This window comes from Bombina bombina, chromosome 6 (genome assembly GCF_027579735.1).
Source record: "Bombina bombina isolate aBomBom1 chromosome 6, aBomBom1.pri, whole genome shotgun sequence".
Classification (NCBI taxonomy): Eukaryota; Metazoa; Chordata; class Amphibia; order Anura; family Bombinatoridae; genus Bombina; species Bombina bombina.
Genome location: NC_069504.1, coordinates 805,608,457 through 805,675,167, shown reverse-complemented (window position 1 = coordinate 805,675,167; position 66,711 = coordinate 805,608,457). Strand labels below are relative to the sequence as shown.

The window sequence follows — 66,711 nt, the reverse complement described above, 5'->3', positions numbered from 1 at the left end:
TAGCTTGGCATTCTGACGGGATGCCATGAGATCCAATTCCGGCTGACCCCACTTGAGAATCAGATTGGAAAACACTTCCGGATGGAGTTCCCACTCCCCCGGATGAAAAGTCTGCCTGCTCAGAAAATCTGCCTCCTAGTTGTCCACCCCTGGGATATGGATCGCCAATAGACAACAAGAGTGGGCCTCTGCCCACTGGATTACTTTGGTTACCTCTGTCATCGCTAAGGAACTCCTCGTTCCTCCCTGATGATTGATGTAAGCCACTGAAGTTATGTTGTCTGACTGGAATCTGATAAACTGTAGTGAGGCTAGCTGGGGCCAGGCCAGAAGATCATTGAAGATTGCTCTTAGTTCTAGAATGTTTATAGGAAGAACAGACTCTGACTGAGTCCAAACTCCCTGAGCCTTTAGGGAGCCCCATACTGCTCCCCACCCCAGAAGGCTGGCGTCTGTTGTCACAATCACCCAAGATGGTCTGCGAAAGCAGGTTCCCTGGGAGAGATGAACCAGAGACAAACACCACTGAAGAGAGTCCCTTGTCTCCTGCTCCAGAGTTATTTGAGGAAACAAGTCTGCATAATCTCCGTTCCATTGCCTGAGCATGCTTAACTGCAGAGGCTTGAGATGGAAACGAGCAAACGGGATGATGTCCATTGCTGCAACCATCAGCCCGATTAACTCCATACACTAAGCCACTGACGGCCGTGGAGTTGACTGAAGGACTAGACAAGTATCAATAATCTTTGATTTCCTGACTTCTGTCAGAAAAAACTTAATGGACAAGGAGTCTATTATGGTTCCCAAGAAAGTGACTCTTGTGTCTGGAACTAAGGAACTCTTTCCCAAATTTACCTTCCACCCATGAGCTCTCAGGAAAGATAACACTATGTCGGTGTGGAATCTTGTTTGCTGAAAAGATGGTGCCTGGACTAGAATGTCATCCAGATAAGGTGCCACCCCAATGCCCCGTGAACGAAGGACCGCCAACAGAGACCCCAAACCTTTGTGAAGATTCTGGGAGCCGTGGCTAAGCCGAAAGGAAGAGCCACGAACTGGAAGTGTTTGTCTAGAAATGCAAACCTTAGAAACTGGAAGTGCTTGTCCTGAAAGGCAAATCTTAGGAACTTGTGATGATCCCTGTGAATAGGGACATGTAGGTACGCGTCCTTTAAATCCACAGTTGTCATGAATTGACCCTCCTGGATTAAGGGAAGAATGGAACAAATAGTTTCCATCTTGAAGGAAGGAATCCTGAGAAATTTGTTTAGACTTTTTAGGTCTGAAAGTTCCCTCTTTTTTGGGAACCACAAACAGATTGGAATAAAAACCCTGACCCTGTTCCTGGACTAGAACGGGAACAATCACTCCCAAGGCAGAAAGGTCTTTTACACAACGTAAGAACGCCTCTCTTCTTGTCTGGTCTGCAGATAATCTTGAAAGCAGGAACCTGCCTCTGGGAGGAAAACTTTTGAACTCCAATTTGTATCCCTGAGAGACTATTTCTATTGCCCAGGGATCCTGAGCGTCCCGAACCCAAGCCTGAACGAAGAAGGAAAGTCTGCCCCCTACCAGATCCGGTCCTGGATCGGGGCGTGCCCTTCATGCTGTCTTGGACTCACTAATAGGCTTTTTGGACTGTTTTCCTTTATTCCAAGACTGGCTGGGTCTCCACGTTCCTGCTTAGGAGGAGGAAGAGGAAGAATTTCCTTTGAAATTTCGAAAGGAACGAAAATTTCTCTGTCGTCCTTTTTTGTTTATTTCTCTTATCTTGAGGGGATAGCTAGAAGTTTAGACTTAGATGACACATCCGCAGACCAAGGCTTTAACCATAAGGCTCTGCGGACTAGAATAGAGAAACTCGAGATCTTAGCTCCCAATTTGATAACTTGAAGGGGAGGCGTCTGAAATAAAAGCATTAGGTAGCTTCAGAGCTTTAATCCTATCTTGGATTTCATCCAAAGAAGATTCTGTCCTGAGGACCTCAGACAGTGCATCAAACCAATATGCCGCCACACTAGTGACGGTGGCAATGCACACGACCGGTTGCCACTGCAGACCCTGGTGTACATAGATCTTCTTGAGTAACCCCTTTAACTTCTTATCCATAGGATCTTTAAAAGCACAACTATCCTCTATGGGAATAGTAGTTCTCTTAGCTAAGGTGGAAACAGCTCCTTCCACCTTAGGAACAGTTTGCCAAGCCTCCTTAATAGCATCAGCTATTGAAAACATTTTCTTAAAAATAGGAGAAGGTGAGAAAGGAATATCAGGTCTCTCCCGCTCCTTAGCGATGATCTCAGTAGCTCTCCTAGGAACTGGAAACATCTGTGTAGGAAGGAACCTCAAAATATTTCTCCAGTTTACTTGACTTCTGAGGGACAACCACCAATGTGGAGTCACTGTCGTCCAAGGTAACTAAAACCTCCCTGAGTAACAGACGAAGGTGATCAAGTTTAAATCGGAAGGATACCACTTCTGAGTCCATCAGAGGTAACAGACTCTCAGAATCTGAAATTTCTCCTTCAGAAACTACTGCGGTACCCTCCTCTTCAGGTTGTTGGGAGGATACCTCCAAAATTGCAACAATTGCATCAGAAACATCGCTTACTGATTGTCTGGATTCCTCTTACGTTTACCTTGTAACATTGGAAAGGCAGACAGAGCATCAGAAATAGTAGAAGACATGAGAGAGACTATGTCTTGTAACAAAATCCGAGAAAAGACTATAGCTGAATTGCAGGGCACTGCTTGCGAGGGCGGTAAAATTTGGGACGCTTGGGGAGAAAGCTGCGGCATATATTGACCCTCATTATTAGACTCTTGGACAATGGCTGCCTTAGAGGAAACTGGCTCTGAAAAAAATATTTTCCCTATAACTTAAAGTCCTTTGAATACATGAAGGACAAAAAGGGATTGGTGGTTCCACATTGGCGTCAAAACATAAAGTGCAGGTGACATCTTGCAAGTCCCCCTGTTCCATGTTTGTTCACAATTTGTCAAATAGAAACTAAAAACTTTCAAAAGTATTTGCAAATATTTAATATAAAAAAACTGTTACTGTCACTTTAAATACTAAACGGTTTTCTTTTTTATTTTAATGCAAATCTCTTGTAAAAACAACCTCTGCACCTCAGCGCACAGCTGAAGTGCTCCTACCTGACCCAAATATCGCTAGATTTCTCTCAGAAGATCCTCTAGTATTGGCTTTCTCCTTAGAAAACAATAACGATGCACTGACAGGAAAAGGGAACACTGACACTGCACTAGCAGCACATGACTAACTTTACCATGCGACTCTAGTACAGCTCGGTCTTGATGTCGCACTATTACACTGCTCCCTGAACTGAAGCGCTATGAAATTGCATGCAAACACTGGAAGCCCCGCCCATCGTGGGCGTAACCTACGCCGATGTATTGAATGTATGAAGTCTAACTTCAAACAGTGAAAACCACCAGAGCCATCTTAAAAATGTGTAAAGCAGCTTATCTCCAGCCCCAGTGCCTGCTCGATAATACTGCCCAATTACTTTCCCCTCAGGAAAGATTTAAACGTCCCCACATAAAGAGCTACTTTCCCTATAGAGCCCCTTATGTATAATGCATGTTAACTGATTATCTGAGTCTCCTTGTGCCCCAGAAAAATACATAGCACTTACCTTAACTTCTGCCTGGCAGTAAGGCAGCTCTCAGGCTTGAGAGGTCCTCTCCCTCACATCGACCTGAGGAAAACAAAATGCTAAGTTACTGAATACCTCAGACTTAAGGAGATAGGGCAGCAAGAAATATGGGAGGCGCAGTGAGAATTATGTCCCACAAGTTCCCATTGCTCTAAAGCCACCAAGGCTCTACTGAAGAGACTGATATGGACTACCGCTACACCTTAAGAAGAAGAAAAACAGCACATCTTGCACTGTTTCAAAAAATAATAAATTCTTGATTGAAGAATCTATACTAAACACCTCACTTTACCTCTTCCTATCACTAACGTAGGCAAAGAGAATAACTGGAGTGAGAGGGAAGGGAGGAGCTATTTAACAGCTCTGCTGTGGTGCTCTTTGCCTCCTCCTGCTGACCAGGAGGTGAATATCCCATTAGTAATTAAGATGATCCGTGGACTCATCGTGTGCCTTAAAAAAAGAAATATGGTAAGCATATTTCTTGATTTTAAAAAGTCCTTCGCGTTATTGCACTATTATACCTTTTTATTTTTAGGTTTCACACTATCACAGGAGGATCTCCTTTTAAGAAAAAAAACATCCTGCAGTAGGATTTCCTATCACCCTCTTTTGGAATCACTATCTAAGACATTTTTTACATAAAAAAACACTTTTTTATAAATTTGATATTTTTATTTTTTGTATTTCTGCATCCTTGCACTTTTTTGTTTATTTTTATTTTTGCACTTTCATCACCTTTTTAAGGCATCGGATTTATGATATTTTTGTATAGTGAATTCATCTATCTGCGACATGACATCACTTTAGGATTCTACATGGATTTATTATAGATTTTCATCACAGACTTTTCTCTTTTTTGGGACTAACCAATCATACCACTAACGTGGTCCGTTCATCCTTTTTATTATACGTTTTTTATATACATTTAGAGCTCATTGTACACATGGATCCATGTTATATATTTTAACACTGTGAAGTAATACTCTTTTAATAGATGCAGATTAAATATGTTTTAATAGACATAGCATTGTAATAGTCACAGCATTCTACGTAAGATTGTACTTATATAATGTATGTTTTAAGATAGAACCACGAACTTCGCACACCTTGTACTCTAATCTGCCCAAGCCTTTTTTAGTGAACTTCTAAATTATATCTCATTACATGGAGGGATATAGATGCAGCCACCAATCGATAGCTCCTGAGCCAACCTAAGTATCCTTTTCAACAAAAGATAGCAAGAAAACAAAATTATATAAAAGAAGTAAATTGGAAAGTGGTCTAAAATCGCAAGCTCTATTTGAATTATAAAAGAAAAAAAAAAATCAAGTTTTATGTCCACGAGCAGGAAGTGTATGATTAAAACACATACAACTGATACATTAAAAAAACTAATACATTTTGAAACATCTTTTATACAGGACAGAAACGTTTGGTGTATAATGCTCCTTTTAAGACATTTAATATAAAGAGGTTTATAAACTGGTATTGTAACCAACAGGAAAGACAGGTTTGTGCACAAATCCTTAGAGACAACAGCTTATTGGCTCATAACAACACCCAGATCTCTATCAGTAGGAAGGGATCTTCTATAAATGTAATAACTTTTTTTTATGCTGACACAATAGTAAATGTGTTTTTGAAAAGATTTTAGATGTGTTTTGTATACAATACTAAAAAAAAAAAAATCTTTAACCCTTTCACGTCTAGGGTAAAGTGCCTACATTGGAACAACTGTTCTGATGTAGACTTGAAACCACGCGATCATGCATACGATCATGAGATTTCAACTATTGGATCGCGTCTGGGGGGCGTCCCTACAACCCTAGGAACGCCCTCCAGACCACGATCAATTCCTGAAAGCTCAGAAGGCTTCAGGACAGCCGTTAGCTATGACGTTCTATTCCGTCATAAAAGCCCAGTGTAATTATGACGGAATAGAACGGCATAATGGCATTAAAAGGTTAAACAAAACAATTATGTTGGCCTAACATAAATGGTTAAAATCCATTGTGTGGAATTTATGTTTTAGAGATAAACATATTGGACATAGGCATTTGATCCAGCAGAGGCTGCATAGGAAATCTAAGTGCAAAATGTGCCCAGTGTGTCTGCCCCCCTTTTATCAGAGACCTATACTATTACTTAGTACTAGAGCTTCTTTGGAAAGGTTAAGCTGGATACTATTAAAGGGACCAATGCAGTAGAATTGCATAATTAACAAGTGTATCATAAAAAGACAATGCAATAATGCCTACTCTGAATTTCACACAAGCATTAGATTTAAAAAAAATTCTGTCTATTTTTTCCCTATTTTCCGGCCCACTATATCATGTGACAGACATCAGCCAACCACAAACTAGTATACGTATACCCTGTGAGCTTGTGCACATGCTCAGTAGGAACTTGTTTCCCAGAAAGTGTGAATATAAAAAGACTGTGCAAAATGTGATAATGGAAGTAAATTGGAAAGTGCCTTAAAACTGCATGATGTATCTGAATCGTCAAAGTTTATTTTGACTTGTGTCCCTTTAACGTTTCTAAGGCTACAATGTGTTTCTTTTTATTTAGTTGTGCTTTAAAGGGACACTAAACCAAAATATTTTCTTTCATGATTCAGATAGAGCATGCAATTTTAAGCAACTTTCTAATTTACTCCTATTATCAATTTGTCTTTGTTCTCTTGATATCTTTATTTTAAAAGCAGGAATGTAAATCTTAGCAGCCAGCCCATTTTAGGTTCAGCACCATGGATAGCACTTGCTTATTGGAGGCTTATATTTTCCCACCAATAAGCAAGCATAACCCAAGTTCTCAACCAAAAATGGGCCGGCTCCTGCGCATCACATTCCTGCTTTTTAAATAAAGATACCGAGAGAACAAAGACAATTTGATAATAGGAGTAAATTAGAAAGTTGGTTCAAATTGCATGCTCTATCTTATTCATGAAAGAAAAAATTTGGGTTTAGTGTCCCTTTAAGAAACAAAAAAACATCACAACATTTTTGTACACATCTACACACTGCATTTTATCTCCCAGTAGAAATTTTGGTACATAAATGTCAGTCTTTATTAAAATACAGTTTTGTTGGAAAGATTTGCAAAAAACAAACAAACAAAAAAAAAAAAACACTGAAATACAATAATAATTTATCTATACAGATGCTGGATGCAGAATTAACCTTTTCAATGTCATTAGGCCCAATGCTCACCAATGCTTGGTAACCATTTGAACTCGCTGATGAGCTTGCAGGATGCTGAGACAAGGTTGTTAATAGGTTAACTATTCAACAGAGAAGGGAAAGGCAATCTGGAGAGCTCAGGGAAACTGGTTGCTGACAGATGTACAGATTCTTGTATTGCAAAATGGGCAGCCTTACCCAGGATCCTCCAGCAGACCAGCACCTTCCCATAATACTAAGGGTTTAAAATAGAAATGATTACATGAGAAAATGGTGGAATAAGGGTTAATAGCACGCAGTGGAACAAGAGAAGGGTAGACGATTAACCCCATCCCTCCCAGGGAGATCATTTTGGGGTTCAAATTACATTTTTGGTTGGAAACCGGATGTTTGTCATGAAAATTTAGATTTGCTCTATTCTCTCATGATTAAAGGCCGTATAGGGACTTTTAAAGGGATACTGACATAATGCAACAACCCATAGATTCTTAAAGTAATGGTAAACTCTCCCCTTTTTAAAATCAGATCTGGAATGTAAGCGCTATTTTAGATGGGGTTTTATTCATCATGTGCAATGAAGATGCGCTATAACTTAGTTATTAATATAGATATGAAATTTAAATACCCCACGTTACACCACCCACTTCAAAAGTCAATTTTCCTGTCAGCTAAATGATTGAATTACTTTCCAATCAATGCTCTAGCTACAACAAAAGTGCCATATGGGGAGAGCGCTGATTGGACAACAATTCAATCTGTTAGCTCACAGAAAAGTTTACTTTTGAAGTGGGCGGAGGAGTATTTGAATTTCATATCTATATTAATAACTAAGTTATACTGCATCTTCATTACAGCTAATGAATTAAACTTCATCTAAAATAGCGCTTACATTCCAGATCTGATTTTATAAAGGGGAGAGTTTACCATCACTTTAAGACACCAAAACATAAAAGACCAAATTCGAAAACACAAAATGAGATGTTTTAAGCCCACAGGGAGACCTGGCACCTCGATTACCGGACATCAGTAACGATAGTTGAAGAGTTATAGTACCTGGCAGAAATGGCCAGTAACCCTTTGTAATCAGAAGCATGTGCAGTGTTTTTAAGACGTTCCATATAAGAGTATAGATACTCAACATCAGTATACCAATTTGTTTATCATCGTAAGGAAATATCCTCCATTAGAATGCGCTGTGCTCATTCTATAACAATACACTTATACAGAGTAATACACTTATACAAAGCAACAGTATAAAATGAGCGTGTCTATAATCAGACTTAATGTACATCATTAGAATACAAGTACGATGTTTTATCATCAAAGAAAGGAATGATAAAAAAAATAATTCAAATTATTCCTTTGTATCCCAAGGAAAGTGACTTATAACTGGGAATATTCTGGGAAGGATTGAGGAGTGGGGGTATCCTGCAAAAAATGTATACCACACATTAACATACAATGTTAAAAACACCCCTTCGGGAGTGTAAGCTGCCACAACAAAGGAGGACATAAAACGTCCTCTGGTGGGAGTGGTCTAAAGACGGGTAGGACATGGCTGGATTGGTGCCTCAGCCCCCAGAGATAGTTTGTTCATTGTCCTGCATCCTATAACATTGTTCCTCTGACGATGTCTGATCACATGACAGAACAGCACGAGTTCTGCTTTCTAGCCTGCAAAGGAGGGAAAGTGAGAGAAGCTGAAAAAACAACAGTAAAAATGGATATGGAGGTTTATTAGGTTAGACATATGGCATCATATAGCCCTAAACAAATCCTCTGAATTTAACTTACAAAAGAGGTCAGCTACATAGCCACATCAGCTCCCTGTTCCTGCAGTGCTTATGTCAGCAACCTCTTCAACATCACATCATCCCCTCATCTCTGCAGCTCCGTTATTAACACACCCACATTATCCTTTCGTCCCTGCAGCGCCTCAGTCAGCAACACACCCACATCACATTGCCCCTGATCCCTGCAGCTCCTTTGTTAGCAACATACTCGCATCACATAATCCCCTCATCCCTGCAGCACCTCTGTCAGCAACCCACCCACATCATCCCCTCATCCCTGCAGCACCCGTCAGCAACCCACCCACATCATCCCCTCATCCCTGCAGCACCCGTCAGCAACCCACCCACATCACCCCATCATCCCTGCAGCACCTCTGTCAGCAACTCATCCACATCAGCCTCCGGTTCATGCAGCCATTTTGTCAGACCCACCAACATCACATTGCCCCCGATCCCTGCAGCTCCTCTGTCAGTAACAAAACCACATCACATCATCCCCTCATACCTGTGGAGTCTTTGTAAGCAACACACTCACATTACAAAGGACACTATACCTGCAGCTCCTCTCTAAGCAACACGCAGACAATGAGGCTAATTTATCAAGCTCCAAACGGAGCTTGAGGGCGCTTCAGACTCGCCAGAAACAGCAGTTATGAAGCAGCGGTCTAAAGACCGCTGCTTCTTAACCCTGTCCTCCTGCTCTGAGCAGGCGGACAGAGATCGCCACAATTCAACCCGATCGAGTACAATTGGCCGCGAGTCTGCAGGGGGCGGCGTTGCACAAGAAGCTCACAAGAGCTGCTGGTGCAATGCTGAATACGGAGAGCGTATTGCTCTCTGCATTCAGCGATGTCTGTCGGACCTGATCCGCACTGTCGGATCAGGTCGGACTGACATTTGATAAATAGGCCTCAATACATCATCCCCTCACCCTTGCAGTGCCTCTATCATCCCCTTACCCTTGCAGTGCCTGTCAGCAGCACACCCACATCACATCATCCCCTCACCCTTGCAGTGCCCGTCAGCAGCACACCCACATCACATCATCCCCTCACCCTTGCAATGCCTCTGTCAGCAGCACACCCACATCACATCATCCCCTCACCCTTGCAGTGCCCGTCAGCAGCACACCCACATCACATCATTCCCTCACCCTTGCAGTGCCTCCATCATCCCCTCACCCTTGCAGTGCCTGTCAGCAGCACACCCACATCACATCATCCCCTCACCCTTGCAGTGCCTCCATCATCCCCTCACCCTTGCAGTGCCTGTCAGCAGCACACCCACATCACATCATCCCCTCACCCTTGCAGTGCCTCCATCATCCCCTCACCCTTGCAGTGCCTGTCAGCAGCACACCCACATCACATCATCCCCTCACCCTTGCAGTGCACGTCAGCAGCGCACCCACATCACAGCATCCCCTCACCCTTGCAGTGCCTCTGTCAGCAGCACACCCACATCACATCATCCCCTCACCCTTGCAGTGCCCGTCATCAGCACACCCACATCACATCATTCCCTCACCCTTGCAGTGCCTCCATCATCCCCTCACCCTTGCAGTGCCTGTCAGCAGCACACCCACATCACATCATCCCCTCACCCTTGCAGTGCCCGTCAGCAGCGCACCCACATCACAGCATCCCCTCACCCTTGCAGTGCCTCTGTCAGCAGCACACCCACATCACATCATTCCCTCACCCTTGCAGTGCCTGTCAGCAGCACACCCACATCACATCATCCCCTCACCCTTGCAGTGCCCGTCAGCAGCACACCCACATCACATCATCCCCTCACCCTTGCAATGCCTCTGTCAGCAGCACACCCACATCACATCATCCCCTCACCCTTGCAGTGCCCGTCAGCAGCACACCCACATCACATCATCCCCTCACCCTTGCAGTGCCTCCATCATCCCCTCACCCTTGCAGTGCCTGTCAGCAGCACACCCACATCACATCATCCCCTCACCCTTGCAGTGCCTCCATCATCCCCTCACCCTTGCAGTGCCTGTCAGCAGCACACCCACATCACATCATCCCCTCACCCTTGCAGTGCACGTCAGCAGCGCACCCACATCACAGCATCCCCTCACCCTTGCAGTGCCTCTGTCAGCAGCACACCCACATCACATCATCCCCTCACCCTTGCAGTGCCCGTCATCAGCACACCCACATCACATCATTCCCTCACCCTTGCAGTGCCTCCATCATCCCCTCACCCTTGCAGTGCCTGTCAGCAGCACACCCACATCACATCATCCCCTCACCCTTGCAGTGCCCGTCAGCAGCGCACCCACATCACAGCATCCCCTCACCCTTGCAGTGCCTCTGTCAGCAGCACACCCACATCACCCCCTCACCCTTGCAGTGCCTCTATCATCCCCTCACCCTTGCAGTGCCCATCAGCAGCACACCCACATCACATCATCCCCTCACCCTTGCAGTGCCTCTATCATCCCCTCACCCTTGCAGTGCCTCTGTCAGCAGCACACCCACATCACATCATCCCCTCACCCTTGCAGTGCCTCTGTCAGCAGCACACCCACATCACATAATCCCCTCACCCTTGCAGTGCCCGTCAGCAGCACACCCACATCACATCATCCCCTCACCCTTGCAATGCCTCTGTCAGCAGCACACCCACATCACATCATCCCCTCACCCTTGCAGTGCCGTCAGCAGCACATCACATCATTCCCTCACCCTTGCAGTGCCTGTCAGCAGCACACCCACATCACATCATCCCCTCACCCTTGCAGTGCCTCCATCATCCCCTCACCCTTGCAGTGCCTGTCAGCAGCACACCCACATCACATCATCCCCTCACCCTTGCAGTGCACGTCAGCAGCGCACCCACATCACAGCATCCCCTCACCCTTGCAGTGCCTCTGTCAGCAGCACACCCACATCACATCATCCCCTCACCCTTGCAGTGCCCGTCATCAGCACACCCACATCACAGCATCCCCTCTATCATCCCCTCACCCTTGCAGTGCCCATCAGCAGCACACCCACATCACATCATCCCCTCACCCTTGCAGCGCACCCACATCACATCATCCCCTCACCCTTGCAGTGCCCATCAGCAGCGCACCCACATCACATCATCCCCTCACCCTTGCAGTGCCCATCAGCAGCGCACCCACATCACATCATCCCCTCACCCTTGCAGTGCCCATCAGCAGCGCACCCACATCACATCATCCCCTCACCCTTGCAGTGCCTCTATCATCCCCTCACCCTTGCAGTGCCTCTGTCAGCAGCACACCCACATCACATCATTCCCTCCCCCTTGCAGTGCCTCTGTCAGCAGCACACCCACATCACATCATCCCCTCACCCTTGCAGTGCCTGTCAGCAGCACACCCACATCACATCATTCCCTCAAACTTGCAGTGCCTGTCAGCAGCACACCCACATCACATCATCCCCTCAAACTTGCAGTGCCTCTGTCAGCAGCACACCCACATCACATCATCCCCTCAAACTTTCAGTGCCTGTCAGCAGCACACCCACATCACATCATCCCCTCAAACTTTCAGTGCCTGTCAGCAGCACACCCACATCACATCATCCCCTCAAACTTGCAGTGCCTGTCAGCAGCGCACCCACATCACCCCCTCACCCTTGCAGTGCCTGTCAGCAGCGCACCCACATCACCCCCTCACCCTTGCAGTGCCTGTCAGCAGCGCACCCACATCACCCCCTCACCCTTGCAGTGCCCATCAGCAGTGCACCCACATCACCCCCTCACCCTTGCAGTGCCCATCAGCAGTGCACCCACATCACATCATCCCCTCACCCTTGCAGTGCCCATCAGCAGCGCACCCACATCACATCATCCCCTCACCGTTGCAGTGCCCATCAGCAGCGCACCCACATCACATCATCCCCTCACCGTTGCAGTGCCCATCAGCAGCGCACCCACATCACATCATCCCCTCACCGTTGCAGTGCCCATCAGCAGCGCACCCACATCACATCATCCCCTCACCGTTGGAGTGCCCAATCAGCAGCGCACCCACATCACATCATCCCCTCACCCTTGCAGTGCCTCCATCATCCCCTCACCCTTGCAGTGCCTCTGTCAGCAGCACACCCACATCACATCATCCCCTCACCCTTGCAGTGCCTGTCAGCAGCACACCCACATCACATCATTCCCTCACCCTTGCAGTGCCTGTTAGCAGCACACCCACATCACATCATCCCCTCAAACTTGCAGTGCCTGTTAGCAGCACACCCACATCACATCATTCCCTCACCCTTGCAGTGCCTGTCAGCAAAACACCCACATCACATCATCCCCTCACCCTTGCAGTGCCTGTCAGCAGCGCACCCACATCACCCCCTCACCCTTGCAGTGCCCATCAGCAGTGCACCCACATCACATCATCCCCTCACCCTTGCAGTGCCCATCAGCAGCGCACCCACATCACATCATCCCCTCACCGTTGCAGTGCCCATCAGCAGCGCACCCACATCACATCATCCCCTCACCGTTGCAGTGCCCATCAGCAGCGCACCCACATCACATCATCCCCTCAAACTTGCAGTGCCTATCAGCAGCACACCGACATCACATCATCCCCTCAAACTTGCAGTGCCTCTGTCAGCAGCACACCCACATCACATCATCCCCTCACCCTTGCAGTGCCTCTGTCAGCAGCACACCCACATCACATCATCCCCTCACCCTTGCAGTGCCTCTATCATCCCCTCACCCTTGCAGTGCCTCTGTCAGCAGCACACCCACATCACATCATCCCCTCACCCTTGCAGTGCCTGTCAGCAGCACACCCACATCACATCATCCCCTCAAACTTGCAGTGCCTGTCAGCAGCACACCCACATCACATCATCCCCTCAAACTTGCAGTGCCTCTGTCAGCAGCACACCCACATCACATCATCCCCTCACCCTTGCAGTGCCTCTATCATCCCCTCACCCTTGCAGTGCCTCTGTCAGCAGCACACCCACATCACATCATCCCCTCACCCTTGCAGTGCCTGTCAGCAGCACACCCACATCACATCATCCCCTCAAACTTGCAGTGCCTGTCAGCAGCACACCCACATCACATCATCCCCTCAAACTTGCAGTGCCTGTCAGCAGCGCACCCACATCACCCCCTCACCCTTGCAGTGCCCATCAGCAGTGCACCCACATCACCCCCTCACCCTTGCAGTGCCCATCAGCAGTGCACCCACATCACATCATCCCCTCACCCTTGCAGTGCCCATCAGCAGCGCACCCACATCACATCATCCCCTCACCGTTGCAGTGCCCATCAGCAGCGCACCCACATCACATCATCCCCTCACCGTTGCAGTGCCCATCAGCAGCGCACCCACATCACATCATCCCCTCACCGTTGCAGTGCCCATCAGCAGCGCACCCACATCACATCATCCCCTCACCGTTGGAGTGCCCAATCAGCAGCGCACCCACATCACATCATCCCCTCACCCTTGCAGTGCCTCCATCATCCCCTCACCCTTGCAGTGCCTCTGTCAGCAGCACACCCACATCACATCATCCCCTCACCCTTGCAGTGCCTGTCAGCAGCACACCCACATCACATCATCCCCTCACCCTTGCAGTGCCTGTTAGCAGCACACCCACATCACATCATCCCCTCAAACTTGCAGTGCCTGTTAGCAGCACACCCACATCACATCATTCCCTCACCCTTGCAGTGCCTGTCAGCAAAACACCCACATCACATCATCCCCTCACCCTTGCAGTGCCTGTCAGCAGCGCACCCACATCACCCCCTCACCCTTGCAGTGCCCATCAGCAGTGCACCCACATCACATCATCCCCTCACCCTTGCAGTGCCCATCAGCAGCGCACCCACATCACATCATCCCCTCACCGTTGCAGTGCCCATCAGCAGCGCACCCACATCACATCATCCCCTCACCGTTGCAGTGCCCATCAGCAGCGCACCCACATCACATCATCCCCTCAAACTTGCAGTGCCTATCAGCAGCACACCGACATCACATCATCCCCTCAAACTTGCAGTGCCTCTGTCAGCAGCACACCCACATCACATCATCCCCTCACCCTTGCAGTGCCTCTGTCAGCAGCACACCCACATCACATCATCCCCTCACCCTTGCAGTGCCTCTATCATCCCCTCACCCTTGCAGTGCCTCTGTCAGCAGCACACCCACATCACATCATCCCCTCACCCTTGCAGTGCCTGTCAGCAGCACACCCACATCACATCATCCCCTCAAACTTGCAGTGCCTGTCAGCAGCACACCCACATCACATCATCCCCTCAAACTTGCAGTGCCTGTCAGCAGCACACCCACATCACATCATCCCCTCACCCTTGCAGTGCCTCTGTCAGCAGCACACCCACATCACATCATTCCCTCACCCTTGCAGTTCCTGTTAGCAGCACACCCACATCACATCATCCCCTCACCCTTGCAGTGCCTCTGTCAGCAGCACACCCACATCACATCATCCCCTCAAACTTGCAGTGCCTCTGTCAGCAGCACACCCACATCACATCATTCCCTCACCCTTGCAGTTCCTGTTAGCAGCACACCCACATCACATCATCCCCTCACCCTTGCAGTGCCTCTGTCAGCAGCACACCCACATCACATCATTCCCTCACCCTTGCAGTTCCTGTTAGCAGCACACCCACATCACATCATCCCCTCACCCTTGCAGTGCCTCTGTCAGCAGCACACCCACATCACATCATCCCCTCAAACTTGCAGTGCCTCTGTCAGCAGCACACCCACATCACATCATTCCCTCACCCTTGCAGTGCCTGTTAGCAGCACACCCACATCACATCATCCCCTCACCCTTGCAGTGCCTGTCAGCAGCACACCCACATCACATCAGCCTCCTGTCCCTGCAGCCCTTTTATCAGCAACACACCCACGTCACAAAAGACCCCTGGATCTGCAGCAGTTACCCATCAAGGTTCCCATCAGTGCAGCACTTCCACACGGTATTATAAGTAACTTTACACATGCCAAGCATGGCATAGTTTGCGACCCATTTCCTACTGAATCACAGGACCATTCCAATAAGACTTATTCACTACATTATATAGCTCTGGTGGGTTTCACTCACGGTTTTGTAGAAGGCCTTGGACTGAGTTCCCAGCACCTCAGATTTACTAACTAAATCATCCAGTTTCTCCCCTCGCTGTAATAAGGACTCCATGGTGTTGTGCTATGGTAGAAGAAAGAAGATATTAAATTACACATAAGCTTGAGCCAGCTGATTCTAGGCAAAAAGTGACAAAAGGGAGGAGAAAACAGAATTTATGCTTACCTGATAAATTTCTTTCTCCTACTGTGTGTCCGGTCCACGGCTTCATCCTTACTTGTGGGATATTCTCTTCCCCTACAGGAAATGGCAAAGAGAGCACACAGCAAGAGCTGTCCATATAGCCCCCCCTCTGGCTCCGCCCCCCAGTCATTCGACCGACGGTTAGGAGAAAAAGGAGAAACCATAAGGAGCCGTGGTGACTGTAGTGTAAAGAAAAATAAAAATTTTAAACCAGACTAAAAGCCAGGGCGGCCGAGGACCGGACACACCGTAGGAGAAAGAAATTTATCAGGTAAGCATAAATTCTGTTTTCTCCTACATTGGTGTGTCCGGTCCACGGCTTCATCCTTACTTGTGGGAACCAATACCAAAGCTTTAGGACACGGATGAAGGGAGGGAAACAGTCAGGTAACCTAAACGGAAGGCACCACTGCTTGCAAAACCTTTCTCCCAAAAACAGCCTCCAAAGAAGCATAAGTATCGAATTTGTAAAATTTGGCAAAAGTATGCAGAGAAGACCAAGTCGCTGCCTTACAGATCTGTTCAACAGAAGCCTCATTCTTGAAAGCCCATGTGGAAGCCACAGCTCTAGTAGAGTGAGCTGTAATTCGTTCAGGAGGCTGCCGGCCGGCAGTCTCATAGGCCAAACGGATGATGCTTTTCAGCCAAAAGGAAAGAGAGGTAGCTTTCTGACCTCTCCTCTTACCAGAATAGACGACAAACAAAGAAGATGTCTGTCTGAAATCCTTCGTTGCTTCCAAATAGAATTTCAAAGCACGAACTACATCTAAATTATGTAACAAACGTTCCTTCTTCGAAACTGGATTCGGACACAGAGAAGGAACCACTATTTCCTGGTTAATATTCCTGTTGGAAACCACTTTTGGAAGAAAACCAGGCTTTGTACGTAAAACTACCTTATCTGTATGGAATACCAGATAGGGTGAAACACACTGCTAAGCAGACAATTCAGAAACTCTTCTTGCAGAAGAAATAGCAACCAAAATCAGAATTTTCCAAGATAGTAACTTAATATCTATGGAATGTAAGGGTTCAAACGGAACCCCTTGAAGAACTGAAAGAACTAAATTTAGACTCCATGGAGGAGTCAAAGGTCTGTAGACAGGCTTGATTCTGACTAAAGCCTGTACAAACACCTGTACATCTGGCACGGCTGTCAGACGTTTGTGCAACAAAACAGACAGAGCAGATATCTGTCCTTTTAGAGAACTAGCTGACAAACCTTTATCCAAACCCTCTTGGAGAAAGGAAAGTATCCTCAGAATTTTAATTTTACTCCAAGAGTATCCCTTGGAGTCGCACCAACAGATATATTTTTTCCATATCTTATGGTAAATTTTCCTAGTCACAGGCTTCCTGGCCTGAATCAGAGTATCTATAACCGAATCTGAAAACCCACGCTTAGATAGAATCAAGCGTTCAATTTCCAAGCAGTCAGTTGCAGAGAGACTAGATTTGGATGTTCGAATGGACCTTGTACTAGAAGATCCTGTCTCAAAGGTAGCTTCCATGGTGGAGCCGATGACATATTCACCAGGTCTGCATACCAAGTCCTGCGTGGCCACGCAGGAGCTATCAGAATCACAGAGGCCTTCTCCTGTTTCATCCTGGCTACAAGCCTGGGAAGGAGAGGGAACGTGGAAACACATAAGCTAGATTGAACGACCAAGGCGCCACCAATGCATCCACTAGTTTCGCCTTGGGATTTCTGGATCTGGACCCGTATCGAGGAACCTTGGAGTTCTGACGAGACACCATCAGATCCATATCTGGAGTGCCCCATAGTTGAGTTAACTGGGCAAAGACCTCCGGGTGGAGTTCCCACTCCCCCGGATGGAAAGTCTGACGACTCAAATAATCCGCCTCCCAGTTGTCTACTCCTGGGATGTGAATTGCAGATAGATGGCAGGAGTGATCCTCCGCCCATTTGATGATCTTGGATACCTCTCTCATCGCCAAGGAACTCTTTTGTTCCCCCCTGATGATTGATGTACGCTACAGTCGTCATGTTGTCCGACTGAAATCTTATGAATCTGGCCTTCGCTAGTTGAGGCCAAGCCAGGAGCGCATTGAATATCGCTCTCAGTTCCAAAATGTTTATCGGGAGAAGAGACTCTTCCCGAGACCATAGACCCTGAGCTTTAAGGGAGTCCCAGACCGCGCCCCAGCCTAAGAGACTGGCGTCGGTCGTGACGATGACCCACTCTGGTCTGCGGAAACTCATTCCCTGAGACAGGTGATCCTGAGTCAACTACCAGCGGAGTGAGTCTCTGGTTACCTGGTCTACTTGAATCTGGGGAGACAAGTCTGCATAATCCCCATTCCACTGTTTGAGCATGCACAGTTGCAATGGTCTTAGATGAATTCGAGCAAAAGGAACCACGTCCATTGCTGCAACCATTAATCCTATTACCTCCATGCACTGAGCTATGGAAGGCTGAGGAATAGAATGAAGAACTTGACAAGCGTTTAGAAGCTTTAACTTTCTGACCTCTGTCAGAAATATCTTCATTTCTACAGAATCTATTATTGTTCCCAGAAAAGGAACCCTTGTGGACGGGGACAGGGAACTCTTTTCTATGTTCACCTTCCACCCGTGAGACCTGAGAAAGGCTAAGACAATGTCTGTATGAGCCCTTGCTTTGGAAAGAGACGACGCTTGGATTAGAATGTCGTCTAGGTAAGGTGCTACAGCAATGCCCCTCGGCCTTAGAACCGCTAGAAGGGACCCTAGCACCTTTGTGAAAATTCTGGGAGCAGTGGCTAAACCGAATGGAAGAGCCACGAACTGGAAATGTTTGTCCAGAAAGGCGAACCTCAGGAACTGATGGTGATCTTTGTGGATAGGAATATGCAGGTACGCATCCTTTAAGTCCACGGTAGTCATATATTGACCCTCCTGGATTGTTGGTAAAATCGTCCGAATGGTTTCCATTTTGAATGATGGAACTCTGAGGAATTTGTTTAGAATTTTTAAATCCAGAATTGGCCTGAAGGTTCCCTCTTTTTTGGGAACTACAAACAGGTTTGAGTAAAAACCCAGACCTTGTTCCGCTGTTGGAACTGGGTGTATCACTCCCATCTTTAATAGGTCTCCTACGCAATGTAAGAATGCCTGTCTCTTTATCTGGTCTGAAGATAAGCGAGACATGTGGAACCTTCCCCTTGGAGGAAGTTCCTTGAACTCTAGAAGATACCCCTGAGAGACTATTTCTAGTGCCCAGGGATCCGGAACATCTCTTGCCCAAGCCTGAGCAAAGAGAGAAAGTCTGCCCCCTACTAGATCCGGTCCCGGATCGGGGGCTACCCCTTCATGCTGTCTTGGTAGCAGCAGCAGGCTTCTTGGCCTGTTTACCCTTGTTCCAGCCTTGCAATGGTTTCCATGCTGGTTTAGGCTGGGAAGCGTTACCCTCTTGTCTAGAGGCTGCAGAGTTAGGAGCCGGTCCGTTCCTGAAATTGCGAAAGGAACGAAAATTAGATTTATTCTTAGCCTTGAAAGGCCTATCCTGTGGGAGGGCATGGCCCTTTCCCCTAGTGATGTCTGAAATAATCTCCTTCAATTCTGGCCCAAAAAGGGTCTTACCCTTGAAAGGAATATTAAGCAATTTTGTTTTTGACGACACATCCGCCGACCAAGATTTTAGCCAAAGCGCCCTGCGCGCCACTATTGCAAAACCTGAATTTTTCGCCGCTAATTTTGCTAATTGAAAAGCGGCATCCAAAATAAAGGAATTAGCCAACTTTAGTGCGTGAATTCTGTCCATGACTTCATCATATGGAGTCTACTTTTGGAGCAAATTTTCTAGTTCCTCGAACCAAAAAGACACCGCCGTGGTGACAGGAATAATGCACGAAATTGGTTGAAGAAGGAAACCTTGCTGAACAAATATCTTTTTAAGCAATCCTTCCAATTTTTTATCCATAGGATCTTTGAAAGCGCAACTGTCCTCAATAGGACTAGTTGTGCGCTTGGCTAACGTTGAAACTGCCCCCTCTACCTTAGGGACCGTTTGCCATGCGTCCCTTCTGGGGTCGACAATGGGGAACATTTTCTTAAATATAGGAGGGGGAACAAAAGGTACACCTGGCTTCTCCCACTCCTTAGTCACTATGTCCGCCACCCTCTTGGGTATCGGAAAAGCATCAGCGTGCACTGGGACCTCTAAGAATTTGTCCATTTTGCACAACTTCTCTGGAATCACCAAAGAATCACAATCATCTAGAGTAGCTAGCACCTGCTTAAGCAGGGCGCGGAGATGTTCTAGCTTAAATTTAAATGCCACGATATCAGGTTCTGCCTGCTGAGAAACTTTTCCTGAATCAGAAATTTCTCCCTCAGACAGACCCTCCCTCACTGCCAACTCAGATTGATGTGAGGGTATAACAGATAAATTATCGTCAATGGGGGAACCACCTTGGCTTTCATACACACAGAACATATGCTATCTGAAGGTACAGACATGTTAGACAGATTTAGGCAGGCTATTAATGCAATAAATTAAATTTAAACAAAAAACATTACTGTCTCTTTAAATAATAAAAAGAGCACACTTTATTTCTGAAAGATCGAAAAACTATCAAAGAAACGTCCGATCTTTATGAAAATTACACCCTAGTGTCTTAATGCCTTGGAAGTATTGCACCCCAAATTTCAAGTCTCTAACCCCAAAAATGAGCAAACCGGAGTAAAAAGTACAAATTACTGCTTTAACCACACTACAGTCCCTGCCACAGCCTTGCTGCGGCTTTTACCTTCCTTTAGGGGTTATTCTCCACAGTAATAAGCCTTTCTGAGTCCTTTTCTCAGCTACAGGACCCTCTCACATGACGCTGCATGCACTGCCTATGGAAGTAACTGCGCAACTGAGGCGCAAAAATTAGGCCTCCTCCTTCTGCATACCAGAGTGAAGGGGCCTTTCTGACTAGATTAGGCGTCTAACCAACTGCCAGGCGCAATAAACGTTCCCAAAAGTGTTTAAAAGTTCACAAAACACTCCAAATGTCACATAAATATGATAAAAACTAATCGATTTAGCCCACAGAAGTGTCAACCAGCATTGAGCCCAATTTTATAAGCCTAATTCTGTTACTGAGTCTAAGAAAATGGCTTACCGATCCCATAAGGGAAAACTGACATTCTTCTAGCATTACTATGTCTTGTTAGAAATTAGACTGGTCATACCTGAAGCAGATAAGTCTGCAAACTGCTCCCCCCAACTGAAGTTCTCTGGTTACAACAGTCCTGCGTGGGAACAGCAATGGATTTTAGTTACTGGTGCTAAAATCATACTCCTCTTTTAACAGAAATCTTCTTCACTTTCTGTTGTAGAGTAAATAGTACAAACCGGCACTATTTTAAAATAACAAACTCTTGATAGAAGAAATAAAACTACAACTAACACCACATACTCTTTACCATCCCCGTGGAGATGCTACTTGTTCAGAGCGGCAAAGAGAATGACTGGGGGGCGGAGCCAGAGGGGGGGCTATATGGACAGCTCTTGCTGTGTGCTCTCTTTGCCATTTCCTGTAGGGGAAGAGAATATCCCACAAGTAAGGATGAAGCCGTGGACCGGACACACCAATGTAGGAGAAATGGAAAAATGGAACTGGGAAATCCAGACAGATCTTTTATAGGGTATATATTTGTACTTTACATTAAACACAACAGGTGCTTATTACTACATGTTAGACTATGAGACCGTTTTGTTTTTGTTTTTTTGTTTTTTTTATAACCAAGAGAAGGATAATGACCAGGACAAATGTGGCCTATCCCCTGGATGAACAAATATTTAAACGTTTATGCAGTTAAGGGACCATAAAACACTTTTTGCCTGTAATACAAAAAGTTTAGTTATGCATAGTAAAAAAATTTGAACTTTTCCTGTAATTTAACTCGGTGAATTGTGGGTTTCCAATTCTGACAATAGGATGCGCACACTGCAGACATATCTGTCCCTAACTGGCCTCAGTAGAGATGACTGAATACATTCTGCAAAAACATGCAGGGTATTCCAACAAAATGACAGAGGTTAGCCATGTAACAATTCCAGATTGGCTCCTCTAAATAAGGCAAGTGGGAGTTAATGCACTTCGCTGATATTTTAATCTATTACAAGATAAAAGAAAAGTCTTCCAATCACAAGGCGTTTTATGTCCCTTTAAAAAGGCATATGAACCACAATTTTTTTCATTCACGATTCAGATAGAGTATGCAATTTTAAACAACTTTCTAATTTAGTTCTATTATCAATTTTCCTCATTCTCTTGGTATCTTTTGTTGAAAAGCAGGAACATAAGCTTAGGAGCCGGCTCATTTCTGAAGCACTATATGGCAGCAGTTTTGCACTAATTCCTGTCATGTAGTGACTTTTTTAAAATGGTGTGCTCTGTCAGATTCACAAAAGAAAAGGTTAGGGTTTCATATCCCTTTAAGTAAAAATAACACGTTCGGTTCATTGATGTCCTTTTGTACCTTGTTTTCTGCACCTCCCCATTTCACTGTTACCGGTTGAATACAAATATTTTATGTGCCCCATATAGAAACGTTTCCATTAAAGGGACAGTAAAGTCCAAATTAAACTTTCATGATGCAGATAGGGCATATCATTTTTTTTAAAAAACTTTCCAATTTACTTTTATCATCAAATTTGCTTTGCTCTCTTGGTATTTTTTGTTAAAGGCTAAACCTAGGTAGGCTCATAGGCTGATTTGTAAGACTCTGTAGTTCACCTCTTATCTCACAGTGAATAGCTAATAACATGTACGGTTTGTTCATGTGTGCCATTTAGATAACATTGTGCTCACTCCAGTGGAGTTATTTAACAGTCAGCACTAATTGCCTGAAATGCAAGTCTGTCAAAAGATCTGAGATAAGGGGACAGTCTGCAGAAGCTTAGATACAACAGTGCTGGTCATGCAAAACTAGGGAATTGTAAATAAAGGGATTTCTATCTTTTTAAACAATAACATTTTTGGTGTGGACTGTGCCTTTAATCCTGACAATGTACTTCTAAGTTTGATAGAACAGTAACTCACAGAGTGATAGCGGCAACTACAATATTCTAGGACCAAAAAAAAAAAAGGGAAGGAAGAAAAAATAACAAAACGTTATCCATTCCACTGCAAAGTTTTGAGGTAAGACAAAAGGAAAGCCAGTTACAGAATCTGATTGCTTTGAGCATTCTGTGTATCCATGTCCCATAGCTCTCTGCCTGTCACTCTATACAGGATAAGTAAAGAGACACATTGGGCTACACTTATCAAGCCCTTTTCTCCACTGAACCTGCAATCAGTATCTATCAAGCAGCAGTCATCAGACCTGCGGCTTCCCTACCCTGTTCTCCCCCTCTTAAGTGGAGAATTTAAATCTCCCAGGTATTTTCCAACCGGAAAGATTGACAGCTTCTGCCAGCGTGTTTTGATGTGCGCGGTCAGGGGGCGGCGTTTGCACGCAAGCGCAAAGGAGCGCTTGTGTGTAATGCTAAATGCGGGGAGCGGATCGCTGCCTGCCAGAGGAGAGCTCGTTCGGACAGGTGTGAATATGTACGCCCCTTTCTGCCATGGATTGATAAATTGAGTTTATTGTGTACACAGTGTAAGAGAAAATAACCAAAATCAGCCCTTACCAAGATGATTTTGGTTTCATCAAGTTCAGCCTGTACTTTACTCATAGGATCAGCATCTCGGGGATTCTAAAAGAGGGGGGGGGAACAAAAAAACAAAAAACACCTTTAATAAAATACAGTTGAATTCACAGAAAATACTCAAATAGGCACCAGTGTTCTTCTCAGGGCCTATTTAGTGGACATACCACCCGGCTAAATATAAATATTAAGCTAAAATGAACGGATATTTACATTTGTTTCAATGTTTGTTGCACAAATCATCATTAACTATTTATATTAAATTATGCAATTAAAGTGTGCTTTGGATAACTTAATATTTACAAATAACAAAAAACACAACAAATATAAGTAAGTCAGTTAAATAAATGTCTATATAAAAAGATAGGAAACTGAACCCTCAATGTTTGTTTTTTTTTTAAATTCAGATCTAGTGTTAAAGTGATGGTAAATCCTAGCGTTTGTGAAATGCTAGGATTTACAATTGGAACAAATAAAGGGGACTTTCAGTCACAAAGTATAAAATACTTCAATGCTGAAAGCTCATTTATTTGTTGGAAGCATTCATCGCACTGAGCTGCTCAGACAGCCCACGGCAGAATGCTATTTTTCTGAGAAGTGACATTTACACCCTTAGCCAATAGCCGTGTGGGCTATGCGGCTTGGCGCCAGTTGGAATGCACAGCTTTTGGCTAAGAGGTGGAACATCACTTCTCAGCAAAATAGCCTTCTGCCGTGGGCTGACTGAGGAGATCAGTGCAGCAAACGCTTCCAACAAATAAAAGGAGCTTTCTGCATTAAGGCCTCAATCCGATATGCAGCGTCGCCCGCAAAAGCCGGCGACGCCAAATTTTGCGCTGGTTTGGTATCACATATACGGCGTAACATAGAAGTTACGCTCGTATATTTCTGCCTTCGGCCGTAGTGTTTTGGCCCATAGACAGGTATACCAAACCAGCGCAGTTTGGTATCCAATATACAGCGTAAGGACTACGTGGCGAAAATGGAGAAATCTTACTCCATTTTCACCTCGCCACAAATTGCAGGCGTAGTAAGCCTTACGCTGTGTATTGGAGCCCCATAACTCCCTAAACTACCTGCAAAATTAAACCTAACACATGCGCAATGTCTATCTACCTGTCAACCGCGAACTGCAAAATAAAACCTAACACCTAACGCATGCGCAATGTCTATCTACCTGTCAACCGCGATCCCCCGCCGCAATCCCTAATAAAGTATTTAACCCCTAAACCGCCGCCCCCGGACCCCGCCGCCACCTACATTAACTACCCCCTAATGTGGGCCCCTTACTCCGCCGCCACCTACATTACCTACCCCCTAATGTGAGCCCCTTACACTGCCGCCACCTACATTACCTACCCCCTAATGTGAGCCCCTTACTCCGCCGCCACCTACATTACCTACCCCCTAATGTGATCTCCTTACACCGCCGCCACCTACATTACCTACCCCCTAATGTGAGCTCCTACCCCGCCGCCAGCTATATTAAAATTATTAACCCCTAATCTAATCCCCCTACCCCGCCGCCAGCTATATTAAAATTATTAACCCCTAATTTAATCCCCCTACCCCGCCGCCAGCTATATTAAAATTATTAACCCCTAATTTAATCCCCCTACACCGCCACCAGCTATATTAAATACATTAACCCCTAATCTAATCCTCCTATACCGCCGCCACCTATATTAAATTAATTTAACCCTAAAAGGGCTTTTTGCGTGGCATTGCCCCAAAGTAAACCGCTCTATTGCCAGCCCTTAAAAGGGCTTTTTGCGGGCCATTGCCCTAAAGTAACCAGCTCTTTTACCAGCCCTTAAAAGGGCTTTTTGCGGGGCATTGTCACAAAGTAATCAGCTCTTTTGCCTCTAATCTAAATCCCCCTACACCGCCGCCACCTATAATAAATGTATTAACCCCTAATCTAATCCCCCTACACCGCCGCCACCTATATTAAAATTATTAACCCCTAATCTAATCCCCCTACACCGCCGCCACCTATATTAACCCTAATTATATTAGGGTTAATATAGTTAATATAGTTATTATATTATATATATATTAACTATATTAACCCTATCTAACTCTAACACCCCTAACTTAATTATTATTCAAATAAATCTAAATATTAATAATATTAACTAAATTATTCCTATTTAAATCTAAATACTTACCTATAAAATAAACCCTAAGATAGCTACAATATAATTAATAATTACATTGTAGCTATTTTAGGGTTTATATTTATTTTACAGGTAACTTAGTATTTATTTTAACTAGGTACAATAGCTATTAAATAGTTAATAACTATTTAATAGCTACCTAGTTAAAATAATTACCAATTTACCTGTAAAATAAATCCTAACCTAAGTTACAAATACACCTACACTATCAAAGTAATCATCCAAGCTGATTACTTTGGGGCAATGGCCAGCAAAAGGCCCTTTTAAGGGCTGGCAATAGAGCTGATTACTTTGGGGCAATGCCACGCAAAAAACCCTTTTCAGGGCTATTTGTAGGGTTAGACTTAGGTTTAGTGGTAGGGATATTTTAGTATTTTAGGGGTTAATTAATTTAATATAGCTGGCGGCGGTGTAGGGGGATTAAATTAGGGGTTAATAATTTTAATATAGCTGGCAGCGGGGTAGGGGGATTAGATTAGGGGTTAATAATTTTAATATAGCTGGCGGCAGGGTAGGAGCTCACATTAGGGGGTAGGTAATGTAGGTGGCAGCGGTGTAAGGAGATCACATTAGGGGGTAGGTAATGTAGGTGGCGGCGGAGTAAGGGGCTCACATTAGGGGGTAGTTAATATAGGTGGCGTCTGTGTAAGGAGATCACATTAGGGGGTAGGTAATGTAGGTGGCGGCGGAGTAAGGGGCTCACATTAGGGGGTAGTTAATGTAGGTGGCGGCGGGGTCCGGGAGCGGCGGTTCAGGGGTTAATGCATTTATTATTAGGAGAGTGAGGGGAGATAGCGGATAGAGGGGTATACGTGTCGGGCTATGTTTGGGAGGCGTGTTAGACAGTACGGGAGATTTAATACTTTAGTCAGTTTTTGTAGGCATCGGCAGTTTCTAAAGTGCCGTAAGTCACTGACTCCTCCAGAAATTTGTACTTACGCAGATTTCTGGACATCGCTAGTTTGTCAGACTTACGGCACTTTAGCATCTGACGGCGCCGTATATGTGATAGCTCAAATTGCGAGCTGTAACTACAGGCGGCGCAGGTTTCCACGCTTGCGCTGAAACCTGCGCCGTATATCGGATCGCGCCCTAAGTATTTTATACTTCATGCCTGAAAGTCCCCTTTATTTGTTCCAATTGTTAATCCTAGCGTTTTCACACACGTTAGGATTTACAATCACTTTAGATATTACTTTTTGCATTCAACTGGGATTTGGAAAGGTTACTTTATGCATTAAAGAAGCAGGTTTGAGAAAAAAAAATCAATGTATTGAAAGTTTGATGTATTTTTTCAGTATATGCAGGCCACTTTACAAAATAATTACAATTTCTACAGCGAATACTACACTGAAAATGTCATGCAACATTTGCAAATAGATAGGGACACTGGAGTGATGCAGTAAAGGGACAGTAAACAGGTCTATGGTGTTGCTATAGAATGACATATCAGTAAAGTCTAAATGTTTTTGAAAATAAATTAAAAAGGGACAGTCTACAATAACATTTTTATTGTTTAAAAAGACAGATAACGCCTTTACTACCCATTTCACAGCTTTGCACAACCAACATTGTTATATTAATATACATATTATACATATACATTTAAACCTCTACATTTCTGCCTGTTTCTAAGCCACTACAGACAGCCTCTTATCCAATGCTTTTTTATTTGCTTTTCACAACAGGAGACTGCTAGTTAATGTGAGCCATATAGATAACATTGTGTTCACGCCCATGGAGTTATTTAAGTCAGCACAACACAGCACTAATTGGCTAAAATGCAAGTCAAAAGATAATAAATAAAAAGTCATGTGATCAGGGGGCTGTCAGAAGATGCTTAGATACAATGTAATCACAGAGGTAAAAAAATATTAATATAACGGTGTTGGTTATGCAAAACTGGGGAATGGGTATCTATCTTTTAAACAATAAAATTTCTATTGTAGACTGTCCCTTTAACATCCTTTTAACTGCAATTAATTTCCAATAGCCAAACTCCACCCACAATTTGCATTATTTGGAGTCTGCAGACAAGGCTATCCACCGTCATTAAATAGAACTATAAAGTATTGCAAAACATAAAATCAAATAATACCATGATTAACAGCTATTAATATAACTGCTGCCAATATTAATTGTAATTTCTTAATTACCAGTTATAAATATAGATCATGGAGATATAACAAAATAGGAAGAGAGAGAGAGAGAGAGAGAGAGATATGTGTGTGTGTGTGTGTGTGTGTGTGTGTGTTTCAATTAACCCCTTCACTACCAGGACATTCTGAGAGAAACCTTGCCCAAAATCCCGGAGCATTTTCAGCATTTTTGCGATCAGTCCATTTAAACAGAAATAGAGCCTTGTTTTTTTATTATTTACACACATATACAATATACACACACAAACACACAGTTGTGCTCATAAGTTTACATACCCTTGGCTATTTTTCAAAGAATATGAATGATAACACAAAAACTTTTCTTTCACTCGTGGTTAGTGTTTGGCTGAAGCCATTTATTATCAATCAACTGCGTTTACTCTTTTTAAATCATAATGACAACAGAAACTACCCAAATGACGCTGATCAAAAGTTTACATACCCTGGTGATTTTGGCCTGATAACATGCACACAAGTTGACACAAATGGCACAAAGTCATTTGGAGCGATCAGACCAAAATTGAGCTTTATGGCCACAACCATAAACGCTACAATTGGAGAGGAGACAACAAGGCCAATGATGAAAGGTAAACCATACCTACTGTGAAACACGGAGGTGGATCGCTGATGTTTTGGGGATGTGTAAGCAAAGGCACAGGAAATTTGGTCAGAATTGATGACAATATGAATGCAGTATGTTATCAAAAAATATTGGAGGAAAATGAACTGGGGTATGTACACTTTTGATCAGGGTCATTTGGGTAGATTCTGTTGTCATTAGGATTTAAAAAAAAGTAAACACAGTTGATTGATAATAAATGGCTTCAGCCAAACACCAACTATGAGTGAAAAAAGTTTTTGTGCAATCATTCATATTCTGTGAAAAATATTGATCTAGGCCCATTTTGGTATACCCCGCTCATACAGCGGGTCAGGGACCGGAGCCCCGCTGTAAAGTGAAAACCTCCTTAAAGTGAAACAAGGCAGTTTTAGCTTTCTTTTCAGTTGCCAATGAGTTTAAAAACGTGTTTGAAATAACATATTAGGGGTGCAATAGTGCTACGTTTAGTTTAACACTAGCACAGCCCAGTATTTAATTAGTATTCAAATAAATACTGTACCTGTTTAATAAATAAATAGTGACAATTACTGCAGTAAAATTTCCCAGACTATAAACACAGATTGCACTGTAATGCTGTAAACAGAGTGAAGCATAACAAAATTGTCCCAGTCACTTTTCTCGCAATCTCACAATGATTACAGCACTGTTCCAAAATCTTTGGAGGTTGAACTTCAGCTCCACAAAGAGCTGTAAAGTGAGGTATACCTGTATTTCATGCCACCATTTCACAGCCAAATGCCATTAAATAAAACATTTTTTTACTTTTTTCACAAACTTTGGGTTTCTCACTGAAATTATTTACATACTGCTTGTGCAACCATTGCACAAATGATTGTAAAAGCGTCTCTGGGATCCCCTTTGTATAGAAATAGCAGACATATATGGCTTTGCCATTGCTTTTTGGTAATTAGAAGGCTGCTAATTGCAGCTGTGCACCACACCTCTATTATTCCAGGCAGTGAAGGGGTTAATTATGTATCTTAAAAAGGTTAATGTTAGCTTTAGTGTAGAGATTAGCCTCCTACCTGACATTCCCCACCCCCTGATCCCTACCTGATTCATCCCAAACAGCTCTCTTCCCTCCCCCACCGGTCACCCCCATCTTAAGTACTGGCAGACTTTCTGCCCAAAAAAAAAAAACTTTTTTTATTTTATTTCTTCAGTGTAGGATTGCCCTAACCCTCAAACCTCCCTGATCCCCCCTAAAACATCTATCTAAACCTCCCCTGCCCTAACTATTGCCGCCATCTTAGGTACTGGCAGATGTCTGCCAGTACCTATAAACCCCTATATTTATTTTTTTGTTTTTATTTTATTTTAGGTACTGTAGTGTAGTGGTCCCAGTACCTCCCCTCCTTCCTGTGATCGCCATTAGGAATCCCCGGCCCCCCCAAACATATTTTCTGTATCGTAGCTGTCCTGTCCCTTTTAAAAAAAAAAAAAAAAAAAAAAAAAATCAGTATAGGGTCCTCCCACTCCCCCTCTTCCGCCTCCCCTGCTGGGCCGCCCACACCTCCTGACGGCTCCAGCAGATGATCGTTACAGTCTGACACACACAGTGTTACCGTCTGTAACAATCAGGCATCTGCCCTCACATTGAGGCGGAGCACCGATCGCGCTCCGGCTCCATATGCTGGAGATGCCTTAAGCTTCAGGCACTCCAGATCTCGGCTGTAACTTAACAGCTGAGAGTGCTGGAGCCTCCTGAAGCAACAACGTATATATACACGTGGTGCGATACGATAGCCAAAGTACCACTATATATATAATAATATATATATATAGTTTTGGCTTAAGGGGTTAAATAGCCCATATAAATATTGACCCAATGCTTTACTAAAATTATAAGATCATAACTGTGTAAATAACCACTTTATAATAATATCTCAGAAAATAAATCCGAAGTATAGAAAAATAAACTCCTTAGACAGAACATGCGCCCCCCAATGGCCATTATTGAATAATGCAGTCTTATGTACTAACCTTAAAGTGAATGTTAAGTTGAGCGTACTCGCTCTTGTCAAAGGATAGAATTTAAAAAATTAGGCAGACTTTCATTCATCAAATTTGTACTTGAGTTGAGTACGGATTTTCTTTAGCTTGTTCTAACCAGTACACAGCACCGCAGTCTGCATATATAAAAAGTGTCTGTAGTGCTATACTACAAGACTGATAAACAGACAATAGCCATGAACACTGACATTCCTAACTTTGTACTTTAAGTAGTGCCATTAGTACCCCCTTTTTTCTTTTGCAGGCATTAGATACAAGTTAATAACAGAGGTAAAAAGTAAAAACTGTGTTGGTTATGTAAAATTGGGGAATGGGTAATAAATGGATTATCTATATTTTTAAACAATAACAATTCTAGGAGTAAACTTTCCCTATAAAATCTGAAAATCACAAATTTGTATTCCCTAAAAGGAGCAGATGGATATATAGACACGTATGTACCTGCTCTTTTTATGGAATACAAATTTGTGATTTTTAAGTTTTAACTGGTGCTGCTGAATTGGACGCATTGTCTGGTCTTGCCTCTGCTTCCCGTGTCATTCACAGCTGCACCTAGACCTTTACTGTGTGAGATGGAAGTTGTCATTGTAATACAAGTTTTTTGTTCTGCTCCAGGCTTCATGGATGGTTTGGGGAAGGGCTAACACTACACAATTAAAAGGGACAGTTTACCCTAAATTTTTCTCCACTTTAATTTGCTTCCAATCCGCCATTTTACCTGCTGGAGTGTATTCCATTGTTTACAAAATAGCCCTTTTTACTTTATTTCAGCATTTGAAATAGCTGATTTTTTTTTCTATGGTATCCCTACCTAAAAGTTTCTATACTTAAAGGGGTATGAAACCGAAAATGTTTCTTTTTCTTTCATGATTCAGACAGAGAATACAATTTTAAAGAACATTCCAATTTACTTCTATTATTTAATTTGCTTCTTTCTTTAGATATCATTTGTTGAAGAAATAGCAAGGCACTTAGATGAGCCAGTAACACAAGGCATCTATGTGCAGCCACCAATCAGCAGTTACTGAGCCTATTTAGATATGTTTTTCAACAAAGGATATCAAGAGAATGAAGCAAATTCAATAATAGGAGTTAAATGGAAAGTTGTTTCAAAATGCCTGCTCTTTCCAATTCGTGAAATAACAAATTTGGGGTTTTATGTCCCTTTAAGTATAGGTTAAAGAAAACCTGTGTAAACATAGGCAACAGAAGAAAATACACTCCCAGTAGCAGGTTAAAGGGAATAGCAATAACATGTTAATTTTGGTTTACAGAGATAATATAAAGAAGCATGTGTGTGTACAGAAAGTGATAATCTAAGGATATCCGATTTCCCTGCAAGCTCAACCTATTTTGGATGAGTGATGGTTTCAAAGAACAAACCAGATATTTCAAATACAAAAATAAACCTAAAGGACCAATGTTATACTATGCCGATGGTATAACAAGTCGTTAGAAACACATTAAAAAGGTAAAGACTATTTTACAGTATACTGTCCCTGTAAGTGTAACATTGAAGTAAACAAAGATAAGGCATGTAATGTGTGTTTATATATATCACAAAAGGAAACTATTATTACTTTTAAGGAACCTCCCATCAACTATAGCGCAGGGTATAATTCCAAAAAGCAGACACTAACATGGGCAAAGCAGTGTTTTTATTTGATTTAAAAAGACATCTCTATTCAGAGAAGGGAAACGGACAAGGTCTCTACCTGGTATTTGCTTAGATAAGAGTCCAGTGCGTTATACTGGATGGTGTCTGGGGTGCCTGAAGGCCAGTCTATTCTGTCCACTTGGGTGGAGAACTCTTCAAGGACCTGATAGAGACAGAAAGAATAAAATTGCAATTCCTTTGTAAATATTTGAGGAAACATTAAAACCATTTTTATTTATGAACCATAAAATTATTTGCATTCTAAAGTACAGGGAGTGCAGAATTATTAGGCAAGTTGTATTTTTGAGGATTAATTTTATTATTGAACAACAACCATGTTCTCAATGAACCCAAAAAACTCATTAATATCAAAGCTGAATAGTTTTGGAAGTAGTTTTTAGTTATAGCTATTTTAGGGGGATATCTGTGTGTGTAGGTGACTATTACTGTGCATAATTATTAGGCAACTTAACAAAAAACAAATATATACCCATTTCAATTATTTATTTTTACCAGTGAAACCAATATAACATCTCAACATTCACAAATATACATTTCTGACATTCAAAAACAAAACAAAAACAAATCAGTGACCAATATAGCCACCTTTCTTTGCAAGGACACTCAAAAGCCTGCCATCCATGGATTCTGTCAGTGTTTTGATCTGTTCACCATCAACATTGCGTGCAGCAGCAACCACAGCCTCCCAGATACTGTTCAGAGAGGTGTACTGTTTTCCCTCCTTGTAAATCTCACATTTGATGATGGACCACAGGTTCTCAATGGGGTTCAGATCAGGTGAACAAGGAGGCCATGTCATTAGATTTTCTTCTTTTATACCCTTTCTTGCCAGCCACGCTGTGGAGTACTTGGACGCGTGTGATGGAGCATTGTCCTGCATGAAAATCATGTTTTTCTTGAAGGATGCAGACTTCTTCCTGTACCACTGCTTGAAGAAGGTGTCTTTCAGAAACTGGCAGTAGGACTGGGAGTTGAGCTCGACTCCATCCTCAACCCGAAAAAGCCCCATAAGCTTATCTTTGATGATACCAGCCCAAACCAGTACTCCACCTCCACCTTGCTGGCGTCTGAGTCGGACTGGAGCTCTCTGCCCTTTACCAATCCAGCCACGGGCCCATCCATTTGGCCCATCAAGACTCACTCTCATTTCATCAGTCCATAAAACCTTAGAAAAATCAGTCTTGAGATATTTCTTGGCCCAGTCTTGACGTTTCAGCTTGTGTGTCTTGTTCAGTGGTGGTCGTCTTTCAGCCTTTCTTACCTTGGCCATGTCTCTGAGTATTGCACACCTTGTGCTTTTGGGCACTCCAGTGATGTTGCAGCTCTGAAATATGGCCAAACTGGTGGCAAGTGGCATCTTGGCAGCTGCATGCTTGACTTTTCTCAGTTCATGGGCAGTTATTTTGTGCCTTGGTTTTTCCACACGCTTCTTGCGACCCTGTTGACTATTTTGAATGAAACGCTTGATTGTTCGATGATCACGCTTCAGAAGCTTTGCAATTTTAAGAGTGCTGCATCCCTCTGCAAGATATCTCACTATTTTTGACTTTTCTGAGCCTGTCAAGTCCTTCTTTTGACCCATTTTGCCAAAGGAAAGGAAGTTGCCTAATAATTATGCACACCTGATATAGGGTGTTGATGTCATTAGACCACACCCCTTCTCATTACAGAGATGCACATCACCTAATATGCTTAATTGGTAGTAGGCTTTCGAGACTATACAGCTTGGAGTAAGACAACATGCATAAAGAGGATGATGTGGTCAAAATACTCATTTGCCTAATAATTCTGCACACAGTGTATTTACATACAAAATAAGGGTTTTAAAAGCATTTAAAAGTGTAATTTAGTTAAAGTTTGCTTGAGTTTCTAGTCTCTGAACAAACTCCCTGGAAAGCCTTTTGACTGTATTCGATCTTACTTCATTTGCAGTAGCCAATTAGGAACGGATATAAAATGAGCTCCTGTACATAATAACCAATCACTGTGCACCATGTAAGAGTTTACAGTTCTGCATTACATGGAATTTACTACAGCTTTTCTGGGGAATTGGGGGAGGAAAATACAGTTTTCAAGGAAAAATGTCAGGCATAATAAATAATGAAAGTGCACTGTAAAGTAGTTAAACTATTAATTTTTTTTCCTTTTCAAAAAAAGTTTTTAATTTTGCAGTATTTATATGTTGCACATATACATTTGGTTGTCTTTCAAGCATCTATACATTGCTAATACATAGGTTGTATACGTACAATGCAAGTCACATGTATCAAAAGGATATATAAATAACAAAACACAATGTGTATCCCGGCGTACAGTTTTTATCCTGTGACCATAGCAACTAAGCATTTCCCGACACCCCCAAGTATTAATATGGGTAGTTCATCCACCATTATTGAACAGTGTGTTGCCCTGTGCTTTCACATGTTCTGTACTAACATATTTACTTTTCTCAGTCTTCCCTGTGTACGCCCTATACAGTCCTCTTCATAGTCCATCATGGGTGGAGTTATGAGGTAAATGGTTTGAACTTGTTTTTCAAGTAAGCCTCTCATTGTATCTAAAGTTGTAAGTATGTATCCAGCTTCCGTGATGTAATATAGTGATAATCTTATAACTGTATGTTGAGGTTACACTCTTGAACCCATTGTGTTATAGTCGGTATGGAAGTGCTTTTCCAGTCCCTTGCTATAAGTATTTTTAAGCTGTTGCTTGCTATATTAAATAGTTTGTCCTGAACTTAACATAATTTCATAGGGGTTAGGTGTAATAGCCAGAGGCCTATCTAGTAGTTTAGAGGTTTCTTTTGAAATGGCATCCCATACTGGGATTATATTAGGACACCGCCACCAGATATGCGCCTTATGGCCAATGTGCGTCTGACATCTACAACAAATGTCGGAGGTGTTTTTAAAGATTTTCCTGCAGCGTGTCAGGGCGAGATACCACCTGTGCAGTATTTTGATGTTCAGCTCAATATATTTACTGGAAGTGGCTGATCTTTTGATAGCCGTGTATATTTTAGTGGCGTCAATGTGGGAAAACTGTACTTTTAGCTCCTCTCCCCATGTGCTTAGGAAGTGGGGTACATGCCCCGGGGTAGTCTGCTTTAGTAATGCATAGGTAAGGGAAAGTGCATGTCTAGTAGGTGTAGATTTGTGACACATGAACTCGAAGGTTGTCAAGGGTCTCAACATATTCTTTTTTTTGTGAATGTCCTGCTAAATAATTATAACACTGGCGGTAGAAAAAACTATTTCTATAACACCCTAGTCCCTTCTCTACAAGGTCATTCCTGTCATACAACTTATTTTCATTTCCTAAATGGCACATCATCAACACCCTGCCTGGTGATAAATCGGTTTTAATCTTAGCCGAGAGGCCTGGGGTAAACTCTCTATTGGCAGTAAAAGCTGTAAGCGGGGAGTATTTAGATGAGATCTTGGGGTAGTCTATGAGAATTCTGTCCCAAGTCGAGACAGTCTCTCGGACCATGTGGGTAACGTACGTCTGTGGTGAGTCCGCACTAAGGGGTGTCCAGCACTGTGCACCTAGATGTGTAGAGCCTGCTATGTCGTGTTCTAGGTGTACCCAGATCTTGGATTCATAGTTAGTGTACCAATCTACTATTCTCTGCAAGTGTGCAGCTTTCCTGTAGAAGATTAAGTCTGGGCCCCCCAGCCCCCCATTGTCTACAGTTTGGAGCATGTCTTTCCTATTTATCTGTGCGTGCCGTTTGTTCCATATAAATTCAAAAATCTTATTTTGTAGGGATGTAAGGAATGTTGGTGGAAGGGCAACGGTAGGCGTTTGCAACAAATATAGTATCTTTGGGAGAATACTCATTTTAAAAGGCGTTTATCTTCCCTGTCCAGCTCAAATGTTTCCTTCTCCAAGAGGACAGTGTAGCTATTGTGGAAGTGTGGAGTGGTACAAAGTTAGCCTCGAAAATGTCCTCAACCATTGGAGTCAGGAAGACTCCTAGGTATTTTAATCTACGATTTTGCCATCTGAAGGTACACACCTGTTGGATAGATTGTGTGTCCTCATCTAAGAAATTGATTATGTAGAATAGTACATTTTATTTGGAATTACATTTTCTCTCATTTAAAGGGACAGTCAACCCAAAAATTACTTTAACTTATTTAGATTAGTTAACTATCTTTACAGTAAACTGTAGCCAAATTTCCATCTAAATAAACTTTGGCAGAAAATAAACTTACTAGATCTCATCTGGCAGTTTGGAAATGGCCGCCTGACCCCTCCTTCTCTGACGTCTCCCAAAAGCTTGCACTAGTACAGGATCCTTTTCTCGAGTCTAGTAGTCTCGTCCCTGCGCGCTCCTGCAATTTCAGCTAACAGCTGTTCATACCCGGCACTCACTGCCTCTCATCCATGCTGTGTGCTGTGTGTTACAGAGACTGAGGCAGCGATATGATGGTCTGAGAGTAGAGATAAATGATATGATGGTTTCACCTATTTGATTCTACAGAAAGAAATACAATTTGCTTACTAAGCAGAGGCTTCATAACGTTCCTTGTTACACAAAATGTCATATCCTGTATAAAAAAAAAAAATACGCTGAGCTGCAGGGTTTATTCTCAGCTTAAAATAATGTTATGTGAAGTTTCTGTTATAATCAGGGAATCTTGTAACCAGAATATTACGTTATTGATCTAACCACTTCTGCCCAGGAACAGTCTCTTCTTCAAAATCACCGTAGAGCACAGCTTGATTGCAGCCCGGCGTAGAAATAGGAGTTAATTTTTTATATTTTTTTAGGTCTGAAAGGTTTGTCTACACCTTTATGACTTATACAGATGAAGGATTTATTGCTGGAAAATATTACAAAATGCCACATAACTATTTAAGTGAACCATTCGCTTAAACTGGAATAATCCATTTTTTTGTGCTATAAAGTACTTGTGCTATACAGCCCCCACTGATGTACGCTATAGGATACTATACTAGAGATATCAGACAAAAACTATAGCTACAAACCAGTCTGCAGAGATTAAAAAAATAAATCAACAATGAAACCAAACACTACAATCCTGTTTTATGCTATTTTACCCAGACTGACCACTTATTGCTCTGCATAGAATACTTTATAGCACAAAAAAATGGATTATTCCAGTTTAAGCGAATGGTTCACTTAAATAGTTACGTGGCATTTTGTAATATTTTCCAGCAATAAATCCTTCATCTGTATAAGTCATAAAGGTGTAGACAAACCTTTCAGACCTAAAAAAATATAAAAAATTAACTCCTATTTCTACGCCGGGCTGCAATCAAGCTGTGCTCTACGGCGATTTTGAAGAAGAGACTGTTCCTGGGCAGAAGTGGTTAGATCAATAACGTAATATTCTGGTTACAAGATTCCCTGATTATAACAGAAACTTCACATAACATTATTTTAAGCTGAGAATAAACCCTGCAGCTCAGCGTAATTTTTTTTTATACAGGATATGACATTTTGTGTAACAAGGAACGTTATGAAGCCTCTGCTTAGTAAGCAAATTGTATTTCTTTCTGTAGAATCAAAAAGGTGAAACCATCATATCATTTCTCTCTACTCTCAGACCATCATATCGCTGCCTCAGTCTCTGTAACACACAGCATGGATGAGAGGCAGTGAGTGCCGGCCGGGTATGAACAGCTGTTAGCTGAAATTGCAGGAGCGCGCAGGGACGAGACTACTAGACTCGAGAAAAGGATCCTGTACTAGTGCAAGCTTTTGGGAGACGTCAGAGAAGGAGGGGTCAGGCGGCCATTTCCAAACTGCCAGATGAGATCTAGTAAGTTTATTTTCTGCCAAAGTTTATTTAGATGGAAATTTGGCTACAGTTTACTGTAAAGATAGTTAGTTAACTAATCTAAATAAATTAAAGTAATTTTTGGGTTGACTGTCCCTTTAACTTTTTATTATATGCAAATGACAATGCTATATTGTCCTCAAGTACTGCTTAATTATCATTGAGATATATTTCACAGCCCTGAGGCAAATCCTTTACCTTATCCAGAAGGGTGAAGCAAACACGAGGAGGATACTCTTGATCGGCTATAAGCACACCTGCTAGGCAGTCATTCCGCACATACACATGGCACAGATATTCTATGGTAAAAAATGAATTAAAATGGTTAAAAGGGACATGATACCCAAATGTTGAAATTATGCAGCATATCTGTAAAAAGCTGACTTGAAAATATCACCTGAACATCTCTATGTTAAAAAATGAAGAGGTTTTACCTTGAAATGTCCTCAGTTGTCACATTCCAATGTAAAATGGACTTTAAGCAGTCAATCAGGATGCTAGTCCCAGGACGTCCAAAGGAGCATGCATCTGGCATGTGTAGGCAGAGTTTCCCTATCCAGTTTAAGGAAGTTTAGCATGAAATCTTGTGAGATTTCAGTGAAATTTCATTAGATCACAGTACAGGAAAGCATAACCTCAGCACAACTGGACAGCAGCTGAAGGATTACTGTTCACAGAGCACTTACTATTGTGAGATGAAGAAATTTTAAAGTACAATATCTTCCTTTTTTTCTATAAAGATGTCATGTGATATTTTCTTGTTAGCTTTTTTTAGTTATGCTGCATCACTTTCAAGAGTTTTAGCATATGAGTATTATGTCCCTTTAAAGGGATACTAAATCCAAAATTGTCTATCATGAATCGAATAGAGCATAGAATTTTAAGCAACTTTCTAAATTACTCCTATTATCAATTTTTCTTCGTTCTCTTGGTATTTTTATTTGAAAAAGCAGGATTGTAAGCTTACTAGTCGGCTCAATTCTGGTTCAGAGCCTGGCTTACGCTTGCTGAATGGTGGGTAAATGTAGCCAACAATTATCAAGCACTACCCAGGGTGCTGTACAAAAAATGGGCCAGCTACTAAGCTTACAATCTTGCTTTTTCAAATAAAGATGATCACCAAAAGGTTAGAAAAACAGCACACCTTCTCTGCTTGTAGTGGGGCACGGAATAAAGGATTTGCCAGGTCCCAGTCAATCCAAGTATAAAGAATATTCCAGCCTCCAATTTCTTTAAAAGACCTTTATTTCATATAGGGTCCTGAGTAATTTCTACTCAGGACCCTATATGAAATAAAGGTCTTTTAAAGAAATTGGAGGCTGGAATATTCTTTATACTTTTCAAATAAAGATACCAAGAGAACGTAGAAAAATTGATAATAGGAGTAAATTAGAAAGTTGCTTAAAATTCCATGCTCTGTCTGAATCATGATAGAAAATGTTGGGTTTAGTAACACTAAGTATTGTCTTGCCAAGCTTTAAAACAGCATCATAATTTATTAGTTCCTTTCAACATACAACTAGCAGTTGTAAAAAAATTGCATTTTTTTCTCACAAGTTTTTTTTTATTATTATTTTTTAATTAGAAAATCTATTAAAACAAAACTTAACATTTATAAATATACATAAACAAAGGTTGCATGAATTTGTAATTTTCAGAGAAGTTGTACACACACACTTACAAAACACGTAAGGGGACTGAACTCTTACACTGGTCTGGGTACACATCCTATGACCCTGCAACATGCTCAGCCCTAGGTGCTCAATGACACTCCCCAGAGTCACAGGTTGTTAACCCCAGACAGTTCTGGGTGCAAGGCCCATAGGGAAAATTAAAAAACAAATAAATACAACACACATTGGAAGTCCAGCACTCTCTTACAAGCTCTCATCTTAGATTAAAAGCAAAAATGGAAGAGTTAGTTACCGCATCTGGCCAAATGGGACAAGCCCAGGTACCACGTCAAGGTCCCTTCCAAAACCTGGGTCCCTAAGCCAGCCAAACAATGCAAGCTCTCAATGAAACAAACTGAGAACAAGTGAAGGGTGCACAGGCTTATGTAATCACCCTAGAAATATACAAAACTTGGAAAGGGACTGCACTGTCATACAGTCTAGGGTGATTACATAAGCCAGTGCACCCTTCCCTTGTTCCCTGGGAGAGCTTGTTAGTGCTGGACTTCCTTGTCAGACGAGTTCTAAAAAGAACGAAACAGGCTGTCTAGTGAGTGATTTCTGTATTGCTGCAATAATCCTGTTAAAAGGATCGCTGTGTTAAAACAGTATTTGAAGCAAAAAAAAAACCCTGAGAATTTGCATATCTTAGCCTGAATCCTCTTATGCATTGGTAACATTGTTTATGGAGTATTTCTGGGGAAAAGCAAGCAGGGAATCTTGCCTAGATGTGCTAGTTTCCAATGCAAATATTTGTATTGCTTTAATTTTGAGACATGGAGGATTTTAATCTCATTTTTTTTTATCTCCACCATAATATATATGTATGTATGTATGTATGTATGTATGTATGTATGTATGTATGTATGTATGTATGTATATATATATATATATATATACATATACACACACACACATACATACACCCTCCTAGTGCCAACAACAACAACCTAGGTGCAGAGCTGAATTAAATATCAGCTCTTCCAAAACCTGGGTCCCTAAACCAGCCAAACAATGCAAGCTCTCAATGAAACAAACTGAGAACAAGTGAAGGGTGCACAGGCTTATGTAATCACCCTAGACATATACAAAACTTGGAAAGGGACTGCACTCTCATACAGTCTAGGGTGATTACATAAGCCCGTGCACCCTTCCCTTGTTCCCTGGGAGAGCTTGTGAGTGCTGGACTTCCTTGTCAGACGAGTTCTAAAAAGAACGAAACAGGCTGTCTAGTGAGTGATTTCTGTATTGCTGCAATAATCCTGTTAAAAGGATCGCTGTGTTAAAACAGTATTTGAAGCAAAAAAAACCCTGAGAATTTGCATATCTAATTTGCATATCTTAGCCTGAATCCTCTTATGCATTGGTAACATTGTTTATGGAGTATTTCTGGGGAAAATCAAGCGGGGAATCTTGCCTAGATGTGCTAGTTTCCTATGCAAATATTTGTATTGCTTTAATTTTGAGACATGGAGGATTTTAATCTCAGTTTTTTTATCTCCACCATAATTTTAATGTAAATATATATATATATATATATATATATATATATACACACACACATACATACATACACATATACACACACACACACACACACATACATACATACACATATACACACACACACACACACACATACATACATATGCCCTCCTAGTGCCAACAACAACCTAGGTGCAGAGCTGAATGAAATATTAAAGCAAAATAATGCACTCACAGGACTTTCAGACAAAAAAAGTCACAATATTTGACATTTCGGGGATCCTATGGCCCCTTCTTGAGAACCTTCTGAATAAATATTGTGACATGTTTTGTCTGAAAGTCCTGCAAGTGCATTATTTTGATTTTATATATAACACATACATCTGTTTTTAAAAAATAAAATTAAAAACAGGGGCACTTTTTATTCATAAAAGTTACATTGCAGCCGTTTTTTTTTTTAAATACTTACCATTTATTCCTAGCAAGCTGGAAACACTGGAGCAGCGATTCCCCTGCCCCCCAGGACATCTCTTCTTACTTCAGAAATGACTAATCCGGCTTCCTCCATTCACGGCATGGCCTCAGGCAATGTTTGCTCTGGGGGGGGGAAGCCGGATTCGTCATTTCTGACGTAAGAAAAAGAGGACCTGGGGGCGGAGGAATCGCTGCTCCAGTGTTCCAAGCTTGCAAGGAATAAAAGGTAAGTATTTTTTTTTTTTAAATGGCAGCAATGTAAACTTTCATGAATGAAAGTGCCCCTGTTTTTAATAGTATTTTTAAAAACAGGGCTTTCATTCGTGAAAATTTACATTCACTTTAATTAATAATAAAAAAAAAAAAAAAAAAAGAAAAAAAAAAAAGGTATAGTTGTACAAAAACAAAACACAAATTCCTTCATCACCTGCTTTCTCCCCCCTTACCTTGCTCTTTCACAGAAGACCGGCTTCCTTTATCAGACCGTTCGACTATCAGCTGACTGGTGAAAGTCATGAATTCCTGAATACTAAAGTTAAAATTGGAAAATAGACACAAAATAAGGAGAAATAGTAGTGTTTTCCACAGAAAATGTTGCCAGCAAGGTGGCATTGTGAATTAGCCGGGTGGGGTCAGTGTATCGATTTGCAATACTATAAAATGTTCTGTTATTTATAAATATTATTAAAGTGATGTTAAAATGTATCTATGCTGACAGTAGATCATGGGTCTCTATAGGTTATATAGAGACCCATTAAGAAATGCTAGTGGAGTTGTGCAAAAACCTATTTATTACGATGTATACGGTTTTTATCCCCCTCCGGCCTCCCTTTACAAAACTTGTGATGTTTTCACCTCTTAGCCATACGACTTGCATGAGCAGCTCTGCAAAAAATATATATTTTTTTTAGCAAGCCGTATGGCTAGAAAGCCGATTGGCTAATAGGTGAAAATGTCACCTCAATAAAAGAAAAACATTTTTTGTAGAGGGCTGCCGGAGAGGGATAATTTTAGCTTAATATTGGCTTAAAAAAATTGTCAGTAAAATAACCTGGGTGATGTGCCCATAAAATAGACCAGAGAACACGGAATATGTGATTAACCCCTGCAAAGGGAATACAAAGCAGCAATGGACTACTGGGATGCACTGTAGTTTAACACAGGCAATGAGTAGAGTGAGGAAAGGCATATGTGCATATCCACTAATCACAAGCAACATATAGCTCTGTAGCAGAAGTGCACTACTGCTGCTATGGAGCTATGTGTTTAACCTATTTGCAGTGATCAAACACAGTTATATGCAAGTAAAATAATAAAAACCTTTAACCTATTAGAGCATTTTCTTTTTGCATTTTTAGAACTTACATTCTGGTTACAAGAAACAAAGCTGTAACTGCCAAAATAAGAATATTTTCAATTGAACTCTATGTAACATATTTACCTGTTGCTATAGTGACAGCTATAGGATAAATTATTATATGTCATACAGTTTTGAGAAATTGTAAATCCCAACGCACTATGCTTCCGGTTGACATTTGTTAAAAATGTAACGTGATTGGGCATAATAATTAGAATATCTACATTTATTACTACAACATTATAATAACACGCTCAATTTTGGCAAATTGTTTTACCTGGATCTCTGGAAAAAACTGAAAGAAGATACATCATAGGCAGATTTTAAGAGATGGACCTTGTAATCTCCTTTATACAAAATACTCAGACTGTACAACTTCATATTGTCGTAGCCTAGAGAGAGATATTTATAGATAAATTACATATATATGCCAGTAATACAGACAGCAGACCATCAAGTAAGTGGGATTGAATGCCTAAAATATAAATGGCATCTGACTACGCAGAACTATAGAAGTTCGTATATACCTTGCCCACAACTATTTTCTCCCAAGCTCCCTCTATCTTTCTTCCAATCTGTTTTTCTTTCTTTTCCTTTCGGTCCCAGGTAGGAACTAGGAAACAGCCCTTCCCGTTACACGTCACACAAGCAAATAAATCGCGTCCTTTACTCATTGCTTTCCGCCCGGAACACTACAGTTCCCAGCATGCCCTCTTAGTTTCCGTACAACTTTTTGAATTGCTCACCCAGAAATAATGTTGTGCGACTAAGATTCCGGGAAATAGGGCTGATCAGTAGGGCTGGGAGGAAAGGAATATTACATCAGGATTAAAGTGTCAGTAAACCTAAAATATAATGTTATATAATTCTGCACGATGTGCAGAATTATATAACATTATTTTTTTTTAGGTTTACTGTCCCTTTAAGCTTTTAATACGGACTTGTGATACTGTTACACTGCTTGCTTGTAACAAAAGTGTATTATTCAGTAGCTAGGGACTCCCACCAACAAATTCAATGTCTACAGTTCACTGTAAATTCAAGGCAGCTGATCCAGACCCACTTCTTAGTTAGTGAATAAGTGAATGGGCGGTGTAAGAAAATACTTAGGAATATTACTGACAGTGTGACCCTACATTTATTTAAATTACCTAAAGATCTAATTTGAAATGCACTGCCTTTCAAAAACTTTTTTGCATTATAATTGAACTTATATAAATGTATTTAAAAGCTGTGTGCAGGTACAGTTTTCACTTGGGCTATGCTCTAAGTGCTGGTAATAATGTATCTATACTACCTCCCAGCAGTGGGGGGCCAATTTGGGGGCCAGGCTAACAAAGGTAGTTGATAAATTGAAAGACACAGCACACATAATATATATTATGGATCCCTTTGTAGCTCAAAGGGGGTGCTAGAAGTTAGTTTGGAGGTGCATAGCACCTCCATAGAACTGCCTCCTAGTTGTCCCAGTCTTTCAGGATTGTCACTGGTTGGGAGGTCTGCACGCTGTCCCTCCAGCTTCCTTTCTTCTAGGGACTGTCCATGACATGCCCAGATTCCGTCAGCCACTCCCATGACAAGCCCTATTGACAAAACGCGTAGAGAATTTTATATGAACTTCAACTAAACTCTTTTCGGGAGCATCTTGAAATTACATATTTCATTTCTTCAGTCGTGCTGGACTGAGCATTTTTTTGCATACCCTTGCTCACATTTGGTTTTAACGGCTATGGTGAAAAAAGGATAGCAGAGGAGTTTCATAACTGAGCACAGACTGAATGGAATATATGTTTTTATGCATTTTTATGTTTTTAATCTTGTAAGTGTTCATTTATCACTTATGCGCAATTATATGTATATTAAATGACTTGCACCTAGTTTGGGTTGCGCTTGTCTTTTCTTCTCTTTACTATTCCACTAACAACACACCTGTGGTCCTGCCCCTCCTGTCATGGCTCAGCCCACCAAACATCAGTGGGCACTGCCCACAAGTTCCTCTCACCTTCTTGTCCCAAAAAACCCCTGGGAAATGTTTGGAGGTATGATGTATCACATGACATTGCCAGGACTCAGAGCATGATCAAGTGAAGGATGCTCAAGTTTGCTGCTTAACCCTTTAAGGACACAGCTGTCAGTTTGCTCAATTGTTTTATGACGGAAAAATTCCGTCATATGTCCTTAAGAGGTTAAAGAGCAAAATAGCCTTTTATTTGTATACTGTTGCTTGCATATAACTCAGCAAAACTACAAGTGTTGCGTTATTGTTCAATTTGGTGCATTATGCTCATAACGCATACATTTCCATACCGCAGCCATTACAAGTTTGAAAAAACCTCCCTAGCGCAACAAAAAACACCATTTACGCAAAAATCCATTCCGCTATCCAAGACCTGTAGTTACAAATTTTTCGCTACCAAAAACCTTCACTAATCACTTCAAAAATATAGTACAGAGTACACTTATATTCATATAAACACTGTCCAATAAATATTACATTTTAAAAATATTGCACCCAAAAATTATAATGGATCAAAGATACGAGATCTCGGGTGTTAGAAAAAAAAATGCAGACAAAGGGATTTTACATTGACTGACATAGACATACAATCGTATGCAAAAGTTTAGGCACCGCTGACAATTTCCATGAGGTTTATTGGATTAACAGAAAATGTGCAATATGCATCCAAACGAAATTAGACAGGTGCATAAATTTGGGCACCCCAACAGAAATATTGCATCAATATTTAGTAGAGCCTCCTTTAGCAGAAATAACAGCCTCTAGACGCTTCCTATAGCCTGTAATGAGTGTCTGGATTTTGGATGAAGGTATTTTGGACCATTCCTCCTTGCAAAACATCTCCAGTTCAGTTAGGTTTGATGGTTGCCCAGCATGGACAGCCCGCTTCAAATCCCCCCACAGATTTTCAATGATATTCAGGTCTAGGGACTGGGATGGCCATTCCAGAACATTGTACTTGTTCCTCTGCATAAATGCCAGAGTAGATTTTGAGCAGTGTTTTCGGTCGTTGTCTTGTTGAAATATCCAGCCCCGGCGTAACTTCAACTTTGTGACTGATTCCTCAAGCGCAACAAAAATCCCCATTTACGCAAAAATCCATTCTCCTATCCAAGACCTGTAGTTACAAATTTTTCGTTACCAAAAACCTTCACTAATCACTTCAAAAATATAGTACAAAGTACATTCATATAAACACTGTCCAATAAATATTGCATTTTAAAAATATTGCACACAAAAATTATAATGGATCAAAGATACGAGATCTCGGGTGTTAGAAAAAAAATGCAGACAAAGGGATTTTACATTGACTGACGTAGACATACAATTGTATGCAAAAGTTTAGGCCCCGCTGATAATTTCCATGATTTTCATTTATAAATAGTGATGTCGCGAACATAAAAATTTGGGTTCGCGAACGCGAACTTCCGCAAAAGTTCGCGAACTGGACGAACCACCATTGACTTCAATGGGCAGGCGAATTTTAAAACCCACAGGGACTCTTTCTGGCCACAATAGTGATGGGAAAGTTGTTTCAAGGGGACTAACACCTGGACTGTGGAGTGCCGGAGGGGGATCCATGGCAAAACTCCCATGGAAAATTACATAGTTGATGCAGAGTCTGGTTTTAATCCATAAAGGGCATAAATCACCTAACATTCCTAAATTGTTTGGAATAACGTGCTTTAAAACATCAGGTATGATGTTGTATCGATCAGGTAGTGTAAAGGTTACGCCCGCTTCACAGTGACAGACCAAACTCCTGCAGCGGGTACAACATCATCATCATCACACTGTACGTCCATGTGTGTAATGCTGCCTGACTGAGACATATCCCTGTTATCTACATCCTCTGGCAATAATGGTTGCGCATCACTCATTTCTTCCAACTGATGTGTAAATAACTCCTCTGACAGATCAAGTGAAGCGGCTGTGGTGCTAGTGTTGGTGGTGGTGGCAGGCGGGCGAGTGGTAACTTGAGAGGTGCCCGAAGCTAAGCTGGAGGAGGATGGTGCGTCAAGGTTCCGAGCGGAAGCTGTAGAAGATTGGGTGTCCTGTGTTAGCCAGTAAACTATGTTCTCAGAACTTTTCAAGTTCAGGGTACGTGGCCTCTGAACACTGGGCATTATTCTAGAGCCAAATGGAATCACCGCACCACGACCACGATGGCCCCTGCGGGGTGGCCTGCCTCTGCCTGTCATTTTTTTTTTTTTCGATTAGTGGTACTATGCGTGCAAGCTACTGTGACAACAGATATGAGTGGCACTGTGCACTGGCAGAAGTTGGCAGAGTAGACGCTGTAGGCCTGACACACACGCTTGCAGACAACTAACTGCTATTCAATCTATGGAAAGTGCAAGACCTAATTAGGGATGTAACAAGTTAAGGGGTAATTTTTTGTAAGGAAGGAAAAGCTGGTATAGGGTTAAAAAGATAGGAAGTGTTCCCTGCAGGGCAGGGGGAGGGAGCTTGAGAGGGTGGAGATTCAGAGCTAATAATAGAGCTGCAGAACTGAAAGTAAAACCACTAACCTGTTTTTTGTCTTGCAGGTTACATCATGGAGAGGTCCAAGCGGTCTGCGAAGGTTCCACGAAGATTGGTTAAAGAAGAGGATGTCCCTGCAAGGAAGAAAAAGACTGTTGTTACTTCCAGTGGTGAAATGTCTCTGCCTTCTTCTGTAATCCCTGTAGTTTCTGAACTTGCTGGCTCTCTGCCTGTTTCTGTGTCTGGGGGCACTTCTTTTTCTTCTCCCTTTAGCCCTGTTTATTCTATTTCCCTCCCTGTCTCTTCTGCTGCTGTATTTACTGCTCCTACCCTTTTCCCCAATGTCTCTGTGTCTTCTGCTTCTCCTCTTTTTCCCCCGGTGCTCTGACAAAATGCAGAAAGACATTTGGCAGAAGGACATTTTGGCAGACGGACATTTGGCCGACGGACATTTGGCTGACAGACAGAAAGCTAAAGAATGTTCCAATTTCGGCCGAGGGCAGATACGTTCCAGAGTGCTCTGTTCTAATCAGAGCCTCGGGCGCCGCAACTGCCTCTGGGAACCTTACCATGGGTCCTAGGCCGCACGTCTTGTAATTCTCTGTCTGGGAAATTATCTATCTATCTATCAAATTTATCTATCAAATCTATCTATCTATCGTATCTATCAAATGTATCTATTGCATCTATTGATCTATCTATCTAATCTATGTATCTATCTATCTATCTATCTATCTATCTATCTATCTATCTATCTATCTATCAAATCTATCTATCTCGTGGCCGGACTGTTATCTGACAGCCACTTGTGTTTCGGCCAAATGTCCGTCTGCTAAATGTCCGTCGGCCAAATGTCCGTCTGCCAAATGTCCGTCGGCTAAAAGTCCGGCCACGTTTTCCCCCTCATATCCCTGTCTCTTTTCCCCCTACTTCTGTTCTTTTTTCTGTCCCTAATGTGGCCACGCTTTCCCTAGCTAGCTCTTCTCAGGCTGGGGGGTTTGTGGGGCAGCCGGTTCATAGCTGGAACCCGGCTGTGCCTCCCCAATCCGTGGCTGATGTCCTGATGTACTCCCCGGAGATGCGTTTTTCCCCGGGGAGCAGGAGTGTGTCGCTATCCCCCTCTTTTGTCTCCGGACAGAGAGGGATGGAAGGTGGGCCCCAGGCGCCATTTTTATTGGAGCCTCGTGGGGATGCAGGGGCAGTGGATCCTCTTCTGCGCGCCCGCTCAAGCTCCGCCCACCGCACTTCCGGTCGCCATCTTGGGACCTGCTACGCAATCCATTCAGATTGCGGCGATGGAAGGAGCTGGAGCAGTCGCGTGTAGCTCCAAACCCTTGGGACATCAGGTCCTTGCGGGCAGTTCTAAGCAGGTAGGTGGAGCCGCAGGGGGGAACGGGAGGGCCGGGGGGCCTGTCCCTCGCGGGGCATAGGGCACTAAGAAGGGGATGAATAATAATAATGTCGGAAATAAGCCTAGTAGGAGTTCTATTAGGATTCAGGCGGCAAATAAAGGGCCATTAGGGCTGGTTTGTACTCCGGTACTGGGGAGATCTGTTAGAAAAGTGGGGCATATGGATTTAATGGCAAGTTTAAGAAAAAGGCTGATATCAAGGCATTTGTCAGGGGGGCAGTCTGCAGGATCTGTGGGGTTGAGGGGTGCGACTGGGGGGCTCCCTGGGCAGCTTGTTTCTCCCTGTGTTGCTCCCACTTTTCCTTTTGTTCCACAGGCTGCTGTTACTGTACATGAAGCGCAGGAGATTGGAGTGGCTGGTGGCAGTGCGGCACAAGGCGGACCGAGAGCTGAGGTAGTCTCGACAGCAGGAGAGAAGGTGGTTGAAGGTTCCTCTGGATCCACGCAGGCCGGGATGGTAGCGGCATCTGGAAACGGTGAGCCTGCTATTACACGACACACGGGGGTGGCAGATTCATCTAGCTCAGGGGACTCAGACAGCTCCACGGGGCTGAAGGATGAGGGGCATCGCAAGTTGTTTAAAAAAAATAAGGAAGTTGATTGACAGGAAAACTAAAAATGTGGGGGTGCGCGGCGTAGGAACTGGCGATAAGGAGATAGCGGACCCTGGGGCAGTTGCAGTCCTTGGGGGAGGTAAAAAAGGGAAGAAAGGCGGCGTAGCGAGTACGGCTGACACTTATCCTTGCATAGTGCGTTCTCTACATTCGCATTTAAAACCCAGGATTGCGAAAAAATCAGGGAAGGGCGCTACGTTAAGATTTTTGAGCTGTCTAGGGCTGCGTACCAGGTTAGGGAAATGGCAGAGGATGGTACAGGGGAGAATGTTTCAAGGCGGTTGAGGCTTGGGGTCTTTTTAGGCGCAGTTTCGGGTTTTGTTGTTAGTTATAGTCTAGGGGTTCAGATTGAGAATGATGTAGCTTTCGCAAGTTTTAGAAGGGGGCTAATTTTGAGGGCTGGCACAAAAAGTGGAGGTTTAAGGTAATGGGTGTCCAACATATTCCTGACAGGTGGCGAGTTCTGGGGAGCTGCGTTAAGGCTGCTGAAAGGTTCGCTAGCACCTAGGACTTGGCAGGCGTACGGTGTGGCTTGGCGTGAGTGGGGTACATTTTTACAGTCTTTTGGTACCACATGGAGGACACCTTCTGTGCAGTTCTTTATTATGTGGTTGGGCTCCTTAGAACGGGCAGGTTTATCCCCTGGCGCTATAGGTGGTAAGGCAGCGGCTGTAGCATTTTCTCTAAATTGTATGGGGTGGAGGATGTCACTAAGGGCTTTTTGGCTAGGGCTGCGTTGAAGGGGGTACGCAGGTTAGGGGTTAAGAAAAAAGATGTGAGGGAGCCTATCACTAGGGGGAGACTAGCGCAGCTGATCCAACAGCTTAGGGTGGTATGTGACTCTAGTTTTGAGGTACTGTTGTTTTCGCTAGCATTTTCGCTTGCATACTTTGCAGCTCTCAGGATTAGTGAATTAGTAGCGCGATCCAAAACTGCTACGGGAATGGGTTTATTGAATGAGCATGTTAGGTTAGTGGACCAGGCGGTCCTAGTGTTTGTGGCTAGATCAAAAACGGATCAGGTAGGACAGGGTAGATGGCTCAATTTGCTATCGCAGGTGGAGCCATCAATATGTCCATTTTTGCTTTGCAAGAAATTTAGGCAAATCAGGCCAAGGGTAGGGAGGCTGTTTTTGGTACACGAGGACGGGGCTTTTTTATCCCAGTTTCAGTTTAGAGCGGTATTGCGAAAGGTGGTTTGTAGTTTGGGGTGGGATCCAGCGGTGGTAGCTCCTCATTCTTTTCGCATCAGGTCTGCCACCGATGCAGCCATGTTGGGATGTTCTGAGGGAGAGATCAAGGTTATGGGCCGTTGGTCTTCTGGGCAGTATAAGAAATACATCAGGCCCCTGAAGCAGTAGTAGGTTAGAGAGCAGGATGTTTGTTGTTCTATGGTTAGTGGATGTGTTTTTTGGTGTTTCTTTGGGGAGCCAGGACCTTATTGTTGGTTGATGTTTTTTCAGGTCAGGACACGGGATGCCGAAGAATTTGGATAGTTGGACATTCTTATGTTCATTGGGCGGCCATACGGGCAGCATCCTGGGCGGGAGGTCAACAGTTGGTATTGCCGACTAGCAAAGTGTCAATTAGGTGGCTGGGTAGGAGGGGCATGTTGTGGTCCCAACTGCCCGAACAGATTAGTGAAGCCAGAAGGAGATGGGTAGACCTCATGTGATTCTACTTCATTTAGGAGGAAATGATGTGGGAACTATGCCGATGGGAGATCTTGCTGATATTATGGTTTCAGATATTAGGTGGCTGAGGACACAGTTTAAGGGAGTGACCATTATATGGTCAAACATTATATCCAGGAATATATGGAGGCATATGGCTATGAGGAAGGCTGGTTTTCGTGTAAAGAAGAAACTAAATAGGGATGTCTGTAAAGAGGTTTTGGCTTCAGGTGGGAAGGTAGTGTTGCATGACAATATTCATATTGATTATGCGGGATTGTTTAGGAAGGATCAGGTGCATTTATCAGATAAGGGTAATGATTTGTTCCTGGAGAATATTCGGCAGGTCCTGGCTTCTAGCTATGTTTAGTGGGGCAAGAGTACCTTGTCCTCTTTGGGGTGGCGGAAAGGGGTGTGGCATAACAATCTAATTGGCCGGTAACATCATAGAAGGAAAGTACAGTGGGCGTGTAGGACCCTAGTCGCCGAGGGTCTAGGGATAGGTCGGCTCGCTGGTCGATCTTCCTTGGGCAGAGATGTAGGTGGAATGAGGGCGTCCTCATTTCCAGGGCGGCCACACCCCTTAGAGGGTTAATTAGGACAAGATCTTCTTGCCAGCTTGGTGGTTATTCAGTATTAAAGTTATATATTTATTTAATAAAGCAACCCCTCCCCCTGTTGGGGAGGTGTTTTTTTCTCCCAACCCTGAGTGTTGTGTCGTTATTGCATATATATAAGTTGGTATTGGGAGGGTTGGTGTCATGTTGACTGAATGTAACTAAAAAATGTAACCCCTTAGGAAAGTGGAAGACCTAATTAGGGATGTAACAAGTTAAGGGGTAATTTTTTGTAAGGAAGGAAAAGCTGGTATAGGGTTAAAAAGATAGGAAGTGTTCCCTGCAGGGCAGGGGGAGGGAGCTTGAGAGGGTGGAGATTCAGAGCTAATAATAGAGCTGCAGAACTGAAAGTAAAACCAGTAACCTGTTTTTTGTCTTCCCTCCCAGCCCTCCCTGTTTGGCAGTTGTTCGTTATCTAATTTTTTACAGGTCCGGTAGCAGATGGAGGAGTTTCAGTTCGTAGCAGCTGGCTTAGTTTCCTTTGGTGGGGGGCTACATAGTCATGTGGACCTTTGTAAGCCCAAAGGCGTTAATTGGTAGTATGGGGTCTCCCTTCGGGACTAACAGTCTTTTGGCTGGGGGACCGTTGACTATCCAGTATTGGAGACTCCGTTAACCCTAAAATTGATAGGTGGGGGTTTGCATCGCGGCATGCTTTCCCAAGTGTGGCGGAAAGGGGTGTGGCATAACAATCTAATTGGCCGGTAACATCATAGAAGGAAAGTACAGTGGGCGTGTAGGACCCTAGTCGCCGAGGGGCTAGGGATAGGTCGGCTCGCTGGTCGATCTTCCTTGGGCGGAGATGTAGGCGGAATGAGGGCGTCCTCATTTCCAGGGCTGCCACACCCCTTAGAGGGTTAATTAGGACAAGATCTTCTTGCCAGCTTGGTGGTTATTCAGTATTAAAGTTATTTATTTATTTAATAAAGCAACCCCTCCCCCTGTTGGGGAGGTGTTTTTTTCTCCCAACCCTGAGTGTTGTGTCGTTATTGCATATATATAAGTTGGTATTGGGAGGGTTGGTGTCATGTTGACTGAATGTAACTAAATAATTTAACCCCTTATACAGTCATTTTTTTAAAATGTACACTACTGTTACACCAGATATGAGTTGCACTGGTGTGACACTGTGCCCTGGCAGGCCCTGAAAAATCTGTTACACATCTACAACAACCAAAAAACAACCATGCTAAATAGTTTCTAAATTTTGTCCTGAGTTTATAAATACCCAATGTTAACATGTTCTTTTCTTTTTTTGCAAGTTATAGGTAAATAAATACAAGAAGCACTTTGCTATTTCAAAACCACTTTTTTTCAAAATGAGCGCTAGTTACATTGGAACCCTGATATCTGTCAGGAATACCTGAATATCCCTTGACATGTATATATTTTCTTTTAGAAGACATCCCAAAGTATTGATCTAGGCCCATTTTGGTATATTTCATGCCACCATTTAACCGCCAAATGCGATCAAATAAAAAAAAAATGTTCACTTTTTCACAAACTTTAGGTTTCTCACAGAAATTATTTGCAAACAACTTATGCAATTATGGCATAAATGGTTGTAAATGCTTCTCTGGGATCCCCTTTGTTCAGAAATAGCAGACATATATGACTTTGGCGTTGCTTTCTGGTAATTAGAAGGCCGCTAAATGCTGCTGCGCATCACACGTGTATTATGGTTAGCAGTGAAGGGGTTAATTAGGTAGTTTGTAGGGAGCTTGCAGGGTTAATTTTAGCTTTAGTGTAGAGATCAGCCTCCCACCTGACACATCAGACCCCCTGATCCCTCCCAAACAGCTCCCTTCCCTCCCCCACCCCACAATTGTCCCCGCCATCTTAAGTACTGGCAGAAAGTCTGCCAGTACTAAGATAAAAGGTTTTTAAAAAAAAAATTATTTATTTTTTTAGCATATTTACATATGCTGTGGTGTAGCATCCCCCCTTAGCCCCCAACCTCCCTGATCCCCCCAAAACAGCTCTCTAACCCTCCCCACCTGCCTTATTGGCAGCCATCTTGGGTACTGGCAGCTGTCTGCCAGTACCCAGTTTGCAAAAAAAGTAGTTTTTTTCTGGGGTTTTTTTTTTTTTTCTGTAGTGTAGCTTCCCCCCCACAGACCAACCCCCACCACCTGCCGGATCTATTTTTTTTTTAATTTTTATTCCTTTTTTTAAAAAGTTTCCACCAACTTTTTCTGTAGTGTAGCGGTTCCCACCCGCTCCCTCCCCGTGCACGCGCCCGCCCTCCCGTGCACGCGTGCGCGCCCCCGGACATCCCCGCCCACGATCCCGCCCCCCTCCACTGACTGCTATTATTTCACAGTCAAATTTCTAGGTTTTTTTTTTAACCCCTTAAGGACCAAGGCCATTTTTCAATGTCTTTCCCTTAAGGACCAGGGCTATTTTTACATTTCTGCAGTGTTTGTATTTAGCTGTAATTTTCCTCTTACTCATTTACTGTACCCACACATATTATATACCGTTTTTCTCGCCACTAAATGGACTTTCTAAAGATACCATTATTTTCATCATATCTTATAATTTATTATTAAAAATATTATAAAATATGAGGAAAAAATGGAAAAAAACACACTTTTTCTAACTTTGACCCCAAAATCTGTTACACATCTACAACCATCAAAAAACAACCATGCTAAATAGTTTCTAAATTTTGTCCTGAGTTTAGAAATACCCAATGTTAACATGTTCTTTGCTTTTTTTGCAAGTTATAGGTAAATAAATACAAGAAGCACTTTGCTATTTCAAAACCACTTTTTTCAAAATGAGCGCTAGTTACATTGGAACCCTGATATCTGTCAGGAATACCTGAATATCCCTTGACATGTATATATTTTTTTTAGAAGACATCCCAAAGTATTGATCTAGGCCCATTTTGGTATATTTCATGCCACCATTTCACCGACAAATGCGATGAAATAAAATTTTTTTTCACTTTTTCACAAACTTTAGGTTTCTCACAGAAATTATTTACAAACAACTTATGCAATTATGGCAAATGGTTGTAAATGCTTCTCTGGGATCCCCTTTGTTCAGAAATAGCAGACTTATATGGCTTTGGCGTTGCTTTTTGGTAATTAGAAGGCTGCTAAATGCCACTGCGCACCAGACGTGTTTTAAGCCCAGCAGTGAAGGGGTTAATTAGGGAGCATGTAGGGAGCTTGTAGAGTTAATTTTAGCTTAAGTGTAGTGTAGTAGACAACCCAAAGTATTGATGTAGGCCCATTTTGGGATATTTCATGCCACCATTTCACCGCCAAATGCGATCAAATTAAAAAAAAACTTTACATTTTTCACAATTTTAGGTTTCTCACTGAAATCATTTACAAACAGCTTGTGCAATTATGGCACAAATGGTTGTAAATGCTTCTCTGGGATCCCCTTTGTTCAGAAATAGCAGACATATATGACTTTGGCGTTGCTTTCTGGTAATTAGAAGGCCGCTAAATGCTGCTGCGCATCACACGTGTATTATGGTTAGCAGTGAAGGGGTTAATTAGGTAGTTTGTAGGGAGCTTGCAGGGTTAATTTTAGCTTTAGTGTAGAGATCAGCCTCCCACCTGACACATCAGACCCCCTGATTCCTCCCAAACAGCTCCCTTCCCTCCCCCACCCCACAATTGTCCCCGCCATCTTAAGTACTGGCAGAAAGTCTGCCAGTACTAAAATAAAAGGTTTTTAAAAAAAAATAATTTTTTTTAGCATATTTACATATGCTGTGGTGTAGCATCCCCCCTTAGCCCCCAACCTCCCTGATCCCCCCCCCAAAACAGCTCTCTAACCCTCCCCATCTGCCTTATTGGCGGCCATCTTGGGTACTGGCAGCTGTCTGTTATTATTTCACAGTCAAAAAAGTGTTTTTTTTTTTTAAATGTACACTAGATTAGGGGTATGTGGGTGGTGGGTTGTAATGTTGGGGGGGGTATTGTATGTGTTTTTTTTACAGGCAAAAGAGCTAATCTCCCTTCCCTCCCCCACCCCACAATTGTCCCCGCCATCTTAAGTACTGGCAGAAAGTCTGCCAGTACTAAAATAAAAGGTTTTTACATTTTTTTAAATTTTTTTTTATAGCATATTTACATATGCTGTGGTGTAGCATCCCCCCCTTAGCCCCCAACCTCCCTGATCCCCCCCAAAACAGCTCTCTAACCCTCCCCATCTGCCTTATTGGCGGCCATCTTGGGTACTGGCAGCTGTCTGCTATTATTTCACAGTCAAAAAAGTGTTGTTTTTTTTTAAATGTACACTACTGTTACACCAGATATGAGTGGTGGCACTGGGCAAGTGGGCACAGTATACGCTGTGAGCCTGACACACACGCTGGCAGGCAGGCAACTGCAATTAGATTACACAGGAAAAAAAAAAAAAGCAGACTGATATTCTAGACCTAAAAAGGGCTTTTTGGGGTGCTGTCCTTACAGCAGAGATCAGATGAGTCCTTCAGGACTGTAGTGGACACTGAATACACTAGCTTAGCTTTCAAATTCCCTATTAAATCAGCAGCAGCTACACTGTCCCTTCTCTCACTAAGAATGCAGCTTCCAAATGAATCTAAAATGGATGCTGTCCAGGAGGTGGGAGGGTCTGGGAGGGATTGTCTGCCGCTGATTGGCTGTAATGTGTCTGCTGACTGTGAGGTAAAGGGTCAAAGTTTACTCAATGATGAATAGGGGGCGGATCGAACATTGCATATGTTCGCCCGCCGCAGCGAACACGAACATGCTATGTTCGCCGGGAACTATTCGCCGGCGAACTATTCGCGACATCACTATTTATAAATAATTGGGTGTTTGGATCAGCAATTTCATTTTGATATATCAAATAACTGAAGGACACAGTAATATTTCAGTATTGAAATGAGGTTTATTGGATAAACAGAAAATGTGCAATATGCATCCAAACGAAATTAGACAGGTGCATAAATTTGGGCACCCCAACAGAAGTATTGCATCAATATTTAGTAGAGCCTTCTTTATCAGAAATGGCAGCCTCTAGACACTTCCTATAGCCTGTAATGAGTGTTTGGATTCTGGATGAAGGTATTTTGGACCATTCCTCCTTGCAAAACATCTCTAGTTCAGTTAGGTTTGATGGTTGCCGAACATGGACAGCCCACTTCTAATCACCCCACAGATTTTCAATGATATTCAGGTCTGGGGACAGGGATGGCCCTTCCAGAACATTGTACTTGTTCCTCTGCATAAATGCCAGAGTAGATTTTGAGCAGTGTTTTGGGTCATTTTACAAGATTCCCAGTACCGGCACTGGCCACACAGCCCCACAGCATGATGGAACATCCACCAAAATTTTCTGTGGGTAGCAAGTGTTTATCTTGGAACTCTGTGTTCTTTTGCCGCCATGCATAACACCCCTTGTTATCACCAAATAACTCAATCTTTGTTTCATCAGTCAAGAGCACCTTCTTCCAAAATGAAGCTGGCTTGTCCAAATGTGCATACCTCAAGCGACTCTGTTTGTAGCGTGTGTGCAGTAAAGGCTTCTTCCGCATCACTCTCCCATACAGCTTCTCCTTGTGCAAAGTGCGCCGAATTGGTGAACGATGCACAGTGACACCATCTGCAGTAAGATGATGTTGTAGGTCTTTGGATGTGGTCTGTGGGCTGTTTTTGACCGTTCTCACCATGCTTTGCCTTTGCCTCTCCGATTTTTTTACTTGGCCTGCCACTTCTGACCTTAGCAAGAACTGTGCCTGTGGTCTTCCATTTCCTCACTTTGTTCCTCACAGTAGACACTGACAGCTTAAATCTCTGCAATAGCTTTTTGTAGCCTTCCCCTAAACCATAATGTTGAACAATCTTTGTTTTCAGGTCATTTGAGAGTTGTTTTGAGGCCCCCATGTTGCCACTCTTCAGAGGAGAGTCAAAGAGAACAACAACTTGCAATTGGCCACCTTAAATAACTTTTCTCATGATTGGATGCACCTGTCTATGAAGTTCAAGGCATTAAACCAATTATGTGTTCCTATTAATCAGTGCTAGGTAGGTACAGGTATTCAAATCAGCAAAATGACCAAGGTGCCAACATTTATGCACCTGTCTAATTTCGTTTGGATGCATATTGCACATTTTCTGTTAATCCAATAAACATAATTTCACTACTGAAATATTACTGTGTCCTTCAGTTATTTGATAGATCAAAATGAAATTGCTGATCCACACAACCAATTATTTATAAATGAAAATCATGGAAATTGTCAGGGGTGCCTAAACTTTTGCATACAACTGTACATAGAGAAACAGTCATTTAGCTATATATCTGTACAAATATCATCAAGTACATACACAATTATCTACATACAAACAATATAGAGCTGATAACGTTCACAAAACATTCTTGCATTATGAAATATTCACTATTTCATGTACAATTTCAGAGAATGACATGATGTCATTCACTCTGCGCACAACTAGAGTGTTTGAATGATTTTATTTTCTATTTGTCTTCTCCATTGATTTATACGGGGAATACGTGCTCGTGCACGCGATCTGCCTTGTTCGGCTACAATCCGTAATGCACGCAAAAATTATCTCTTTTTTTTAACTCCTAATATGGGAGACCTACATTTTGAGTAATTTTTTAAATTCTTGCGTAGGTAACGCAGTAACAAATAGATAACGAAATCTACTTTTTGGCACTGTAGTTATGTGTTGTACATGTGTGAACATCAGTAGAATAAAGAGAAAGACTCGCTCTATAATAAAAATTAACATTTATTAAGTCATTTAAAAAAAGGAATGACAACAGCCACCCATCAAAATACTGGAGAGATGTGCAGCACAAACAGCTTATGTGTTTTGGCGGTATGCCATATTCATAGGCTATGACTACGGCATACTGCCGAAACGCGTAAGCCGTTTGTGCTGCGCATCTCTCCAGTATTTTGATGGGTGGCTGTTTTCATTCCTTTTTTTTTTTTAAATTACTTAATAAATGTTAATTCATTTTTATTATAGAGCGAGTTTTCCTCTCTTTTTTCTCTTGAATTATCTTCTGACCGGTGACTCGTTCTATGCTGTGCTTTACTGGCTAAACTATCGGATTGGTACACACCCCCAGTGACATCAGACGCCAAAAAAGCAGTGGCAACGGTGGAAGCCTGAATGTCGGGCAACTCGTTTACTTTGGCATCAGCGTGGAAGGGTCTATGGAGGCTGAAGACACTTTTTTTTAGTAACAAGGAGTTTTCCAGAACCGTGAGGCTATACTGCAATCCAGAGGTACGGAGGTCAATGGGATCCACTTTGGAGGTATGTGCTCTGTTTAAATGATTTGTGAGCACTCTTTTGCATAATAGTGAGAACGCCTAAGTTCCAGGGGATTTGTCTCTGTCATCCTGCCTACATTAACAATGCATATGGGGATCGTTCCCAGGATGAATACTATGTAAACTCCACTGAAGGATCCTGTCACTCAAGGGATTTCTCAGAATACAGACTATTTTGCCCTATCCGTATTGAACATACATACACTATTTACTATTAGCCAGTATTTCACCTGCACCCTGACTCTTTTTGAACATCAGTAGTATGTCAAAATAATTTAAAAAATACATTATATTAAGTATAAATTATGATCTAGTGTATCATGACAAATATGAAATAATTATCAATAATTAACACATATTTAAGATCAGGATTTAAACATAATATACCATTAGTAATTACGTCAAATAAAAATATATCATTATAAAATATTCTATTTATCTCATTTTTTTGAAGGAACGTGTCAGGGTTTTTCCCTGTTGTGTTTGCCATGTGCTGCTGGCAGCCATTTTACTCACCTCACTTCCTGCACTTCCTTTTATGGCCAGACTGTTGTGCATCATCCATGTGAGACAGGATGCAGTCTCAGAATTGTGATGTCATCATTTATTATTTAAAGGGCCTCTGTTGAGTATGCTTTGCCTTTGCGTTGTCTGAGACCTGTTTGTGAGAGTTCCTGTGTATTACCTGGCTGCCTGATGTCCTTCCTGGTTCCTGATCTCTGGCTTGTTCCTGACTCTGCTGTTCTCTGACTATTTGCTTTGGCTCCTGACTCGGCTCGTCTGACTACCAGCTCTGGTTTTGTCTCCTGGCTTGTTATTTGACTTGTGGACATTTTATAACTTTTTGCTATTAATAAAGGTGTGATTATTTTTGCTTTTCTCGTCTCAGTCTGACTCCTGGCACCCTGACATTACGCAAAGGCCATGAATCCTGATGTTGCTAATTATCCACCTTTACCTGCCATCATTTCCAGGATCGATGTACAGGATCACCGCTTGGATCAATTTGCACTAGCCCTGCAAACCCTGCTGACTCGCACTGCACATTTGGACCAAAATGTCCCGCATGTTATGGCTGCTCCTGTTTCCGCTGCTGCACCTTTGCCTACCAGGAGCATGTCTGGTTCTGCACCTCTACCTCAGCAATATGGAGGCGATCCTATTCAGTGCAGAGGGTTTTTTAACCAGGTGGGCATTTACTTTGAGATGTTACCTCAGGTGTTTCCCTCTGACAGAGCTAAGGTGGGATTTCTCATCTCGTTACTCTCTGACACAGCTCTTGCCTGGGCTAATCCCTTGTGGGAGACTAATAAATCTGTGATTTCAAATTACCTTGAATTTGTGGCCTCCTTTCGAAGGGTATTTGATGTTCCGGCTCGCTCCTCCTCTGCTGCTAAACGACTCATGTCCATTCAGCAAGGTACAAGATCTGTTGCTCAGTATGCTATTGAGTTCCGTACGCTTGCCGCAGAGGTAGGTTGGAACAATGAAGCCCTTGTTGCCGCCTTCTTTCATGGGCTCTCTGATGCGATTAAAGACGAAGTTGCTGCCAGAGATTTACCAGAGGATCTCGAGGCATTGGTGTCTTTTTTGATCCTAATTGACATCAGACTCAGAGAGAGGCCCTCTTTCAAGGAGCGCTTGCGGAAGCCTCCTGTTCCGTTGTCTCCTACGTGTTCGTTCCCACCCATGCCTCCTTCTCCTCCCATGCCTCCTGGTCCCGAGTCACCAGGTACTGCTGAGCCGATGCAGTTGGGATTCACGCTACTCTCCGCGGCGGAGAGGGCCTTTAGGAGGAGGGAGGGGCTCTGCCTCTATTGTGGGTTACAGGGCCACCTTTTGAAGTCTTGTCCTACACGGCCGGGAAACGCTCACACCTAAGGTCCTGTCGGGGGCAGACCTTGGGTGGTTTATCCTTGTCCCCGGAACCACTTAAGGAGAAACCTTTGGTTATTTCATTGACAGTGCTTTTGTTTCAAAGCCCTCCATTCCTGTTTTGCCTCAGTCCATTTTGCTTGCTATTGAGGCCATTGATGGCAGGCCCCTTCAGCCCGCACTCGTTACTCACGAAACTGCTCCGTTGTCCATAGCTGTTGGGGCTCTCCATTTTGAAACCCTCCAGTTCCAGGTGATAAACTCTCCGCATTTTCCAGTTGTTCTGGGTTATCCCTGGCTCCAAAAACACAATCCCAGTCTCGACTGGCGCAGGTCCGAAATTTTGCTGTGGTCCCTGCAATGTATTTCCACTTGTCTTCGGAAACCAGTTAAAGTCTTGTGCACTTCTTCGGTATCTCAATTGACAGAGGAGTACCGAGAGTTCTGAGACGTGTTTGACAAGGTGCGTGCCGGTACGTTGCCTCCTCACCGGTCTTACGATTGTGCCATAGACCTGCAACCCGGAGCCATTCCTCCTCGGGGCCGGGTGTATCCTCTGTCTGTTGCAGAGAATTGTGCTATGGAGGAGTATGTTGCTGATGCCCTGTTGTGGGGGATCATACGAAAATCCTGCTCTCCTGCAGGGGCTGGCTTCTTCTTTGTGAAGAAAAAGGGTGGCGAGTTAAGACCATGTATCGATTATAGGGGTCTTAATCATCTTACCATTAAGAATGCTTACCCTATTCCGCTCATTACGGAACTCTTTGACCACCTCAAGGGAGCTACAGTCTTTTCTAAACTTGATTTGAGAGGAGCGTACAATCTCGTTAGGATTAAGGAGGGTCAAGAATGGAAAACAGCATTTAACACCAGGAGCGGGCATTATGAGTATCTTGTAATGCCCTTTGGCCTATGTAATTCTCCTGCTGTTTTTCAGGAATTTATTAATGATGTCCTACGAGATATGTTGCAACAGTGTGTTGTGGTGTACTTAGACGAAATCCTCATACACTCACCCACACTTGAGGCTCATCGTTCTGATGTTACACGGGTTCTTCAGAGACTACGTGAGAACGTCTTGTTTGGTAAACTCGAGAAATGTGAGTTCCATCAGACTCAAGTAACCTTCCTAGGTTATGTTATCTCCATTGCAGGGTTCTCCATGGATCCTGACAAGTTATCTGCAGTTCTGCAGTGGCCTCGCCCAGTTGGTCTTCGGTCTATTCAATGTTTTTTTGGGGTTCGCCAATTACTATAGAAAGTTTATTAAAAACTTTTCTTCCTTGGTCGAACCTATCACAGACATGACCCGTAAAAAGAATGATCCACTCCATTGGTCACCTACTGCCATTGAGGCCTTTGATAGTCTTAAGACTGCCTTTGCTGCCGCTCCAGTTCTGGCTCATCCTAACCCTGTCCTGCCTTTCATTCTTAAGGTCAATGCGTCTGAGACTGGAGTAGGTGCCCTCTTGTCTCAACGTCCTACACCTGATGGTTCCTTGCATCCGTGTGGTTTCTTCTCTAAGAAATTGTCTCCAGCGGAGTGCAATTATGAAATTGGCGACAGGGAATTACTGGCCATAATTTTGGCACTCAAGGAATGGAGGCATCTTCTCGAGGGTACTAGCGTGCCAGTGCTCATTCTTACTGACCACAAGAATTTAACTTATCTATCTGAAGCAAAACGTTTGTCGCAAGATGGGTGCTATTTTTGTCTCGATTTAATTATGTGGTCTCCTACCTGCCTGGTAGTAAGAATGTTAGGGCTGATGCCCTCTCTCGACAATTTTCACCTCTGTCCAAGGAGGAGTCTGTACCTACTCCTGTTATACCTCCTGACCATATTTTGGCTACCATACGTACTAATTTGACTTCTCCCTTGGGGGAGGAGATCCTGGCTGCACAAACCAATGCACCGCCTGAGAAACCTAGTGGTAAGTGTTTTGTTCCTGAGAATCTTCTAACTAAACTTTTGCACACTTACCACTATCCTAAAGCCGCAGGTCACCCAGGCAAGAACCAAATGATTTGGTCTGTCACTCGACAATTCTGGTGGCCAGGTCTTCTTCTGATGTTGCTCCGTATGTTGCCTCCTGCTCAGTTTGTGCACAGAATAAGACTCCTCGACGTCTTCCTGTGGGTCTTCTTCAACCTATTGCTAATGGTGAGCGTCCTTGGACACATCTTTCCATGGACTTCATTGTCGAGCTCTCTGTTTCCAATGGCAATTCTGTTATCCTTATGGTGGTTGACCGTTTTTCTAAAATGTCACATTGCATTCCCTTGATGAAGCTGCCTATCGCTCAGGAGCTTGCTTCAATTTTTGCCCGGGAGGTCTTCCATTTACATGGGTTACCCAAGGAGATAGTGTTGGACCGGGGTAGCCAGTTTGTCTCCAGATTTTGGCGTTCCTTTTGTGCTCAAATGGGGATCCAGCTTTCCTTCTCCTCAGCATATCACCCTCAATCCAATGGGGCTGCGGAACGGTCTAATCAAGCTCTGGAACAGTTCCTCCGTTGCTATGTCTCAGATCACCACAATAATTGGTCTGGACTGTTACCTTGGGCAGAGTTTGCTCGTAATAGTGCTATTAATGCTTCCTCCAAGTTATCCCCGTTCATGGCGAATTATGGGTTTCAACCATCCTTGTTGCCCGATTCATTCATGTCTCAGGGTATTCCGGCTTTGGAGGAGCATCTCCGGCAACTCCGTTCCACGTGGGTGCAGATTCAGGATTGCCTTCATCGTTCTATGCAGCGAAAAAAAGTTCCAGGCTGATTGTAGGCGTCTGCCCGCACCTTCCTACCAGGTTGGTGAGAGAGTTTGGCTGTCCTCCCGCAACTTGAACCTTCATGTGCCTTCCAATAAATTGGCTCCCCGTTATGTCGGTCCTTTTGCGAATACTCCGACGGGTTAATCCTGTGGCCTACGCTCTTGACCTTCCTCCTGCTATGCGCATCTCCAAAGTTTTTCATGTCTCTCTCTTGAAACCATTGGTTTGTAATCGGTTTACCACTGTGTTGCCTCGTCCCCGTCCTATCTTTGTTGACAACCATGAGGAGTATGAGGTCAGCAGCATTATGACTCTCGTATGTCCAGGGGCCGTGTACAGTATTTGGTTCACTGGAGGGGCTAAGTTCCGGAGGAGCGTTCTTGGGTTCCCTCCTCTGATGTTCATGCTCCCGCCCTCCTCCGTGCCTTCCATGCCCGTTTCCCCAATAAGCCTTTTGTCCTCCCGCGGGGAGGGGTCGTTGAGGGGAGGGTACTGTCAGGGTTTTTCCCTGTTGTGTTTGCCATGTGCTGCTGGCAGCCATTTTACTCACCTCTCTTCCTGACTTGGTGCAATTGTGGGGGATGCTGCTCACTTCCTGCACTTCCTATTATGGCCAGACTGTTGTGCATCATCCATGTGAGACAGGATGCAGTCTCAGAATTGTGATGTCATCATTTATTATTTAAAGGGCCTCTGTTCAGTATGCTTTGCCTTTGCGTTGTCTGAGACCTGTTTGTGAGAGTTCCTGTGTATTACCTGGCTGCCTGACGTCCTTCCTGGTTCCTGATCTCTGGCTTGTTCCTGACTCTGCTGTTCTCCTTGTTCCTGATTCCGGCTCGTCTGACTATTCGCTTTGGCTCCTGACTCTGCTCGTCTGACTACCAGCTCTGGTTTTGTCTCCTGGCTTGTTATTTGACTTGTGGACATTTTATAATTTTTTGCTATTAATAAAGGTGTGATTATTTTTGCACTTCTCGTCTCAGTCTGATTCCTGGCACCCTGACAGAAGGCCAATGCCATATCGCTTTCTATAAATGAACATATATGGGAGATAATCACAATACATACATATACGTAGATAACACACATCACACAACAACAAAACACACATTTATCTTTTTAATCATCACACATTAATAATGTAGCAAGGGGGGCGGAGCCGGCCGGGAAAGAACATGGCCGCAACTAACTGAAGCTCTGGCTACATCCACTTGATATAAGCACAGCTAAGGGGGCTAAAGCACAGTAAACGGGCATGTAATAGCGTGCCATAACCTCTGCAATAGGGGGTTAGGTGTGGAGACCGAAAACAGACGTATAAACGGCGGAGAAACCCAGACTGCAGCGGTCATTAGCAGAGGCCTCTCGGAATTACCCACGTGGCGAGCAGTATCTCCCGGTTAGAGAAAGACCGACAACTTGGGACGGATAGAGCAGTGCACTTACAAAGGTACCTTCAGACACCGGCTTTCAAGACAGTGATTGCTACCGCCAGCCAGATCGCTGTCATGACGCTACAGAACCCGATACAGGGAACGAGCCGCATGGTAACGCAGGTACAGAAACAACCCTGTAACAAACAGGAGAGAGCAGCAGCGACACCAAAAATTAAGTAAGTCGTACATCCCAACGTTATAATAGTTTATTAGCTACATATGCAAAGAGAGAGGCCCTGCACGCTGAACGAACTACTAGCTAAAGGGACACAAACCAAAACCACACAATACAGACGGAGCTAGTCGCCACGCACATAAGAAACTAGGCCCTGGGGACATAACTTCGCAGAGACACATCATTACTATATTCAAAGGGATATATAGAGGAAAAGGGCCCCCGCTAAGGTCAACATTATTGCTAACACTTTATGTTAATACTGCCATATGGCTACCAGAAAACAGAAGCCTGACAAGCAACAGAAAACTACAACCCCTGGTGGGGGGAAATTAAATGCATTCTTTAAGCCATTCGACAATGTAAATGCGCTTTCTGTGGAAACTGCACAATTAGACATGTCAGATCTCACGGATCACGCAACTGACCACACACCTATAATGCGGGCAGACCTTAACCTATTACCCACTAAAGATGACCTAAGCACATTTATGACCCATGTCAGCAAGGCAATAAAGGACGGTTTAGCTGAAGTTAAGAGAGATGTTAATGCACTGGGTCACAGAGTACTGCATTTGGAGGAACAAGCAGAGGAATACACCAGAACCACTGATGACATGACTATAGCACTACAGCAACAGAACACAACAATATTGCAACTGCAATCCCAAGTCGAAGACCTTGATAATAGAGGCAGACGCCAAAACCGGAGAATTAGGGGGGTGCCAGAGGAAATTACACCACCACAAATTCCATCATACTTACAAAACCTATTCAAATTTTTACTAGGTCTAGGCAAAGATGACATGATATCTTTAGATAGAGCACACCGTGCCCTTAGACCCAAACCATCGCCATCGGCACCTCCTAGAGATATAATACTATGTTGCCACAAGTTTGCAGATAAGGAAAGAATCATGCTGGCGGCAAGAAAAAGTTCCCCACTTAGATTCGGGGAGGACTCTCTACAGATCTTCTCAGATTTGAGCCCACTAACATTAGCAAAGAGGAAGGAGGCGAGATACCTTACATTGCATTTAACAGACTTAAATATACCCTACAGATGGGGTTTTCCCTTTGCTATAAAAGTCATTAAGGACAATAAAACCTACACATATAAAGACCCCGAAGACCTAGAATCATTCTGCCAACAGCTTGATATCCCTCAACCCACGTTGCCTTCAATAAAAGATCTCATCACAGATAAACCTACACAAAAGAAAACTCCGAAAACTAATCAACAAT

The 66,711-nt window shown here is 43.0% G+C and overlaps 1 protein-coding gene and 1 long non-coding RNA gene across 2 annotated transcripts; one reads left to right on the top strand and one right to left on the bottom strand.

Moving 5' to 3' along the window:
• Positions 1–6,726: 6,726 nt before the first annotated feature.
• On the bottom strand, positions 6,727–43,767 carry YKT6 (YKT6 v-SNARE homolog). The gene is made up of 8 exons (XM_053718142.1): positions 43,617–43,767; positions 43,367–43,481; positions 42,179–42,261; positions 38,299–38,399; positions 32,325–32,429; positions 23,618–23,683; positions 15,768–15,869; positions 6,727–8,536 (listed from the first exon to the last, which is right to left on the bottom strand). The coding sequence occupies exons 2-8, from the start codon at positions 43,468–43,470 to the stop codon at positions 8,501–8,503; spliced, it is 597 nt and encodes a 198-aa protein (XP_053574117.1). The 5' UTR covers positions 43,471–43,481; positions 43,617–43,767; the 3' UTR covers positions 6,727–8,500.
• A 4,866-nt stretch (positions 43,768–48,633) lies between these two features.
• On the top strand, positions 48,634–52,873 carry LOC128663694 (uncharacterized). Its single transcript, XR_008402894.1, has 2 exons — positions 48,634–49,477; positions 51,078–52,873. It is a non-coding gene; the product is annotated as an uncharacterized LOC128663694 (long non-coding RNA).
• The last annotated feature ends 13,838 nt before the right edge of the window (positions 52,874–66,711 follow it).

What these genes read in the sequence shown, in the direction of transcription:
- YKT6 (XM_053718142.1), bottom strand. Translation starts at nt 43,470, where the DNA reads ATGAAGTTGTACAGTCTGAGTATTTTGTATAAAGGAGATTACAAGGTC. An exon ending in AGTTTTTTCCAGAGATCCAG is followed by an intron (nt 42,262 to 43,366) that starts GTAAAACAATTT and finishes TTTTAACTTTAG; the next exon opens with TATTCAGGAATTCATGACTT. An exon ending in CCAAGGCCTTCTACAAAACC is followed by an intron (nt 8,537 to 15,767) that starts GTGAGTGAAACC and finishes CCTCCTTTGCAG; the next exon opens with GCTAGAAAGCAGAACTCGTG.